The 72,089-nt window shown below is 32.8% G+C and overlaps 2 pseudogenes; both read left to right on the top strand.

Moving 5' to 3' along the window:
• Window positions 1–18,699: 18,699 nt before the first annotated feature.
• Window positions 18,700–46,932, top strand: LOC149551701 (C4-beta,C20-epoxidase-like; annotated as a pseudogene).
• A 4,057-nt stretch (window positions 46,933–50,989) lies between these two features.
• On the top strand, window positions 50,990–51,633 carry LOC149551700 (C4-beta,C20-epoxidase-like; annotated as a pseudogene).
• Window positions 51,634–72,089: the final 20,456 nt, after the last annotated feature.

Below are 72,089 nucleotides of genomic sequence, written 5' to 3'. Positions count from 1 at the left end.
GAGGTATAATTGAGCACAACTACTGAAGTATCAAAAGAAATTGAATTAGTTGATTTGATAGTGAAACATGATGAACCTAAGAAAATAGGTCAAGTTGATAAACCTAAGCAAGATAAACCACACAAGGAAGTAAGACATGAATTCAAAGGTAGATGTTTCATATGCAATGAAGTTGATCATATGAAAAGAGATTGAATAGGTAAGTCTTTTGAACCTATTACTAATTTTTATTGTGATAATTGTCATGGTTATGGACATAAAGTAGTAGGCTATAAGAAACCTAAGTTTGATGGTAATAATGAAAATAGTAGAATGTTTAGGAACATTATCCCATGTAGGTAATGAAATAGGGAGATCATAGAAAAAATCCAATTATGGAGAGAGACCTAATGGAGAAAAGAACCAGTTTGTGTATTACAAGTGTAACAATATTGGACACATAGGAAGAAATTGTAGAGCACCTGATAGTCAAAATGGAACCAACCAAAGAAGAAATGTACCTGCATGTCAATTATGTAATAACTTAAGACACACAATGAGATATTGCAAAATAAACTTAAGAAATTTCAACAGGAATTATAACTACAGAAGGGATAACAACAAAAATGATAGAAGGAATGGAAATGGCAATGATAACAATTAGAAGGAAGCAATCAAGGAACATGTTGATGAATTCACAAAAACATTTGTGAAAGCTAAGGATCCAGAAAGCTCTTATACAATTTTCGAGGAAAAGTATTTTAATGGATCTAGTGATACATTGAAGTCACAGATTGCTTGTGACTCATCCTACCTGAATTAAGTATTCTCAGTAGAGGCAGAGCATCAGTTGGTCAGAATTGATGTTAGAGAGTGAATTGGAAGGTGCACAGTTAACAGGTAGATTAAAGTTAGGACAAAGGAGTGAATTTTTTGTGTAAAATATTAGGGTACAATTTTAACCATGGTTTAAGGGTTAACTCAATACCAGCTAGATTTTTACATGTAGCTTATGTAATGTCAATTCAAGGAAGAAAAGTAATTTTGTGTGAGATTACTAGATTGCAGTTGTTAGATAACATTGCAAAAGTGAAGAAGACTGAGCATGTAGTCTTTAGATTTGAGTCCTTATTGACTCATTTGTTCTTTTATGCAACAAGGAATTTCCTAGGAATGAAAAATTGGGATAGCAATGAGTGCACAATGAAATTGGTGGCTCAATGTTATAGATCAAAGTTGGAGAATGTTAGAGATGATGACATTGACATAATGATGAAGAGTTTCCAAATTGAAATAAAATAGAGGTATAAAATACCTCCATCCATGGTAGAGAAGTAAAAGGAAAATATATGCTTCATGGTGGAGATAGACAACACATGCATGGAAGTTGTGGAACCAAGGGCTAAATTCATAGAGCCCATGGGATATGAGATAAGCGCAAATCTTATAGAAGGGTATGCACAGATTATACTTATATCTGAGAAAGAAACTAAGTTCCCTAGATGGGAAACATTTGATGAGAAGATGAGAACAGTTCATTCTAAACTACACCAAAAGGAAAGCAAGAAGAAAATGGAAAAGGTTATTGATTCCATCCTTAAGGAATTAGGTATGACTCATGAAGAGTTCAATGAGGTGAAAGGAATTTCATTAGAGATAAAGGCAAGTGGGCAATCTAAAGTGATATAAAAAAACTCCTATTGTTGTTGTAGGACCTTCAAAATGTGTAACCATTGCACAACCATATGCATAAGCTCACATTGCACCATATGCAATAGTTGTGCAAGTACAACCAGTAAAGACAAGAAGTAAACAACCTAAGAGGAAATGAGAGGTGGAAAAACATGTTGTGCAAAGGAAATCAGAGAGACTAGTGAAGGTTTAGCAAGAACCTACACCATCAACCAAGAAAAGGGTTAAAAAGACTACTAGTAGACTAGGAAAGAGAAGGAAAGTGATGCAAGTCAGTGATTCTAAAAAATCTGAGGTTGAAGTTGAAGATAGATGAGCAGAGCAAGTAGCACAAGAAGGTAGAACTCCTATAGGAAAGGAAGCATAGGAACCAAAGGAAGAAAACCTTAACATGCAAATTATTAATGATGAAAATTTTGTACACTTGAATAAGTATTATAGTTTGTACAATAATATGGATAGAAAGTAGTTAGAGAATCCCATAGTAAGAAATATGCTAATACAAAATAAGAGGTTTGGTAGTATACAAAGATTCCATAAGATCTACTTAATATATTGTTAAATAGAAAGAAGAAAGTGTTGGAAGAAGACAAAAAATTAAGAATAACAATAAGAAACAACTTGTGTGAAACCAACTCCAAAGAGGACTCTGACAAAATTTTGAAGGGTATTGAGCCCTTGCTGAGGAACAAAAGAAGAATAATTCTTCTGATGGGAGGCAACTATGAGGATGTTAGAAAGGAAACATACCTGATGCAATTATAAAATACATGACTATAGTGCCAAAGGTGAGTGCATAGTATAAACCTATGAGCCTAGTCTATGTGGAAGCAAGCAGATCTTCTAGTGATGAAGAGGAAGTAGAAGAGATACAATAGGAACCCTCACCACCACACATTATTATGGGCATTGAATCCATACAAGTGGATAGTAAAAATATCTCTATGAATACAAAGGAGAATCCATTTGTAGCTTTTGGCCAAACCAGTGTTGGAAATATCACAACATATACTAGCTTTCATAATGAGGAAGAGGAAAAGAAGAAGAAAATTGGAAGGAGGAAAAGAAAAAGATAGTAGAGGAAGAAAAGAAAAGAAAACAAGAGAAAGAGGAAAGAAAAAAGAAGAGAGAAAGAAGGAAGAGGAAAAGAAGAAGAAAAGAAGAAGAAGAGAAAAGGAAGAAAGCCAAAGAAGCAATTGAGAAGTTGGAGGAAGAAAAGAAGAAGGTCAAGGAAGAAAATAAAATTGTAGTTACATCCACTTCAGTTGTAACTCCTATGGCAATAGCAGTAGCAACAATACTAGTAGTGGCATTTGATGATGGTGATGATCAAAAGGGACTTATGAGTTCTTTAAGAAAATTGCACCAAAAGAACAAATTTGTAAAGTATTTAGAGAAGAAACTAACTAAAGTGTTAGACAAAATGTAGAAGATAGTTACCATTAGTGTAGCCATTCCAAACTTGCAATCAAAGGCCAAGGAAATGGTGAAGGCCTTTGATGAGGAATTGACAACTTTAGTTGAGGTAGCATCAATGCAAGCCCATGCCAAGCATGATGCATCACTATTTGATATAGTATGTACAAATGTCAAGAATGATCTAAAAAATTTAGATGTGTACATCAAATATTTGAGGAAGTGCATTGATGAAGGTAAGAATTTCTATGGATAGTGTGAATTTTCATACAAATACCTGACAAACTTTGAGAATCAAATAAAGGGTAAGATGGGTGAACTTAAAACATGCACTACAAAACTACAACTCCCTGAGACCAGTATTGAAAAATGTGCAACAAAAGTGAAAAGATCCACAATATGATTACAAGCTTGGAATTAGATAAGGAGAAGGAAGCAAAAAGGTTCTCTAGTCTTAGAGAATCCTTGTCTCCAAAGATTAGCATTTTGTACAGGCAACTAGAGAAATATCTTTTAGCAAAGACTTCCTATGACAATTTTTCCTATACTGACTTGAGCATAGTCGGAGTGGCATCTTATGCACTATGCAAACTAATTAGTATCTCTAATATAGTGAAAGAAAACTAGAAGAAGGAAGTGGCTAAAACTTGTTTATATAGTTTGTTTTTCTAGAATAACAAGTTGATCAGCAGCAAGCCACACAATTTTTTCGACATAGTTTAGACAACTTTGCCATTGATGTCAATGGGAGAATATTATGTAAAGGAAAATTTTATGTATGTATTTATGTACAAAGGAGGATAAGTTATATATGTAAGGTTTTGTATATGTAAGGGGGAGTACACTTATGTATCAATGTAAGGAGTGATAAGGAATATAATGATCCATCAAAACATGAATAAAATTGTTATGTTTTGAAGGCAATTTCATGTAGTTACATTTATTTGTTGCAAATTTTCCCACATGTTTCCATCAATGCCAAAGGGGGATATTGTTGAAAATATGGTTAGATAGATGTCTTGAGAGTTGTCATTTATGGAAACATGTATTCAGCATTGCATTTATGCATTTAGAGTTAGAAAATTGTCTAAGTGTTAGAAAGTTTGTTGCAACACAGAGACATATGCGATGTGTAAGGATGACATATTGAGAGTTAACTTATGCACAATTGAGGAAATCTCTATGAAAGTTTCATGATGATGTATACCAATGTGCAAGATGGGTATAGATTTTATGGTGCATGTTATGACTAAAATATCAATATAGGTATTTGACAGAGAAGAATAGAGAATAATAGAGAATTGAGTTGTATGACTTAAGGAATTATTTTGGTAACAAAATAATTACCAAGTCATGATGATTTGACTTTGTGGATGTTAATCCATAAGTTATTTTATATTATGTCAAGCGTGTGAAGACATAAAGGCTGACTAAGCAGAGATTAACTAATTTACAAAGTATAAGTAGAGATCTTATCTTACATAGTTAAGTGAGTGACATGTGTGATCTATGTGATATATGTGATAGATGTGAAGTTGATGAGATTATATGTGAACTATGTGAACTGATATTTGATGTATGATAAGAGTAAGTGTGAATTACAGTAGTGAGAAATTATGGTATGTATATCTATTATTGTGAAGAACTTTATTGTATAAATGCATGTTAGGGAAGGTGGCTCTTCTTGCATACATTGTATTTGATCTACGAACTCCTAATAGGGTTGAGGCTTCTAACAAGGCCTAGTCCTCTAACAAGGACTCAGGACACTATATGTACTTCATAGACTCCTAATAGGGTCAATATCCTTAACAGGATACTTTTGTTTAGTGAATCATCTAGTGGGTATCATCCCCATTGGAGTTTTCCCTTGGCCATCATTTCCCTAGTTAAAAAATAACAATGTTATGAGTTCTCTATGTGCATGGTTATATTTACTATTCAATATTTTTGGTTTACTTTCATATGCAAGTTATAAAGTAATTAACAATATTCAGTTGTGGGAAAAAGTTTGTAGAATAATGATTCACCCCCTCTCTTAGTATTATCTATTTCTAATAGATCTCTTCGATCTATGAAGTATAGAGGGTGTTGATATATTATTGCATGTTAAAAAAATGAAGGAGAAGGGTAGTGGGACTCCAAGGTCTTGTTAGGAACCATAAGTAGAAAATAGGCTTACGAGCCTATTATAAAGTGAAAGACCATCTAAGAAAATTTCCTCCTCATCACCTTGTCTAATTATATAAAAACCTTTAAATTATTCTTCCTATTTCTTTAAGTTCATTATTTTTAGCAGAATTTAAAGTAAAATCATCATGAGGTTCTATATAACCCTTTTCAGCTATATTTGATAATGTTTGTTACCAAAGTAGAACCTTCATCCTATATGACCAAGTATTATTATTTTTATCCAAAAATATTAAAATAGTAAAATACTTGATGTCATAATGAAAATAATGATCTACAAAAGAAATGCACCAAACCGTAACTAGGGAAATATCATATTCATAAAATCTTTGATACTATAACAATGTTTTTCAACAATAATCAATTTATTTCTTACAAATTGGGAAAACCCAAATAGAACAAGTAATTACCTCTAAACTATAATCTTTAATGTCCAATGATGCTTATTTATCTAGAAACTTCTCTCTATCTTACATTAATTATCATGTTGAAGGATTCAAACATATACAAATAGATTCAAGTTCAATTAATTTCATCTTCAAGTTTCATGTGATAGCTTCCTTAGTGGAAGCTCCAAAGTCTTTTATTTTAGTGATCTACAAATTTAGATAGCTCTATTCTAAATGAACATTTCCAAATTTCTTCGACTACTTAATTCCTCCCACTAATACTTCTAAAATCCATTTATTTGGATTATATATCACTATAATGTGGATAGAGGAAAAACATATTTGAAACCTATGTGCTATTATCAAATAAAAAATAGACATTTTATTGCTTGTCAAATCTATTACATTCATGTCTTAAATAAAGGGTTGTGGAATTTTTGAGAACCTAGTGAAGAATGATGAAAACCATCTAAATGACAATGAATTGGTGTTAGTCTCAAAATGGTTTTTGACACTTGAGTGCCAACACACTTAATCAATTTCTACATTGGAGCCAAGTACACCATGTATGCCGAGCCACAACATGAGCCGAGTCAAGGAAGCCTTCAGATGCCGAGTGATCTTCAGGTGTTGAGCAGCCTTCAGGTGCCGAGTGAAGATGAGGTGTCGAGCATGATACAAGTGTCGAGTGACATTTGAGTGCCGAGTCATAGATGATGCCAAGCAATATAGAAATAAAACAAGGGCTGAGTAAGCCAGTTTAATATAAGTGTCAAGCATTAGAGATCAGTAAGTGTCGAGCAACACAGAATGCACATATGAGTTTGCAACATTATAAATTCAGATGTAAATCATTTTTATGGAAGACATATGATAAATCTTGAAGGATTAAAAGATAAGATTGAATCTTTTTTTTTTCCCATGCAATCAGCATGTAGCCAATAAGAAAAATGGAGAAGGCATTCAACCAATTTTAAATGTCCAAGGAATAAGTGAGAAATAGAGATTCAATATGGATTTTAGATCCATACCTAACCCTAAGTCTTTGAATGTCTTTATAAGGAAGATGAAATCACATTGAACCCTATGGTGGATGGACGAGGGTGTGCAAGGAAAACTAATTCTCAGAGTGAAGAGTATTAAATCACAGAGGATCAAGATTAGAAAAAGGAGATCAAGTGCCCGTATTTAGCAATCGAAAGATTGTAAGCTATTAGGTTTATTATACCTAATACTCTCCAAGAATTGTATTAGAAAGAAAATCCTATGGTAATAGGTTAGCTTAGCAGCTATTTTGTAAATCCTATAAATATGTGACGAAATCCTTTATCAGGGTAACACTTCTTGTAAAGTGTTTGAAATCCTTTAACCAGGTCACTATTGATACACTATAAAGCTTTTAACAGGGTAGGACTTTAATAGGGTAGACCATCAGAAGTGGTTAAACCTTATTGCTGGAGTAATTTTTGTGGGTATCATCCCCACCCCAATTTTACCTTCTTATTCCTAGAGGGTTTCTGGGTTACCAAAATCTTAAGTGTTATGCTTATGTGTTTTTCATAGTTGTGTGATATGTTTATATGCATACAATTTACTTTCAGTTAAGAAAAAAAAAGTTTTAATGGTCAAAGCACAGTACTTTTGATTCACCCCCCCTCTTAGAAGCATTATTCTTATTTGAATATTCCAACAATTGGTATCAGAGCATTAAGATTCTCACAAGAAGAAGTCTAACAACTTGGAGAAAAAGATCTAAAGATGGAAGTCTTCAAACTTGGGAAGATTATTGACAATCAAGTGATTGATGTGCAACTGGCTCTACACAAAGTAGAGGAAGCAAGGGAGGAATTGAGAAAATCCTTGAAGAGAAGGAAGGATATAGCCATAGCTGAAAATGATATAAACTACAAGGAGATTGATACTAAAAAAAGGTGTACCAATGGAAACACTAAAGAGTTTGGTGCAACAATAGCAGAACTGATGGAGAAAAACAAAGTTCAAGCAAACGAGATAAGATCTCTCAAGATGGAACATGAATCTCAGGCCATAATGTTATGTGAAATCACTGAACAAAAGAAAAGAGCAGTTGAGGATAAAGTCATGATGGAAGATGACAAAAGAAATCTTGCAAACATACTTGAAGAAAAATGTACTAAATTATCAAGGATCTCAAACATGCAAATAGATACACTTGCCCAAATAATGAATCTTCATCATGAACTCAACATAAAAGATATTGAGATCTCTACTTTGAAGATGCAGAATGAACAATTGCAGAATGAATTGAATAGAGAAAAAGAGGTAGCAGAGAATCTCAACAAATCAAGTGAAGCCATCAAGTACTTTGAACAATTGATGAAATTTCCAAGATCAGCCCGTTATACATCAAGACTTGGATACAACAGCACTGAAATTGGAGAATCATCAAAGAGCATTGAACAAAGAAGTGACAAAGGTAAGGATTCTAAACCTAATTGTCATTACTATAATAAAAGGAGGCATACTGCTAATGTTTGCAGGAGTAGAAGAATCAATCAAACAAACACACCCAAAAACAAAAGTTACTATCACAAGTGCAACATGTAAGGACATATGACACAAGATTGTAGATCCAGAGTTACAAGGACACAAAGATTTGATAGACATTGTCATAATTGTAAGAAGTTTGGACATAGAGCATTTGAATGCAGATCAAAGCCTACGTGGACATCAAATCAACAAAAAAAAAAAAAATGAAATGAAAATTAGTACCATTGGGATTACAACACTAGGTATAGCTATCATTATTGTTAGGAATATGGACATATACCCTAGAATTGCATAAAAACACATTTTAGAGGGAATTATAGTAGGTGGCTAAGCCAAACCACATGTTTTAGTTGCCTAAAAATTGGTCACATTAGTAGAGACTATCCTACACGGTCAAAAGCACCAAAAATTGAATCAAACAAGGGAAAATAAAAGATTGATGAGGAATACATCAGAACAAACATGAAGAAGACATGGCAGAAAAAGAATGAATCAAGTACATCCAATGAAAGGGTCACTTCACCCAGAAGGTCAAGTGATCATTTCTCATCCAATTAATCTCAAGATGAGTCTATGGGGTTGATACATACAAGGAAGTATCATACATCAGCCCTAAATCATGAAGAAGCAATGCAAAGTACAAATCTGCATGAAACAAGATGCCAAGACAAAATTTTAAACGATGATGTTGAGCTGTCTTTAGATGCCGAGTAAAATCCTAGTGGAAGCTGAGTTCCTAACAGCGACTGAGTTGATGATTGATTCTAAGTTAAGAAATTCCTATGGAAGCTGAGTAAAATAGAAATGTAGTGCAAGCCAAGAAATGTTAAAAATTATTCATAAGCCAAGTTTGCAGCTGAGCATTTAATGCAATGGAAATAGGGTATATTATCACAATTTCAATCATTTTTCCTCATCGCAATCAAGAAGCAAAGGAGATAAAGAGCACAAAGTGACCTCACAATAGAGAATCTAGTATTCCAAGCAAATTACAACCTTCTATAATGTGCTTTCATCGATTTTGAGGTATTTTCATTTGTGTCAAGCTATGTAGTTTCGTATTTCTATGTAAAAGAAACCCTAGTTTACATAAATGGCTTTGAGTTCCAAGAAAACCCTAGAAAAAGAATCGTTTGAAGTCTAGCTAGTGTCTAATGAGGTTAGGCAGCTTGATTTTCACCCTATTCCTAAAGTGGCATACAAAAATGACCCAGTCGAAGCCCTTTCTTGCATACCCCCAAATGTTGTCATGGTTCAGGATGTAAGCAAATGTTACAATTGGAAGATAGGAGCCCTAGGAGACATGGAAATTAGAGAAGCCTTTGCAAAGTTGTGTGTTGATGGAGTATTAAAAGATGAATACAAAATTGTTGAAAGGAAGGGTTTGACACAAGTTTTAAGTTTTCACACCGTATTCAAGATAGAGTGTATCAGACTTGTATTGAGTAGAATTCATGATGGTAGTCTATGGTTAGAAGATGTCCGTGTCAAATTAAAAAAAGAATAATTCATAGGGTAACTGGATATCCTACCCTAGATTGGCACAAGACCTTGAGAACTGAATCCAAGGAGGTCATTGAAAAGAATATAGGTGCTCAGTGGAACAAGAGAGGAATGATTATTCATACCATTCAAGATCCTCTAGTTAAGTTTGCTGTTAGAGTTATTGCCCACAAATTCTACCAATCTAGTAGACTCAACAGTGTGCCATGTATAGCAGTAGATGTAGGTTACAAATTGGTGAAAAAGGATAATACTTATGATCTTGTTGAACTGCAACTACAACAAATAAATGAAAACCTAACGGCCATAAGAAGGACAAAGGGTGCTCAATGTAAATTTGGAGCAATTTTGGTTTGTATATTCTTTTATGTTTAGAATGAATTTCCTTCTTTTGGAAAAGTTACATGGAGGAGTGATAGGACTATCATATCCCAAATAAATGAGTATATAGAACAAATGGGAGAAAATTTTGATACTCTGATGACAAGCTATTTTGAGGATTTCAAGAAATCCATGAAGCAAAGGGTGAGAATACCAGTTTCCTTAGTAGAAAAACATATTAATGATATATGTTTCTTAGTTGATATTGACTTCACCTACATTCAAGCTGCAATTCCAAGGGTGAGATGGCTAAGGCCATTTGGTTATGAAATCAATGTTGATGAAGCATCTACAGCAATAACTGCATTGTTGGCAGAAGAAACAGATAAGAGTGCTCCACATTTTGGCACTTATGATGTTGTAAGATCAAAAATAAATATGGAATTAAAAATTTCCTCCACATTGAAAAAGAAAGATAAATTGATGAAGAAAATTAAGAAGCAATTTGGTGAAGGGGTAGAGGCTGAAGCTGAAGCTGAAGATGAAGATGATGATGATGACAATGATGATGAAGAGGATGAACAAGAGCAAGGCCCAATGGAACTAACTCAAGACCTAGGTGAAGACAAGGAGGAAGGTGCTGAGGAAGAAGAAACCAAGGAAGCACCAACCCAGGCCAAGCCAAAGAAAAGAAAGGCAAAAGATCAGCCTCCAGCTCAACCCAAACCAAAGAAAGGTACCATGCCATCACCCCAAAAGCCAACAACCAGAGCTGCAACAAGGGCCTCTACTCAAAAAGCTAAAGAGAAATCAACAAAGAAGAAACCAATCAAGAAGACTCAGGATGAGCCTAGGAAAAGAAGAAGATGTGTAGCTCAACCTGATATTGATGAAGAAGATCAATCTGAAAAGGTAAGTCATTCTTCAGTTGATATATTATGTAAAAAGATTGGAAATGGAGATTTAAGCAATATAAATAAAGTTGATTTCAATAAGTTCACTAAAGAAGAACATAATAGAATAGATGAATCAATTTATGGAATGATGGGACAGTTCAAGTACACCCCTCTTTAACTAGATGGACAATTGCCAGATGAACTATCAAAAATTGTAGAAGATAGATGGCATTTTTGTTAAAGAATGGAAAAGGAGATGAGAGAAACAACCCTAGCAATCATACTGCCTGATTTGACTAAGGAGAAAATAGAAAAAGTAGTCAAAAGGCACAATGCTAGGTTTACACCTAAATACAGGGCATTCTTCATTCTCCAAAACAAAATGGAAGATATTGTACAAAGAACAACCAAATCATGGAAGAACTTGTACAAAAAGATTGAAGATTTTCTTGAAGAAGAATACAAGGAAGAAGCTTATGCTCCACCAAAAGAAAGAAGAAAAAGGAAAGAAGAGAAGATAGAAGTAGAGAAAGGTAGAGGAGAAAAGAAGGAAGAAGAAAAGAAACAAGAAGATGAGAAGAAAGAAGAAGAAAAGAAAGAAATAGAGGAGACACAAAAGCAAACTGAAATAGGAATAGCTGAGGAAAATCAGCAACAAGATCAAAGTGTGCAAGACACACAAATGCCACCTTCTAGCCCTCCTCATGTACCTATCACACCTGTAGAAACAATAACTATATAGGATGTTCTTGACACTTCTGCTCAGAACATCAATCCATTAACTATAGAGGATCTCAAAAGAATCCTTGACCAATCTACACAACAAGCAAGATTATGTGCAAATCTAGTATTGGTCAGTATGGATGAACTACAAAAATTAGTAGAAAACACAATTAGAGATAAGGTGAATCCACAAGAACAACCTTCCATCATCTCTATAGCTACTAGTGGTCAAATTTAAATGCCAATTGTTGTTTCAATAGGCATAGTTGACACTACAGTTCAGAAGCCAAGTGCAGTAGTAGACAAAGAAACAGAACAAACAGGACAAACTATTACATCTGATCCTACTGCACAAATGCAAGGTACACTTCCTAAAATTACAATAACTGATCAAGGTAGATAGTAGGAGGAGAAAATAGAAGAAACCCCTAAAGAGTAGGAGGCAATATAAACATTGATAAATTTTCCTACCTCGGGGACTCCTTCACAAAAGCCTTTACAAATATCAGCCCCAGGATCAAGCTCTACCAATATTGCAAGGGTAGTTCACTATGGAGACCCTGAACTAGATGAGGAGATAGTCATGCTAAGTTATGACTCAAAAAAAAAAAACATTGATCAAATCAATAAGGTACAGGAAGCACTAAATAGAAGAAAGAGGCAAGAGATACTCAGAAAGGAGTATCAAGAAAAGAAAACAATGCATGAAATTAAAGATATATTTATGGAAGCTTTTAGTATTCAGTCACTAGATGAGTCAAAGCATATCATGGAACAATTATAAGATATTGTTGAACAGGTGAAAAATGCAGACCTAGAAACAAATGCAAAACTTATGGAATGGTCTGAAAGAAAATTTCAAAGAAAAGTTAATGAGAAAATATCTAGTGAAATAAAACTTTCTTAGATTGAATTGGCAAAGGTCATAGATAAATTCAAAAAGGCACTTGAGAATATATTCTCATTATACAAAAAGTTGTGTGACTCTTCATATTTCACACAAGAGACCAGCCAAAAGATAATGAGCCTGGAGAGAAATTTGAATATTTCTAGCATGCAACTACCTAAAGATCCAGCTCAAAGTGTGAAGCATTTTACTCAGACGCTTCACACTTAATAAGAAATAGCTCTATTAATAGTAGAAGAGGCCACCATCAAGGCCAAACTATTACAGCTCCAATCTTCTATAACCCCACATTTGGAAATCCTCCATAAAGAACAAGTCTATGCTGAAATTGTTCTCAAGAAAGACCCTAATCTTTCTACTTCAAAATGACTTATTCATCTTGCTACAGAGACTTCCCTCCAACATAAATCATTGGAAATTGCTATGCATAATTTAGATACAACTCTTATGATGATTATGGAGGTAAACAACCCATTTTTGGTGAAATATGTTCTTAACCCTTAAAACCCTCTGACACAAGTGTCAAAAAGGGGGAGATAATAAAAAAGGGGGAGACAAGATAACAAAGGCAGAGCATAAAATCAACTTAGGGGGAGTTACAATACTTTTGAGGTATATGTATTGTACATTAACAAAATTTGATTAATGTTTTTGTACTCATAAGGTTAGTTAAGTATTTTTGTCACTCATGTCAAAGGGGGAGATTGTTAGTCTCAAAATGGTTTTTGACACTTGAGTGCCAACACACTTAATCACTTTCTACATTGGAGCCGAATACACCATGTATGTCGAGCCACAACATGAGCTGAGTTAGGAAAGCCTTCAGATGTCGATTGATCTTCAGGTGTCGAGTAGCCTTCAAGTGCTGAGTGAAGATCAGGTGCCGAGCATGATACAAGTGTCGAGTGACATTTGAGTGCCAAGTCATAGATGATGCCAAGGAATATAGAAATACAACAAGTGCTGAGTAAGCCAATTTAATATAAGTGCCGAGAATCAGAGATCAGTAAGTGTTGAGCAACATAGAATGCACATATGAGTTTGTAACATTATAAATTCAGATATAAATCATTTTTATGGCAGACATATGATAAATCTCAAAGGATTAAAAGATAAGATCAAATCTTTTGTTTTTCCCATGCAATCAACATGCAACCAATAAGAAAAATGGAGAAGGCATGCAACCAATTGTAAATGTGCAAGGAATAAGTGAGAAATAGAGATTCAATATGGATCGTAGATCCATACCTAACCCTAAGTCTTCGAATGTCTTTACAAGGAATATGAAATCACATTGAACCCTATGGTGGATGGATGAGGTTGTGCAAGGAAAACTAATTCTCAGAGTGAAGAGTATCAAATCATAGAGGATCAAGATTAGAAAAAGTAGATCAAGTGCATGTATTCAACAATCGAAGGATTGTAAGGTATCAGGTTTATTATACCTAATACTCTCTAGCAATTGTATTAGAAAGAAAATCCTATGGTAATAGGTTAGCTTAGCAGCTATTTTGTAAATCCTATAAATAGGTGATGAAATCCTTTAGCAGGGTAACACATCTTGTAAAGTGTTTGAAATCCTTTAACCAAGTTACTATTGATATAGTGTAAAGCTTTTAACAGGGCAGGCCTTTAATAGGGCAGACCATCAGAAGTGGTTAAACCTTATTGCAGCAGTAATTTTTGTGGGCATCATCCCCACCCTAGTTTTACCTTCTTATTCCTAGAGGGTTTTTGGGTTACCAAAATCTTAAGTGTTATGCTTATGTGTTTTTCATAATTGTGTGATATGTTTATATGCATGCAATTTACTTTTAGTTAAGAAAAAAAAAGTTTTAATGGTCAAAGCACAGTACTTCTGATTCACCCCCCCCTCTCAGAAGCATTATTCCTATTTGAATATTCCAACAGTTGGTTGAAAAAAGAATCTAGAAAATGCAATCAATGCAAATGGTGGCTTTAATAGTAGAAATTAATATCTAATATTAATTATGTGAGACTCCCTCCTAAATATGACCTTATATAATGCTTTTAAGGATTACAATTCACTAAATGGGAAGACAAAGCTAGTCAAATTATTCAAGCATGGAAATTCAAATAAATATTAGGTTTTCTAGTTGTATATATAGTACTCAAAAGGCCCATTTTTTTGAATGATGAATAAGTTCTTAGTAAAAGAGTACACAAAATACATCAAATTGCAAAGTAGATTTGTGGGGTGAGAATTTTGAAAACTATGGACAAATCTTTATTTATTTTCTATTCCTCTAGATTGACAATGTCAATACACTTTGTTCCCATATGTGTCTCATAAGGATAGAGAGGGATCATCAAAAACCTAATGGGATATATGAATTTAATAATTTGTATTCAATATTTTTTTACATCTATAGCTATATGGGCCTCAAAGTACTACTTATACCATTTATTTCCCATAGCTTACAATTGATTTTTATTTAATCTTCACATGGTTGTTGAGTCTAAATAACAAATTTTTATGTCATTTAATATTAATTTTTTTAACTTTTCTTAAATATGTTTCTTTAGTTGATTTTATGAACTTGTTATCATTAACTTAAACTAATTTTTTAATTATATTTTTGGATCACAAAATATTCTCATATAATGATTATGTAATATATTTATATGTACATGTGTGTATGTGTATATATATCTTAATTATAGTTTGATGAATATGTATTCTAATAATAAATGGATATATATGTTGCATGTCTTTGTACATACTAATTTCATGATGAAGGAAAAATTAATGAAGCATCTCAATCATGTTGGTGCTCAAAAAGGATCATGCCATGAAGACCAAGTCGAGACATATCAACATACAATAACAATCAATGATGAGTAGATTATAACTTGTTTGGAGTTAGTGAAAGGACTTTTATGATCATTCTTATTGTGGAAAAAATCTAGAAAGTAGTGGAAATTCTATAATTTCTCTTTGTATAAATGGATAGTTGATTCTTCCTAATTACTTGGATAGTCTCCCTTCTTTCTAGTTTAGTAATAAGTCTTATTCACCTATTTCTTTGGGTGTTGAATTTAGATGGTTGCCAGTTAGTTAGCAATGTTTGTTATAAATAAGGTTCTAAAACTCCCTTAGAGGTTAGAAAGAGTCAATGTAATCTTTTTTTTCAATTGAAAATAAACTTTGCTTCAACTTATGATGTAACAATAGTTTTCAGATGTCACTTTGGTGTAGGTGGATGGTAGTTTAGGTGACATGTAGAAGGGCAATGTGGACATCAAGAAGACAACTAGCGATGGGGTGTGGTAGAGAATTTTTGAATTGGAAGAAAGGATGCATCCTTTAACGAAGTTCACTATTAAAGTGACACATGCTGCTACAACCACTCTTCACTTGCTAAAAGATATGGAGGGAGACTTGCCAAAGGAGGACTCCAAATTATTGTTTGACTTCCTTATGAAAGATTGAGCAAACATCCTCCTAGGGAGGAAAGAGGCCAAGAATCCTTAATGGTTCCCTCCTTCTATTTTTTTAATGTTGTTTATCTATTGGTTCATGGACTTGGCTAGGTTTAAGGCTATTATGCCTTTGTTCATTATTTACGTAGCTTCTCTAGACTTAACAAAGGCAATGTTAGGCTTGTTGATACTCTTTTAGTTATGTTTTTGAACTATATTTTTTTGTTTTTTAAGTGGTAAGGGGTTGTTTTGGTTGTTGGTATTCTACTGGTAGTTGACTAGTTTAACTATCTATGGGCCAGCCTCCTAGTTTTGGTTGCTTTTAATTCAAAAACAACAGTTTTTAGGTGAATGATTAAAATGATAAAATTATGAGTTTATTGACTATAATTTGTGTTTGGATATAATCATCCAAGGGGCTCAACTTGGTGAGTGATTATTCTTCATTTAAGCATTAGTTTCCTTGCATTTTTAGTTATTATTTTGGAATTTTATCTATTCTTATAGTCACTAGAGACATTCCACTCTAAGTATTCTTGTAGATAGAGTAATTTCCTAGTTGTTGTAGTTACTTGCATGAGTTTAATTTTAGTATTAGATTTTATTAAGCATTCAAGTTACTACATTTCCAAGCATTTACTTTTCTTTATTGTTTACTTTGGAGTTGTAGGGTAGTATGGTTTTAAATGGGACTCAATTAACATATAGTGATGGAGCATTTCAAGTACACATTCCTAGGTTGACCTGTAAATGAGATTGGATTATATAAAAGATAACTACTCAACATGGATGTCTAATTCCTAAATTAAGATTTTGTAGCTTAGTTATTCATCCAATTGAGAAATCCAACTATGATCCTCAAATATTAGCTACTAGTATACAATTGTCTCTGTAATGTCATGTATAATAAATGCAGTAGTATTTGTGTCTCCTTCTTTTCTATGCTCTAAGAAGTTACCAATCCAATCATATTTGTATTTTTATGCAATCTATATAAAGTATAGGATTTTTCTTTTATCACAAACTATATATTCTAAAATATTTATGAGAAATAAAATAAAATAAAATATAGCTCTATTTTTTTATGGACATTTAGATATGCAAGAAAGGCTTCCCAATAGGGGTATATACTCTATGAGAAAATCATCTGAGGGCCACCACAAAGAATTTTTTCTACAAGTATGAGATTGTGAGCCTATATTCTAAAAATGATCAAGTCTTGTTGAGCTCCCAGCATCATAAGGGATGTTTTCATGATCGTACACTAGAAAAATTTGGCCAAATATATCTACATTTCATATACATAACATTAGCAAAGTTAAACTTAAGATATAACCACTTAACCCCTTAAAAAAAAAAAATTCAATGCCTTTAGACTCCTCTCATTTGTGTGGTCTATCATCTAGATCCATCACAATATCCTCTAAATTGATAACTCAATCTCCAAGCATGGACACATATCTAAAAAATATAAACATTATAAAAATGGAAGCAACATTCTTATTTTTGTAAATTTCAATGATATAGAAATAAAACTAAATATATTTCTATTTTCCATATACATAATGTTAACAAAGTAAAATTTAAGATTATAACCACTTAATCCATTAAAAAAAACTTTTGATTTTCTAATACCTTTAGACTTTCTCATTTGTATTGTCATCCTATGATTCCATAACATCATCTTCTAAATTGATAAATCAATTTATAAAACATGAGCACCTATAGATATGTAGACACTATATTCATAAAAAATAGGTATAATGTTATTAATTTTTTAAATTAAAGTTTCAATAATAAAGAAATAAATTCTATACGTGTCTTTATCTCTTGAATGAATGCATATTTCTTAATGATGTCCACAAGACAACTAGTCTATAAGACAAAAGCAACAGAGCTTTTAAATGAATTAATATACAAGAATAAATTAATTATTGCATACAACTAAATCATAAAAAAAGTTTGACAAGAAGCTCTATCATCAAATTGAGACATCGTACCAAAAATTCTAAGGCATTTGACTAACGTGACTTAGCTCATGCAAGGTGAATGTGACTATCAAGTGTACTTACATATCTCTCATCCCAAATTATTAATATGTTCCTTCATCAAAAACACTTACCTCTATTGCCTTAAAATTTTCTTCTCACAATGGTTTCTTCAGAGCCTGACCTCCAAATAATTGATATTTCTTCACATATTTATAAAATATAGACAAAAAATTGGCCTCTTCACATTTCTAAAGCATACCCATTGTACACTAAAATATGATTGCTAATATATAGACACAAACATTTAAAAAGAAAAACCAACCTAACCCTCTTATTTTATTTTATTTATGTTCTTGTAGAGTGCGTATAATGACTATGACTATGGTATCAATAAAAAATATAATAATAATAATAAAACCTCATGTCTTTATATAGCCAACCTTGTGCAACAAGTAGGACAAAAAAATCTTACAATATGTCCAAACATATGTAGATCATCAATGAATGGCCAACAAAAGTTTTATCTCTTTACTTTCTTTGATGCAATATTCCCTTATAAGTGAATGAACCACATTCTTTGTACATAATCAATGAACTGCCATCATAAGTTTTATCTCTTTACATTTTCTTTCTTTTGTTGTTTTCTTGACATAGTATTCCCTTATAAGTGAATGAACATACAAGTAAACCCACATTCTTTTCATCTATCCATACTGACTATGAACGATCTCCCAATAATTGATGTTTCTACACTTCTATCAGAGTTTGAAGATGGTGATCCTAGTCTTCAAAGTCTATGTAATCAAGTAAAAGAAGCTTGTGAGGAATGGGGAGTTTTCACATTGTCAATCATGGAGTGGAAGAGGAGATTCTAAATAGTGTGGACTCAGTTCCTAGAGATCTCTTTGATCTTCCATCCCAAGTAAAAGAAAGAGCCATTTGTCTTCCCTTTGATGGGTATTCCAAGGGCATTGGTCTTTCAGTTGGGGAAGCCATATGTTTCCCATCAATGCTCACTTCTAGTTTGATTCAACAATATGCACAAAAGCTATGGCCACATGGGAACTCTGAATTTTGGTATGTTATATAACTTGCTTTGATTCTTTAATGTGATCTGAAATTCATTTTAATCATTTCAACTAGGGAGTAATTGAAGTGTACTTCTATTCATTTGGACTTTCCTTTTTCTAAAGTATGCAATGTTTGAATGAGATTGTGCTTAGTGTGATAACGAAGTTTGTTCTAACCTTAGAGGGGGATCCCAAGCTTGTCTCACCTCTAGAGATTGATAATATATTGTATACACATCATGAATTACTAATTGTGGAATTTAATTTTGGGTGTTGTTAATGTTTTAATCTTTATTTTGTGACTAAGATTGTACATAGTGTAATTAATGACATTTTTTCTAAGATGAGAGTAGGATCTTAAGCTTGTCTTGGTAGTTGTCAAATCTTTAGAAATGACAATTTATTATATGCACATGAATTTCTAATTGTAGAACTCAATTTTGGGTATTCTTTAACCAAATGTCTCTAATTTGATTTTCTTGTTGTAATGTTCTATAACCTCTTTATATACTTAATATGTCCATAGTTGCTTAATTCAATGTAAAATTTAACTTCGAATACTCTTGAACCAAATCTCTCATGAGTAATGCTATAACTTTATGGATGGAAACTTTCTATAAGTTATTTATAATTGTTTTTCTATAGTTTCTCAATTCAATGTACTAAACTTTGGATGCCCCTAAATCAAATTCCTTTTTGTGATGTTGTCACTTTATGTATGTTAATAATCTATAAGTTTTTATACTAACATACCTATAGTTTCTCAATTCATTTTTTATGGCATACAATTCAATGACATAATAGATAGTTTCCAAAAAAGTTAGCTTTGGAGTGTGATATGTGAATTTTGAATGTGGTGTACAAGATCAAGCCACAAAACCTAGTCTCTAGTATTATGTGGCCCATGGATATGGATAATTTCCTACTAGAAGGTGGCATACAATTGATCTTAGCTAATTAATTATGGGTATGGCATGAACCAACTATATTTATTAAGCACTACAACTATGTAAAAACTAGTATAAAAATATACAATATTTTCTTTTATCCATTATTTTTCCCCCTAATTCGGTGTGTAGGTGAATTTAAAAATCATGCATGCCAATATAATTATATAATATAATATAAGTATTGTGTGAGAGGATAAAGTACTAGACCTTTGATTTGTTCTTCAATATCTTTGTGTACTTACAAAATGGAATGAGTCCCACAATTGTACACATGTTATTAGTTGTTCAATGTTTGTTAAGATCTCATTATGTTAAATATTATTTGCATTGATGTTTCATATGGCACAATGTGATCCATCATTAGGATAATAGAGAAATGTGGGGGGGTTGGGGGGGATTGTATTATTTTTGATAAAATTAGGGAGTCTACTTTCTTTTTTTATCAATGATAAAGGATTTTTATTAATAAATGGGTTTTGACCTGGTCCAAACTAGGGATGAATATAGGAAGGGTCCCACCTCACCAAGAAACTAACACAAGATAAGATTCATTAAATAAGCCTTCACACCAAGGATTAAAGTAGATCCACTCATTAAATGAGAGTGGATAATCATATCAAAGTCCCCTAATTTCCTAGATTTATTTTCCATCTTCCATTAAACTACTTTCCAACCTTCTTACAATTGAGTAACCTCCTTAGTCCACCTCAAGCGAATGATAGATTTGATTCTTTGTTTTAATGGCACACCATGCTACCCCCCAAGATCCATGTTTGTATTATCAAGACCATATTCATTCATGGCACTATTTCTAAAAGACTTAGAATGAGGTAAGAACTTGAAAATAGTTTCACTCTTCTCCTCCAATCTTGAGACATAGTTCCATATCTAGTTATGATAATTTTCCCCTATTGTGCTCACATTTGTAGATGAGGAATTATTTGTTTCTCCTAAAGATGTCTTATCAAGATCACACTGCAAGTTTTCTTTTCCTTTGTCTCAGACCATATTCTTTGAAATCTATAGATCCCTCATTATATCAAGCTTTGACTTTTGCTATAATTTTTCTTTAATCTTTTGGTTCATCACTCCCCCTTATTGCAATTGAATAAAGTGTAGGGGAAGACTCCTTCCACTAGGAGACATGTTTATGTACCATTTCTTTTGAGAAATTATTGGTATGCATTTAGTCTAGAAGTATTTTCTACATCTAAATGGGATGCCTTCATAATCTAAGTTGGTAGCACAAATATACCACTAGCCACATTTAAAGATACTTCTATTAGAAGATCTTTTTTCATGTCCATTTCAAGAAGAATGTGAGCAAAGGTAGTTTTAAAGTAACCCAATTAACCCTTTTCCACCTCTAAAGATCTACCTATGGTATTTTATGTAGCTTTAAAATATGACTTAAACCAAAATTGGAGTGGTAAGTTCGGTGATCTTACTCAAATAGAATTACTTTTGAAAGATCCAATTGTTGGGCTAAAAGTAGATGTTATGGCTTAGATTTTACACCCATGTGTAGAAGGTCATTTTAGCATTTTCCTAACTTATCCTAAGATTCAAAATCCTCATCATCCCTATCATCAACTAAATCATCACTCACTTCAAGATTCCCACCATGCAATTCTGACAATTTTGGACAACTATGCATCGTAGAGAAGTTCACCTAGCATGATAGCATCTGCAAATCTATAGACATGCATGTTGTCATTGGAGCATTATGTAAATTCTCAACATGCATTTTTTACACCCCTAATGATGTCTCTTGTGCACAAGGTTCTATTTGAGTCCATTAAATACCCTCTTTTAGCCTTATTTGGTTTGCTTACAAGTTCTTACAACTCCTTAGCTATTCATTTTGGACTTCATTTGAGCACCCTCACACTTTACAAGTTTCCTTGGATCTCCATATCCATCACTATTATGTAGCTTTCTGCATTGTCACATTATTCAAGATATTATTTCTTGGATCTACATCATGCACTTGAGATTTTCTCTCTTGTAAGGGATTTCTCTCATCCTTCATTTGTACCTTTGAAGTATATTATCTATTTTATTTCTATCTATTTTATAATAAACTTGTCGATTACCTTTATTTGGTTATCTATTACTGATTTCTTGTATCTAAATGGTTTTTGTGGAGGCATAGACACCAAAGCATGGACTTGGTTGAGGAAAGTCTCCAAACAACCACCATAGACCCTTTCTATTTCTTATTTGTACTTGTAGGTTTTCCTCACAAGTTTGTGAGCTTCAACTACGACCACATTATTACTCATAAAAATTGGGTCATGTTATCTCTTTATTCAACTTTATACTACATATGTTTCAGTCATCATCACATTTCCTTAGATTATCTTCATTTGGTATTCATGTTTTATCATTATTTTCATTTTCCTCTCATTTCACATTCCTAGAATAGCTCCTTTCTATTAGTTTTATAATTTTTTAGTTTATTTTAATTATCTTTCCTTCCTATTTTAGCATTTTGTTAATTTACTTTACATTCTATTTCCACCCATTTGTACTCTATCTTTACAAGATGTTGGTGCGTCACACCAAGGTCCAACATCTATGTTGTCCTAGACTCACACATAGGTCTTAGATAGTGATCTTGAGGAGCTCAATGTTTGGTCATTATAGTTATCTCTTTACTTTTCTATAATTATAATATTTTTATCCATCCACTTACTCTAGTTATAAACATCTAATTCAATCTTTATTAAATCACATTAAAGATATTTATACTTAACACTCACATTCAACCTTACTTAAGTATCCAAGTAAATTCTTCATTATGGATGATCTCCCTAGCACTCCTATATAGCAACAAGAGGTGGTGTGAGGAGATAATTCAATCCTTAAGACTTTGATTGATCTTTCAATCAATGTATTATTTAATTTTCTCCCCCACATTTTTGTGAAGTTGGTGTGAATAACTGCCCAAATAAATATGAATGTGGCGAATCCCTGTGATATTTAAAAATCAAACTATGTCAAGATATATTGTGAAAAGGTATAGAAGGCATAGTTATCCCCATGACTAGTACAATTGTGCTAGATTAGGACCATTGTTTTCCAAGAACATGAATGTAAATGATCTAAGAGGATTACAATTCTTTGGAATCCTAATTTTAGCACTTCATACTTGAAGGAAAAATTCCATCACTCCACACATGATAGTTCTCCATTGGAATCCTTTCTAGTTGTAGATCATGATTCAACTCTCATGCTTAAATTTGATAAGATCCAATCATTAAAGGAAATTCTATAGAACCTTGAAACATTCATTAAGTTAAAAGGTTCCTATATTGAAGCTACATAAACAATCTATAAATTAAGGTAATTATTGGTGGAAGATAAAGAAGGGCTTATTAAAGTACTCCTCATGATAAGAAAGATAGTAGAGGAAAATATATCTCTCACTCCTCTTGGCCAACATGAAACTCACTTGGGTATTACTATATAATAGATAGATCTTACCATACCTGGAACATCTATTTACATGGTAGAAGCTACTAAAATCACTACTCCTAGAAATAGTACTACTTTATCCTTTGAAGTAGTACTACTATTTCTAGTATTATAGTAAAAATGAACAACTTTGTGTTTGGTTCAAAAAATACCAGTTCTAATTCTAAGAGTGGTGGTGGTGAGCGAGTCACAAAAAAATGACCATCTTCCTTTCATAGGGGCAGGAATAACCCATTGCCTCTCTCTCCCCCTAGAAATTCAATTTTGAACACCATATTACAAAATATGGGTTAGCTACAATAACAGCTAGTCAATTTGTCAACTGTCACTGATCAAAGTTCTTTGACTCCCTTTTATCATCTCAGATCCTTGACTATGCAAGTGTTGGATATTTTTTCTCTACATGGGGCTGCCCTTAAATTTTAAAGGTAAAAAATTGATGGAGATCCATAGATCCATTTTGATTTCTTTTTAACTCAAAGCAACCATTATTACACTATGGATTATGCCTTTCTTAAGATATTCTTCTAATCTCTCAAAGGAGCTACCATGGAATGGTATAGTTCCCTTCCTAACTATTCTATTATGACCTACTTTGATCATTTTACCAAATACTTTTCTTGCTCTATCAAATGAAAACATTGGAAGAAAGGTTAGAGTTATTGACCTTTTACATCGTAAGTAGAGGCCAAATAAGAAATTTACTAATTTCATCTCAAGATATCATTCCATCTTTATCAAAGTACCTTATTCCATATCTAATGTCAATCTCCAAAGGATGTTAATTAGTAATATTTAGTCATCTCTAAGGAAAATTTTTCCCTATATCAATACAAAAAATTTACTTGTCATTGTAGTACATTGATGTAACATCATCAACCATACCTTAGTTTGGGGTTTCCTCAAATTATTATGTAGGGGATTCTACCTCTAGAGAATTTAAAAAAAAACAAATTGTGTCTAATGTTATGGAATTGACACAACCTAGTGTTGAGAGGTAGAAGGAGTCAAACATTCACTAGAATAGTATATTCCTATGATAGTGTCTCATAGAAGTTACTCAAGGATAATTTGGTGACTCTTCCAAAGATCGGGCTCCTTCTTAATAATTATCCTTATCCAGGATGGTATGATAGTTCAACATTAAATAAATACCATCATGTACATGGTCATGATATATGGTTTGTGTGCATATTTGATACCTAGTGTAAGACCAGATTGATAGGAGCACCATCAAGGTAAATTAGAGGAAGCATAAATCAAAAAATTCCATTGATAAGATGAAAAAAAAAAACATAAATATACTAATCCTTTTCCATTACATTCATCCAATTTTATAGTAGTTTCATCATCACCTCCTTCTCTAAGGGATAGTTCCTATGTAAACATGGTGTTCATCACACTTATTTCCTTGCAAGTCCAAATGGTACTAGAAACAACTATCTCTTTTACCCCTTTGGATGAGTCGTATAGTGGAGAGTCTTCTCTTTATTTTTTGGATCTTATTAATATAATATCTAGTAGGGTTGTCTTGGTAGACCCCTCATGTCAAGTTGACATTATCATATAGGAGGTACATCCTCCATGTATCAAGGAAAATATGATGAGTGTGAGGACACCATATGAATGCACATAAAATTGTTTGTACATCCTTTTGGGCCAACCATGCTAATGATTCGAATGAAACCCTAGGTGGTCTTCTCAACATTCCTAGTGATTCTAGAGTTGAATGTATCTAGCCTCAAAATAGGAATTCTCTATTTGACCTCTATTGGAGTCATCCCAGCTTTGATCAAAAATGTCTCAAGTTCCCTCATGAAAGGACTACCCATACTATGTAGGATATTGGATGTCATAAACTAGTGTCCAACGAGGGCTTTAACCTTGATCATTCTAGCTTACTTCAATAGGTCATTTTCATCCCTAGAAGGATGTCATGTTCCTTGCATATCTGGAATGTAAGGCAGGAAAGATGATCTTGAGATATGTAGTACCTTTCACTACTCTACCTTCTTATAAGTTAGATCAATGTGCATCTTGTTTGTCCCTTCATCATTAGGAGCTCAAGGATAGTGTGTTCCCATGAGAAAACATCTCTCCTACTAAATTTTACAAAAAAAGTATTTGTGTCTTCTATTCCTACTTTGACATCAAATGTGGATAAGGGATTAGACACCCTTGCTACAAAATCCAAATTTGTCCTTGTCTCCCACCATGCCCATCATTGAAGACATACTTTTCCCTACCATTTATGGTCATGTAAATAAGCCTCATAACATTGCACAATCCCTTATGGTGTTTTCTACTCATCTTTTGAGGGGACCACCTATTCATAGCTACTCACAAGAAAAAAATGAGGGAAGGTTACATGTAATTGGGCCTCTAGGGCCTCCATCATTAGCCACACCTCATACTTTATTTATTGGGACTGCTTGAGTTTCATAAATAGAATCAATAACCTCTCCCATAGATTAGGATGGTATCACACCCTAACAACCTTATCATACATGCCATACATATACATCAGAACTATCTTGTGTGTGAGTGTAAGTATCATTGATGGAAGATGTCCCTGTCTCATAAGGACACTGTGAGGGAATAAATAAAATCTCTTGAGGTTATGTGCACTAATGCCTCCACTTTCTACTCTATATCCTACTTTTTTCCCCCTCATCCTATCACTACCTTATTAATTCTCCCCTATACTAGAAGTGACCATCTAACTCATGCTAAGTGATTGTAGGCATTTATTTCCCCTTCACAAGAGCCTTTGTAGATCCTCGATCTTTTACCCATCCTACCATTTTCTAAACATGTGAACATGATTCACATGCAATTTATATCAAGCATCATAATTACCACTCAAACCACATCCATTTTATCTCATGATCATCATGATAGCCTCCCATATTTGCTAAAGGATGCTATAGTAGAGTAGAGGAACTCTGCTCTATTCTTTAAGAGAAAGTTTGAGTAGGATCCTATCCTAGATTGCAGGCATCACAAGTCTTCTATAGCATGCCCTTATTTCTTACAATGGAGAAATTTTTGAACTTCTCCTAAGTTCACTTCCTCCCCTTTCATAGAGGCCAAAAAAGAAGCTTCTTTATATGTATATCCGCATGGCTCTCATGCAAGAATTGATGCTTGTGTTTTTGAAACACTGGAGGAGGTTATGGTTTTGATGGAAGTCTTCATATAATCTCTCTTGATCACCATAGTAGATCTCCTAAATGAGGACCTTTTGACTACTCCATCCTTGGCTCTTGTTGTTGGAAGGGAACCTAGGGCTTCCAACATAGTTTTACCATTGTGATCTTGACCTCCCTTCCTATATTATAAATATTTGGTGAATGATTATCTATTAATGGATGACTTGTGAGGTTGGTACTTGCTTCTACATCTATAGATTGGCATGTGATTTCATGATCTCCCTACTAATTATCTTTCATTTTTGTTCCCTCATGGAATACCCTTGTAATTTTTTGGTAGCTAGAAAAATGGACTTTTTTTGTCATGCACCTTCTTCTATATATTATCTACTTCCTCTCTCTATCATACTTTTATTTTCAACATTTGGGGATGATAAAAAGTGTTGGGGACATTTAGGAACACCTTCCATATTGACAAATATTTTGATTTTTTTAGCTTCATATATTTAAATACAATCCAAGGATATAAGAGCTGAAATATCCCCTAAGATTAGATATATCAATGATTTTGGGTTTTGATGCTAACCCATTAGATCCCCTTGTCTTTGTGTAGATGTTGTAGAAACATGCATCACCCATTAGGAAGTGATATTCCTTGATAATATCATGTATGGTATAATTACACTAAAATATTTCCTTCCTTGGAATGATCCATTCTCCCCTATTAGTATTATATTCTATCCCAAGGGGTTTTTTCTATATGTGTTGGATTTGACCTTTCCTAATGATATCTCCACACCATAAGTTTTTTATTACAAGATTTTTTAAAATTCAGCATCATCTATCTTCCTGGGGGATAAACCACTATCATTGTGTCTTATTATTTCCTTATCACACTCCTATCTAGCTTACTGCTATAGTATCATCGTGATCTTAAGTTATCCTCACATAGCTAGCTAGATTAAAGCTATGTGCTTTGGTGTATTGTATCTAAGCCACCCTATCATGTGCCTATCTAGAAATTGGATTGTATGGAAGCACACAATAAAATTCTCCCTATCACATGCATATATAGAATTTTCTACATGTATTGAAAATTACCAAAAAATTCCCTATCATATGGGAACTTGGCATAACACAACTTGTTAGCCACATGAGCTTACTATTTTTGATCTCATATTGAACAAATTATCTTCATCATCTAGCATTCTTTCCTACACACACACACACACACACACACACACACACACACACACACACACACACACACACACACACACACACACACACACACACACACACACATATATATATATATAACTCATCAAAAATTACGAATTCCTAGCTAGGAGTAACCTAACATGAGAAAATTCCCATAGGTAAGTTAGGTAAGTCTTCTTGTATTTTATCTTTTCTTTTCCTCTAAAGGATAATATGCTCACTAAAATGGGAACAAAAATTGCTTAAATTTTACACTCCCTTGTAAAAAACCATTTTTCCATTTTCCCACTTTATCCTAAGACTCAACATCCATGACATCCCTATCATCAACCAACTCATCACCCACTTCAAGATTCCAACCCTAAAACCTTGATAGTTTTGGATAAGTGCATGGAGCAAAGATGTTTATATAATTTACTAGCATCAACAAATCAACAGAGGTGTAGGATATCTTTGGAGTGTTAAAAATTGTCAAACTATGTTTACAATTTCCCTAATGAGGGATCCCCCATATGGGATTCTATACGAGTCCATAAAAAACCCCTCTTTTGGCCTTCATTTTTTCTATGTACAACTCCATTTCTATTCATTCTCGACTTCGTTTGATCACTCTCACACTCTAAAATTTCTCTTGGCTCTCCATATCCATCACTATTTTATATTTTCAAGCTATTCTAATTGTCATTTATTAGGTACATGTTACACACTTGATATTATCTCTCTTGTATGGGAGTTCTCTCATCCTTTATTTGTGTCTTTGAAGCATATTATCTATCACATATCTTTCTATTTCATAATAGAGTTTTTTGTTACCTTTATGCTATTATCTATCAAAAATTTATTATGTCTTAGTTTTTATTGTAAAGGAGGAGACACCAAAATAGGGACTTGACTAATGAAAGTCTCCAAATAATCACACCAACCCCTTTATCTATCTTGTTTATGTCTAGGTTTTATTTATGGTTTTGTGAGCTTAAAAAATGACTACATTATCATTCATTAAAATAGCTTCATATTATCTCTTTATTTCATATTTTATACTATGCATAATCTAGTTATTATCTCATTTCATTAGATTATCTTTATTTGATATTTGTAGTTTATTATTATATCATTTTCTCTTATTTCACATTCATAGAATATTTCCTTTATATTAGTTATATACTCTATTATTTTCTCTTTTTTGTCTTGAATCCCTAGTTTAGCACTATATTAGTTTACTTTACATTCTATTTCCATCCAATTTTATTATATATGTACAAGACACCAATGCACCACACTAGGGTCTAACATCTATGTTGTATTCCTAGACTCATATGTGTGTCCAAAATAGCGAGCTTGTAAAACTTAGTGTTTATTCGATAAGGAAGCAAAGGCGTGTAAAATCACTTCCTACACTAATCTTGAGAGGATAATTATGGGAATTCAACTAACTATTATAGAGATATCAATAAATGTATAATAATATAATAATAAATGCATAACACAATGATTACCATGGGGAAACCCTTTCGGGAGAAAAACCCCACCCTCCAATGAAAGAAACATAATAAACTGATCTACCAATAGAAGGAACATCAACTAGGCTAAATACATCCAAATGGATTAGATCCAAAATACATGAGGAATTATGAGAATTTGAGTAAAATTAAACATGGTTTTGTTTACCATAGATACAATGCTCACAAAAATCAAACTCAAGATTGTAGTCATTCAACCCATCATCAAGGTTTTTATTTTTTAAGGTTTGTAGACCCTTCTCACCTATGTGGCTGAGTCTCTAGTGCCATAACATAGTCTTCTATATAGACAACTTTGATTTAGTAGATAGAGCACCCTTGGGTACCCAAAAATCATGACCATCTATTGAAAGAGAAACCCTCTCCTTCTCCAACAAAGTAGTCCTCTTCATAATCTTATTAGAAGTACTATTGCACTCAACCATGCATGCATAAATCTGGTACAAGATACCCAATTTGCATCCTCTTGCTATCACCATAGTACCTCTCATCATTTTCACACCTACTTCAAAAAATTATACATGCACACCTGCATCAATTAGTTTGCTAACAAATAACAAATTCCTTGCTAGTCTCGAGATATGAAAGACACCATCAAATCTTCTAATTCTTCTATTAGGAAATTTCACATGAATACTTCCATGACCAACAATATCAAGAACTGAGTTATGACCCAAATACACCTTACCACAATCAATTTTTTCATACTCACTAGAGCAATTTCTATTAGGAGTAATGTGAAAAGATGCATTTGAGTCTATCAACCATGCATTGTCACCTACATGGGTGGCCAAGGCTATGATGAAAACATCTCCATCTTCCTTCTTGGACTCAAAATCAAAATCTTGCTTCTTCTTCTTCTTCTTCTTCTTTCCCTCTTTGTAGTCCTTTAAGAAGTGTACAAGTTTACCACAATTCCAGCAAAGTGCCTTAGATTGACCATGAGATTTTGATCTCCTCTTATTCTTGGACTTAGAATGGCAATGCTACTTTTCATTCTTGCCTCTTTCTTTTGGTCTTCCTTGAACACTCAAAGCCTCTTTGGAATTCAAAGAGACCTTCCTTCTCATCTTCTTAGAAAGTAGAGAACCAACAATGTCCTCCATCTTCAAGACAATTGAAGTTCTCCCTATGGCCATGACAAGGCTGTCCCATGAGTCTGGCAATGAACAAAGAAATATATGACACCTTTCCTCTTTATCCATCGACACTCCACTTGAGGTCAACTAAGTCACCAGCATATTAAAACTTTCAAGATACTTAGAAATTCATCTACCTTCTTCCATTCTCAAGGTATACAACTTCTTCCTCAAGAAAATCTTGTTCGCAAGTTATTTTTCTTGATAGATCTCATTTAGCTTCTTCTAAAACTTCTTCATAGTAATTTCTTCATGGACATTAATCATAATCAATTCTGTAAGACACAATCTAATGACACCTTTAGATCTTTTATCTATCACATCATACTATGTAGCTAAAGATAGATCTATGGGCCTTATCTTATTCTCATCAATTGCATCCCATAGATCCCAATTAGTCAATAGATATTCCATTCTTAGCTTCCACATCTCAAAGTTTGTGGTAGAAAACTTCTCTAGATCAATCCTCCTTGATATGTTTTCCATCTTTGCAATCTTGCAACACAAAACTTAAAACATCTACACAAGCTCCCAGTCAAACCTTGATTAGCTCAAAAAACCCTGTACCCAACAAATAGATCAAAAACTGGCTAGGCTCTAATACCAATTGTAAGGAAGAAAAGGTCCATGGAATCACTTCCTACACTAATCTTTGTTGGAAATCTAATTGAAAAGATCATTTATGAAGAAGATTAAAGATCAAAGAAAGAGATTATTGTTAAAAGAATATTTTCAATCATTATTTTGTCATTGATGTCAAACCTACTATTTTTAGGAATGGAAATTGCTTATAAGATCCAATTACGATCACTTAGCTGATTGATGAAGAGGATTTGATCAACAAGATGTAACAAGAGCACCTAAGGGAAAGGTTGAGTTACGATGTTGTAATAAAGTGCAAGGATCAGTTAAGAAAATGGTTAAATGATGTATTGATAACATACTTCAAGATACAGAGGTTGGCCACACTTAGAAATATTGGAGGAATAAGTTATAATAAGGATGACTGCAAAGCTTAAACTAAGTTCATCAGTGAGTGTTGAGCAAGCTAGTTGAAGCTAAGGAAATTTTTAGTTGGAATCGAGTATCAAAAAATCTAGTGTGTGCCAAGTGAAGTTCAAGTGCTGAACAAAGTAATAGGTGCTGAGCATTAGAAAATCTTAGTTGGTGCCAATTGAACTTTAGGTGTCGAGCATCAATAAAAACACAGTTGATGCTGAGTAACACTGTATGTGACGAGTATCAAGATTTCAATAGTGCAAAGCTACTGCATTATTTTAAAAGTCAAGATTCACCAAATCTGAGCTAACATAGTTGTTACCTAGATTTTTTTGAACCATTTGGAGTATAACGATGATGAGCTAATGGCATAAAATTCTACGTAAACTGGTTTTGAGCAAATTGAAGAGGATTCTTCATGATGTTTCTAGAGGAAACATAATATGGGTTAGATACAATGAATCCTACCTAATCCATATGAATTGAAATTAAAGGAGAGAAGAATCAAGTGAGAAAAGAAAATCCAAGACTTCTATTTAAGGAGCCATAGACCAAGAAGCAAGAGCTACTAGAGTGCCAAATTGAAAAGTGGTTAGAAGGGTGTCAAGGAGAAGGCATCTAGGAGAAGGAAGAATAGAGCATAGAGCCTCTACTTCTATTGGTGGTCAAGAAGAGATGATTGTACTAGTAAACTGAGCATGAAGACTCAAGGAGACTAAGCTTGAAAGGAGGGCAAGTTGTCAAGAGTTGCAGAGACTAAAAGCTAGGCAAATGAAGAAGAGTTGAATGGTGATCTAAATTCTGCAAGTTGAGTTGTATGTTGTAATCATGTCAAAGACTTTCTAATACTCTCTAGAAATTTTATTAGATATGGAAATCCTATGGACTTAGGTTGGTTTAATAGCCATTTGTAAATCCTTTAATAGGGTGGCATTCTAAGTGAATGTTCTAAAGTCCTCTAATCAGACCCACTTCTAACAGGGTGGTTAAATCCTTTAACCATGTCACATTTAATAGTGTGTTGTAAGCATTTAACAGGGTAGGACTTTTACAAGGCATCACTTTAGAAGAGTGAGAATTGAGTAGCATGTTATTGGTGATTTTTGCCAAATTGGGTTACCACGTAAATTACTATGTTATGTGTTGATCTTTTTATGTGTTATGCTTGCATTTTGATTTATAGTAACTTGCTGAATAGGAATGTTTAAGCTTGGATGAATGAATGGTTGAATGGGCTTACTAAACTTAGTAAAAATTTTGAATTGGACATGTTTGACCTTGAATAACTGATTCAACCCCCCTACTCCCTAGCTCTGAGTTATTCTAAAGTATTTCTAACAATTGGTATTAGAGCCATCTGCTGATTTAGTTTCAAGGTACTATAAGTAGGAAGATGAAGATGTCCAAGAGAAAAGTTCAACTAAGACAACTTTATTGCATGAAAAATTTTGATGAAATTGCACCTTGGATCAATAGGTGATTATGCAAAAAAACTTCAAGTCGAATAGAACACATAGACCTAGCTGGACCTCTTACTACAGATGATTTGAACAAAAGGAAGGAGCACAATTAGGCAATGTTGGAGATTGCCTCTACACTCAGCTATGTAGAATATGATGACATCAAAGATTGTGACACTACATTCAAAATATGGAAAGCCCTAATAGACATCTATGGAAGAGATCTAAATGTTTAGAGTGTAAAGAGAGAAAGCCTTAGAGGAAAGTTTGATGACATGAAAATGGAGGAAGGAGAAAATGTTGCTAGAATGAAAGAAGTGGTAAGTGTTATAAGGAGTCTAGGTGGTCAATTGGAAGAAGAGACTGTCAATAGAAAATACTTGAGAACCCTGCTCCCTATCTATGCTATTAGAGTTTTAGCCATCCAAGAACTAAGGTGTGTACAAAGGAACACACTAACATTTGAAGGAATTGTAGAAAGACTTACTACATTTGAATTGTCCAACTTTGACAACTACAGACCTAAGAACCTTGAATATGCTTTCAAGGCCAAGCTAATATTGAAGGACACTAAGAAGGTGACATCAAACAAAAAGAGAAGAAAAGGAAAACATGCATCCAGTGATAGCAATATAGATGAGGAAGATGTGGAACAATTGGAAGCGCTACTAGCTAGAAGATTCCATAGAGGCAAAGGTAAATTCAAAGGTAAGATCCCTATCATACATTTCAAAAATAATGAAGTAGGCCATATTGCTGCAAGATGTACATAGAAGAAGAATTACAAAAAAGGAGACAAGTATAAGAACAAGAGAGAAGATGATAGCAAAGACTACAAGGAAAATGGCAAGAGATGCTACATTGTTGAAGAAGACTCTGATGAGAATGATGATGAAGTAGTCTATGTGGCCATGAAGGATGAATCAGATGAAGATGAAGCTATAGCACTAGTAACTTATGTAAACAAGAATGACAAGTGGATCATAGATAGTGGATTCTCACATCACATGATAGGAGACAAAAGTAAGTTCATTACCTTTACTCAATACGATGGAAATAGTGTTAGATTTGGTAATGATGCTCCATGTCAAATAAAAGGGAAATGCTCAATTAAACTTATAGAGAAAATTTTATGTGATAATGCATACTATGTTGAAGGACTGAACTACGATTTGTTGAGTGTACCATAGTTAGGCAATGTAGGTTGCAAAGTAAAATTTGGAAACAAGTCTACCAAGATCTATGATACTAATGGAAATCTGATAGGAAAAGATGAACAAACTAGGAATAATCTATTTTACCTAGATATGAAAGATGCAACTTGTCTTGTCATTAGACTTGATGATGTGTGGTTAAGGCATAAAAGGTTGTGTCATGTTAACTTTGACAATCTGATTAGCATTAACAAAATGAAGAAATTCAGAGGTTTTCCTAAACTGAAGAAGCCTGAAAATACAATGTGCAAACAATGTCAACTAGGGAAGATGACCAAGTCTAGTTTCAAAATAAAAACATATGCTTCCAAAGAAGTACTAGAGTTAGTCCAAACAAACTTACGTGGTCCAATAGAAGTGCAAAGTTACCTAGGAGATAAATACATAATGATTTTTGTAGAGGAATATTCTAGGATGATGACTGCTATGTTCTTAAAGAAAAAATATGATGCATTTCAAATGTTCAAGTGGTATTTGGCCAGAGTTGAGAAGGAAATAGGAAATAGTCTAAAATGCCTAAGGTTAGATAGAGGAGGTGAGTTTACATCAAAAGAATTTGACATATTCTACAATGACAAAGGTATCAAAAGGAAAATATTAGCACCGAGAACTCCACCTCAGAATGGCATTGCTAAAAGAAGAATTAGATTAGAGATAGACTATGCAAGAACCTTGATGATGGAGAAGAATGTAGCTCTAAAGTATTGGAGAGAAGTTTTAAGTACTATTGTTTACACCCTGAATAGAGTCCAAGTCAGGAAAGGTACAAATGCAACACCTTTTGAATTGTGGTATGGTCACTTACCTACTATAAAACATTTCAAAGTCTTTGCTTGTAAATGCTATATTCTTAAAGACATTAGAAGTGGAAAGTTTGATGCAAAAAGTGATGAAGGCACATTCCTTGGATACTCCACTAGAAGCAAAGCATACAAGTGTTTGAATACTAACACTAACAAAATTGTGGAGAGTGCAAATGTAAATTTTGATGAGCATGCAAAAATCCAAGTTGATGAGTCCAAGCAATCAGAGGATTATAGATCAATTAGAGGATTATAGATCTTTTGTATATTTCTATGAAGGAATGACTATTGAAGAACATGCTGCCAATCAAGTTAGGAATCAAAAAAATTTTTTAGTATCAACTGAGTCATAGCCAGTGAATGCCGAGCTACATTCAAAAGCCAAGTTGTAGAATGAAGAAAATGCACATTCTAACTCTAAAAATAGTATACATGAAATAAATGATGAAGTACCAGATGAAGAAGAACAAAATGACTCTAAAGCTAAAGGATCAAACATGGAAAGAAGGATAGAACCAAGGTTAGCCAAGTATGTGAGAAGAAATCACCCTACAAATCAAAGGATTGGTGACAATGATGCCAACCAATGACAAAGAATAGACTAAGGAATGAATCATGCTTGTTAAGCAAGGTTGAGCCCAAAACAATGAAAGATGCACTTCAAGATGATGACTAGTATAAAGCTATGGAAGAAGAGATAGACTAGATTGATAAGAACAAAACTTGGACCTTAGTTCCTAGACTAGCTAATAAGAATGTAATTGGTACCAAATAGGTATTTAGAAACAAACTTGATGAGAATGGTGAGATAACAAGAAACAAAGCTAGATTAGTTTGCAAATGCTATGCACAAGAAGAAGGACTAGATTATGGGGAAACATTTGCCCCTGTTGCAAGAATGGAAGCAGTAAGAACATTACTTGCATATGCTACTTACAAAGGTTTCAAAGTCTATCAAATGGATGTGAAGTCTACTTTTTTGAATGGTATATTAGAAGAGGAAGTCTATATTGAACAACCAGAGAGATTTGTTGATGAAAAGAACAAGGATATGGTCTGCAAAATGCACAAGGCACTTTATGGTTTGAAGCAAGCACCTAGAGCATTATATGAGAGACTACACAAATATCTTGTGAAGATAGGATTTGAGAGAGTAGATGACAAAAACAACTTGTACATCAAGGTTGAAAAAGGTAAAGACATTTTGATATCTAAAATCTTTGTTGATGATATAATATTTGGAGGAAAAGATGTTCTATGCAAAGATTTTGCTGATCAAATGAAACATGAGTTTGAAATGTCAATGTTTGGAAAAATTAAATTCTTTGTTGGATTGCAAGTACATCAATTGAAACATGGCATATTTATGACCCAATCAAAATACATCAAGGAGATACTCAAGACATTTGGGTTAGAAGACTCAAAACTAGTTAGCACACCAATGGCAATAGGACATAAGTTATCAAAGAATGATGAGTCAACTAAAGTAAATCAGACAATATATAGATCAATAATTGGAAAGTTGAAATATGTTGTACATAGTAGACCAAACATTGCATTAGTTGTTGGAATAGTGGCAAGATTTTTTGCAAATCTAAGAGAAAATCACCTGATGGCAGTGAAGAGAATACTGAGGTATCTAAAAGGAACTTATGACTTTAGTTTGTACTACAAGAGGAGTGAAAAGTTTGAACTAAGAGCTTACACTAATGTAGATTGGGGAGGTAATATTGATGACAAAAAAAGCACTAGTGGAGGAGCACTTTTCTTGGGAAAAGATTGATTACATGAACCAGAAAAAAGCAAAGTTGTACCTCACGTTCCACTGTAGAAGTTGAATATGTTGCAGCTGCTATAAATTACACCAATATTGTATGGATCAAACATTTTATGCAAGGTATGAAGGAAGAGGTAAATGACCCTATGATACTTTATTGTGATAAGACAAGTGCTATCAAAATATCAAAGAACCTTGTAATGCATGCTAAAACCAAACATATTGCAATCAAGTATCACTATGTAAGAGAATTGGTGGAAGACAAAAAAGTGAAGATGGAATATGCTAGCTCAAAGGAACAGATTGCTGAAATCTTCACAAAAGCACTACCTAAAAATGATTTTGAGTATCTTAGAGGTAAGTTAGGGGTGATACCCCTAACCAAGGCTACTTTAGTAAAGAGAAAGACTACGCTGCATCAAACGAGCTAATTGTTGAGATATTACAACTTGATGTAGAGGATGATTACTTTAGGATTCATGCCTGAAGTAACTGAAGTGATGAAGCTCCAAATCAGTCACAAGCAAGGTGACAAAGGGAGAAATTGAATGAACTTTCAAATGGTACACTTGCATAATGAGATGCTGAAATAATGTCTCTTTGGTATTGTTGTCAAAGAGGGAGAAATATCAAGAAACTGAACAACAACTATTTAGTAGATAAAGAATGAAGAAAGAGGGAGAAGTAGATAGAAATGATCAATAGTTGAAGGAAAAGATGAAGAAGCTAATAAGAACAAATAAAGAATAGTAGAAGATAAGCAATGCATAGAGATGGAGAGAAGAAAAGAAAGGATACAACATCTAAGAGGGAGAAATAGAAAGGAAGCAATCAGGATAGTAGATCAAAAGATGGAGATGTAAAAACTAATGGTAACAATTTTCTTTTTGACATTTGACTTAAAGTTCTAACCTAGTTAGCATGTGGTTGAATAGTTAAGTTTGATGTTTGATCAGTTTGGTTTGCCATCAATGCCAAAGAGGGAGATTGTTGGAAATCTAATTGAAAAGATCATTGATGAAGAAGATTGAAGATTAAAGAAAGATATTGTTGTTAAAAGAATTTTTTAAATCATTTTTTTGTCATTGATGTCAAACCTACTATTTTTTGGAATGGAAATTTATTATAAGATCCAAGTACTATCACTTAGTTGATTGATGAAGATGATTTGATCAACAAGATGTAACAAGAGCACCTAAGGGAAAAGTTGAGTTATGATGTTGTAATGAAGTGCAAGGACTAGTTAAGAAAATGGTTAAATGATGTATTGATAACATACTTCAAGATACAAAGGTTGGCCACACTTAGAAACATTGGACGAATAAGTTATAATAAGAATGACTGCAAAGCTTAAACTAAGTTCATCAGTGAGTGCTAAGAAAGCTAGTTGAAGATGAGCAAATTTTTAGTTCGAACTGAGTATCAGAAAATCTAGTGTGTGCCGAGTGAATTTTAGGTGTTGAGAAAAGTAACAAGTGCCAAGCATCAAAAAATCTTAGTTGGTGCCAAGTGAACTTTAGGTTTTGAGCATCAATAAAAACACAATTGATGCCGAGTAACACACTATGTGTCGAGTATTAGGATTTCAATAGTGTTGAGCTACTACATTATTTTAAAATTCAAGATTCACCAAATCTGAGCTGACATAGTTTTTACCTAGAATTTTATGAACTTTTGGAGGAAAAGGATGATGAGCTAGTGGCACAAAACACTACATATATAGTTTTTGAGAAAATTCAAGAGGATTCTTCATGATATTTCTAGAGGAAACATAATATGGGTTAGATAAAATGAATCCTGCCTAATCCATATTAATTTAAATTAAAGGAGGGAAGAATCAAGTGGGAAAAGAAAATCCAAGAATTCTATTTAAGAATTCATAAACCAAAAAGAAAGAGCTACTAGAATGCCAAATTGTGAAGTGGTTAGCAAGGAGTCAAGGAGAAGGCATCTAGGAGAAGGAAGAATAGAGCATAGAGCCTCTACTTCTACTAGTGGTCAAGAAGAGATGATTGCACTAGTACATTGAGCATGAAGACTCAAGGAGACTAATCTTTAAAGGAGGGCAAGCTATCAAGAGTTGTAGAGACTAAAAGCTAGGCAAATGAAGAAGAGCTCAATGGTGATTTGAATTCTATAAGTTGAGTTGTATATTGTAATCAGGTCAAAGAATTTCTAATACTCTCTAGAAATTTTATTAGATATGGAAATCCTATGGACTTAGGTTGGTTTAATAGCCATTTGTAAATCCTTAAATAGGGTGGCATTCTAAGTGAATGTTCTAAAGTCCTCTAATCAGGCCCACTTCTAACAGGGTGGTTAAATCCTTTAACTAGGTCACATTTAACAATATGTTGTAAGCCTTTAATAGGTTAGGCCTTTCACAAGGCATGACTTCAAAAGAGTGAGAATTGAGTATCATGTTACTCATGGTTTTTACCAAATTGGATTTACATGTAAATCACTGTGTTATGTGTTGATCTTTTTATGTGTTATGCTTGCATGTTGATTTCCAGTAACTTGTTGAATAGGAATGTTTAAGCTTGGATGAATGAATGGTTGAATGGGGTCACTAAACTTAGTAAAAAGTTTGAATTGGACATTTTGGACCTTGAATAAATGATTCACCACCCCCCCCCGCCCTGCGAGTTATTCTAAAGAATTTCTAACAATCTTGAGAGGACAATTATGCAAATTCAACTAACTATTGTAGAGATCTCAAGAAATGTATAATAATATAATAAGGAATGCTTAACATAATGATTACCATGGGGAAACCCTTCTAGGAGAGAATCCCACCCTCCAAAACCTACACAATGTATTCTCAAATCAAGAAAACTACAATACACTTGCAATGCAAGTTCTTATAGGAGTGCATCACCACAACTCAAACTTAGACTCGGACTCAGAGAGACTCCTTCTAGCACTTATTCTTGTAAACAAATCTCAATGATTCAAACACCAACCCAAGCCCTCCTTTTATAGTGATTTAAAACTTGGAAGCCATTTGTGGTCTTACAAAACCATGGGCCAAAACAATGGCCAAAGCAACCATGCCACATGTTACCCAATTGTCATTTGTAACTCCAAGAATAGCATTTTCATCCATAATTTTGTCCTCTAGTTTAGACCCCCATAAAAGTCATATAATGAATTGTTAAATATGCTAAAAATAGCCCTCCTATATTATACTAAGGACAAGATTCATTTTTAACAACTCATACACCTTTTTCCAACTCATAAACCTAGGGAAAACTACTACAAACAAATTCTAGAATTTTTCAGAGAAAGCTTGCAAGGTTGAGACACAATTCTCAACATATTCACTATAGTTAGCCTTCCATTTTCTATAATCAAAATATTTTTATTCATCCACTTACTCTAAATATAGACATCTCATTCAAACTTAATTAATTAAATACATTAAAGTCATTTACACTCAAATAGTCACATTCAACCATCTTAAAGTATCAAAGTAAATTCTCTATCATGTTTGATTTCCCTAGTACTTCTTTCTAACAATGTATGGTAGTGCAAGGAGATAATCCATCCCTTGAGACTTTAGCTAGTCTTTAGGTTGGTGTATCATTTTCTTCACCATAACAAGATACCAAGGTTTCACTAGAAGCATATGGTTATTCTCCCAAATCTATTGTGTGGACAAAATGTTTTGGCTATCATGCACATTGCTAAACCAAAGCATAAAAATATATTATGTTTTCATGTAGATCTTAATAATAACTCCCATAAAATGGCTCTAATGATCTAGGATGTATTTATAAAGATCTCCCAAACTTGACCAAAAACCCTTAAACCTGCTAATCAAGCTTGACTTTGTAAAGAACTCTTTATTCTCTTCTATCTCTTCTTTAGTTTATTAATCCATCCTAACAATGATCCTATGTGCATGAGGTTCTATACATTTGTATACTATTCACTCAGCATGCCCCTTTGGGAACCTTCTTAATGGCTACTATGTATAGTAAAGTAATCTTTGCATTAATACCCTATGAACCCTTGATTTATTGCTATACACATATGCTCATTGTCACCAATGCTTTTGTTATCAAAATTAGAGAAAGTGTAAGAGATACACATTCTCCTTTGATTTTTCAAACCTTGAACTTGGACCTTTAGGTTCAAGGTTCAACATTCAACAATGTCCCTTGAGATGTCCAACTTGTTATTTTCCTATTCTATCACGACCAACTTAATCTTGTCCCGTGAAGTTTGTTAGAATCTGATAAGATTAATAACCCAAAAAACTAGTGCAAAGAATAAATATCTAAACTATGAATGCAAATAATAAAAAATCAAAATAGCATCATAGAGTTAGTCTCCAAGAGAGTAATGCAAATGCTAGAAGCAAAATAGCATTAAGAGGATGCAAAAATAAGAGGTACAAATACAAGCTAGGTAGCATGCTTATATAGGCTAAGAAGAGGGAGGAGGTGGCAACACCAACCAATGAGGAGCAACCATCTATCGGACTAAAGATAGCAAAGTATCTTCCTAAGATAGCTAATGGATGCTCACATGTAGGAAGGTGACACCTTACAACCATTCACCTAATAAGACATGCTTTATTAACCTAAGCGAGATTATTAAAAGTGTAGGAAAAACCTAGCAAAATAGGAAAAATAAAAAAACTACACTAACACCCCACATAAGCGAAGCTTAGGTGGATGCTAACCTAGCAAAGCTATGAAAGCAAGAAAATGGGTCCCGAAAACAAGGCCTGATCAAGTACCCAATACAAGAAAAAGAACTAGATGAAGGAAACTAAGCCTCCAATCTAGGAAATGTCCCAAAGAGAGGAACAAAAAAGAGCATGAAGCATCTCCGAAGCATGAAGCTGCAAACTCTGTCAAAATATTGATCTGTAGAACCTCCATGGAAATAGAAGGCATGAACCATCAACCAAAGAAGCATAGAACAACAAGTGAACCCCCCCATAATGCTGAACAGGGAGAGGGGTGACAGGAACACTGAAATGCAATGCCAAAAACATCTGTAAGAAGAAGAATCAGGAACACCAATAGTGCAATAGAAGTACAAGCACAGGATAAAGGGCGATGTCACTGACACATTGCATGGGCTAATGTCATGGAAGAAAAATTCACTTGACAAAGGTGGATGAGCACAAAATGGCAAAACATCATGACCCCCCATGACACTTTATAACTGAGTGCGAGTACAAACAAACACAAGGTGTACAAGATCCCAGATATGCAAAAGAAGGCACTTTATCTTAGTGTGTTTATAGAAAAAGGAATGCAACAGAATAGAAGCATACAATGCTCAGAAGTCAGAAAGAAGAGTGAGCCAAAAGAACAGAAGAAGAGATTCTAGGACCTGTAGAATCCAAGTAATCCCCCAGAGTGCAAAAGTGCAAAACTTGAAGGAAAAAGAACCTGGGGCAGAATTTGGATAAAAGACCTCTACAACTGAATAACTCACATAACTAGCTTTCCAACGATATCCGACGAGCCCAGAAAAGAGTCTGAATGAGCAAGATATGGCTCTCAGAAGGCAAAATAGAACATCTAGCTTTGATTGCCAAAATAGGCAATCAGACTGCAGCAAAAATAAAAAACACCTATACCATCATCTCCGTCTTGGAACCAGCTTTCCAATGCATTTTTCAGATCAAAAAAATATGTCTGTATGCTCAAGTTACGGTGAAAAAACCAACAAGGCCTCCTCATGAAGAGCATATGCTAAAAGTGAAACTTGGGCACAATAATCAAGAAAAAAAATAGCACCACTACAATCTACTCAAAAAATCATGCACTTTCAAAAAAAGTATCGCCTCGATACGAGGTCGTATGAGAAAGTTATGATCCTCCGAAGTTTCCAAAATGAGAACTGTGCATAGTCATGGCTGAGAATCTGCAATTTCTGAAGAATTCATGCATGAAAATCAGAAAAACAACTCCACTAATGGATAGAGCACAAAAAAATAGCCAAGTTCATAATAGGAATCATCAAAATCGGAGTCCGTATGAGCAAGAATGAGACATTTGAAAACTGCATTCAAATCTGCGACTGCCAATAGAGAGGGTATGGCTGTAGCTTTGCATGCTCGATTCTGCAAAATATACAGCTTGCATGCAAAATCTAAAAGATACCCAGATGGTTTTTCGGGGCTGCAAACAAAACCTAGAAAGCATTTTTCTTGCTGATGTATAGAAGATGTTGTTGTAGTGTAAATCAAACACCTTTAATAGTAAAAAACGGCTCCAAAAATCAAAAAATGACCCCAACAACCAAAATATGACATGCAAATGTTGGATCAGCTTCCTAAGTCCATCAATGGCATGTTGGAACCTGCAAACTGATTGAAAACTCCAAATATGCAAGTTGGTTGTCAGATTTGAGATTGAAACCTCAGAGAAAAATTGTTTTTGTCAAAACTTTTCTGATTCTCAGGATCATCCAAAGATGCAAGAGAAGAGCATACTTCATTTTTCAAAAAACTCCAATAAAGTTTATTTGCCCCCCCCCCCCCCGAATCTCTCAAATAAGAAAACTAAAATCTACTCTTGCACATAGAAAAGCTCTGATACCATGTTAGAATCTGATAAGATTATTAACCCAAAAAACTAGTACAAAGAATAAATATCTAAACTATGAATGCAAATGATACAAAATCAAAATAGCATCATAGAGTTAGTCTCCAAGAGAGTAATGCAAATGCTAGAAGCAAAATAGCATTAAGAGGATGCAAAAATAAGAGGTACAAATACAAGCCATGTAGCATGCTTATATAGGCTAGGAAGAGGGAGGAGGTGGCAACACCAACCAATGAGGAGCAACCATCTATCAGACTAAAGATAGCAAAGTATCTTCCTAAGATAGCTAATGGATGCTCACATGTAGGAAGGTGACACCTCACAACCATTCACCTAATAAGACATGCTTTATTAACCTAAGCGAGATTATTAAAAGTGTAGGAAAAACTTAGCAAAATAGGAAAAATAAAAAAACTACACTAACAAACTTAAACTAACGAAATGTGAGGTTCAAGGTTCCGTATTTGTAAAAGTCTTGTATTGAAATCAAGGACATGGGCACTCTCTTTGAAATTCAACTTTGAACCTCTTTTTTTGTGCTTCAAAGTTCAAAGTTCAAAAACCCTTAGGAAAGTCAAAAGTATAATATGTCAAATTCTAGGAAGATTCTATACCAAAATATCTCAATGGAAAAACTTGAAGTTTTGAACCTTTTGTTTCATGGTTCAAAATTTGACACCCTTAACATCAAAGGGGCCACCCATAGACACGTGGTGACACATCATCATGAAGTATCATCCACAAAAGGTGAAAAATAAATACATATAATGATAATTAAAAAAGGTGACAATAGAGAAAATTTATTACGTGTGAAGGATGAATCATTTATTAAAAGTTATAACATGTCATCTAATAAATGACCTATTATTCAGTAAAGTGTGTCACACAAGTGTGATTAAAAATATTTTTCTTCTTTTAATTAGCCATGATTGCCTGTCTTAAATAAAATTTCCTACATTTTTCCTAGAGAGTAAAGAGAGAGTGGTGAGGTAACATCTCTTGTAGTCTTTTAGAGTTGAAACACAAGTCACAAGGTTCCTTGAAGTTGTGTTGTACCTAGAACTAAGGATTGAGTGTTATGACAAACATGATGCAATATAAACATGTATTAGAAATTGTTTCTATCTGAGTAAACTAAATTTCTATAATGAATTCCTTGAGGATTCCCCACAAGGACATTTATGAAGACTAGACCATAAACCTCTTCTATACTCAATTCTCCATGAATATGAAATACTATAACAACAACATTGCCAAAAATTGGTTGTTGAAGACAAAGAAAGAGGGTTATCATCTTCCATGCCCTTTGACAAGAGAAAACATGATTAAAGATGTGAGAGATATTATTATCATCTTGAATTGAGTAAAAGGGAACCAACATGTATTCTTGTGGGAAAACTAGATGTACTTTTCATTTAGACCATTCTAGAAGAAAACAAGTATATTGATTGGGCATCTATTATTGTAGATAGGATTTATGAGGAACTCTTGCAAGCCTCTACAAGATTATTTCATTTAGGTTATTCTAGGAGAAAACAAGTATATTGATTGGACATATATTATAGAAGAATAAGAACACTAAGAACTGTAGGAGAGTGCAAGATGTGTTCTTGGCATGACTTATTTTTGAACTATAGGGGAAGGCAAAAAAAAGATTATTTGAAGAAGAAATTTAGATGATTATGACCTATGGCACCTATTTTATCCAATTCTCAAAGTTTACCTATTTGAGGGTTGTTGGGTTTGTAGGGGAACCTCTAAAGCTACCCAGGTATTTCCTAGATAATTATGTACAAATTGAAATCTATTGATATTTCACCAATTTGGATAAAAGGATGAAACCCTAGAAAGGTTCTAGTTACTTGTTTCCTATTGAAAAAGACACAATGATTCTCTTTCTCCTTATGTTTTGGGTCCGAATCAGTGTGACCAAAAATTAATAATTATTTTACAAGTGACATATTTGTGCACAAATTTTACTCTTGATTTCACACATCTCAATCACATTTATTATTGGTGTTTAGACTTTTATACCTATTCCATAAAATAAGTTTTCATCACTTTGGATCAAATTCATAGTTGTATACTAGGCCAAGTTTGGTTCTATATTTTTATATTTGATTACCAAAATTTAAAAATTGAATTTTTTTTTTCCTTGTGTTAATCATTTCACTGATTGTTATGATTTATTCTTCCACACATTTTGTTGACTTGTATGCTTAGTTGTTGTATTCAATGACATGTATTCAGTCAATTAAAATTATTTTTGAATTGATATAACAAGAGAAGAAAAAATATGTTCAAGAGCTTAAATTTGAACTTATTGTTGCCTATTGCCTTTGATTTTCAAATTAAAGAAATGAATATTGTCTGGCAAGGGGTTCAATATATAAAACAATGCTCATTATTTAAGGCTTTCATAAAGGTGTGTATACACACCATTAGTCCTTATAACATTTAGAACTCAAAAAACTAAGTGTGATGAGTCTTAGACTATAAGAATCAATCAGATGTGACATATGAGTTACACACTCACTTTAAATCTGACACTATATAGTCATATTTTTTAGTCAAGGACATAGACTAAAATTTAAAAACATTTGAGTAAATGGTTTTCTAAAATTGAAAAAAAAAACTTACATTAAAATCAAAACTAAAAGTCCATGTGTTGAATTTATTTCATTTCTTCATTTATTAAAGTATTAATTTTTTGTTTATTTAACCATTCAATTTGCAGTAAACTTTTTATAATGAATCTAAGATATATTATTTAAATTAATTATTACATGATTGAATACATTTATATTTTTTTACAAATATAAATTAGAGGGGAAAATAGTGATGTCATATAAAATAAATGTGCACCTATTGATCTTCATAGCACTAGAATATCATTTTGGTAAAAAAAAAAATAGATTATATATATATATATATATATATAGTTGGCCATGTTGTGTAGTGATAGCTTGGGGACATATAGTTCCAAGTTAGCCAATTTGACAAATTCCCTACTGAGAGTTATCCTTCAAGGTCTTAGAATCAACAAACATTTTGACATGGACTTTGTACAATATGAAGCTTTTTTTCATCTCAATTATTTCTTAGAATGTGAAAAATTAAGTGAGGTTGATGATATTCTTCTAAAGGAGCGCACAAATATTGGTGTGATGACAATTTTTCTTAATGACCAAGTGCGAGGTCTTGAAATATGCTCTAAACAAGGTGAATGGTTCAATGTAAAACATCTAGCTTTGCCATTCATTGTGATCATAGCTAATGCTCTAAAGGTAGAGTACTTTCAAACTTTTTCTAAAGTTGGTTTAATTATTTATTCCTTAATATGAATGACAATATTATTTTCTTGAATATTTGGAGAAATGATAGCTTATGGAGTGCTAAGGACCATGTAGCGTATAGAGGGAAGAAGCCTTAACTCTCTATCACTTTCTTTTGAAATTTTCTCGAGGAAAAGGAGGTACATGTACCAGAGGAGCTCATCAATGACCAATATCCACAACATTATAAACCTTTTCTTTACAAAGACTATATGAATGCTCAATTTGAAGAAACTCCTCTTGATATTTATATTTAGAATTTAGCAAAAAAAAATATAAATATTTATTATTTTGAAGTATGAAATAAGTGTATATTTTATTTTGGTTGTTTGTTTGTTAATTTAGATATTGTTTAGTAGTAAGTGTCATGCAGTGATATAGGTAGTTTTTGTCTTTGAAACATTGTAATCATAAATATTTTATTTCTTGTAATGTTGTATTCTTAGAATGAGAATTGAAATAATGAATAAACTATTGCTTATCGATATGCAAGTAATTACTTAGTGAAGTATCTTTTTATATTTATTATTATAAATGAGAATTGTGATAGTTAAAAAAAATAACATACAATTTTGAACTCCACTTATAGATTGTCTAGCATGTTTTATGGAGTTGTGGTTGATTCTTTTCTATGATTTGATAGTTGAATTTTTCTTTGAAGTAGAAGTGAAAATCTAGTGTATTATAAAAATAAAGCACTATTATAACATGTCTTTCTAGGTGAATCCAAATGAGAAACAAGCTCTACATGGTATCCAGAAAAGAGTAGAGCCTAGTTAAATCAAATTAAATTTTGACAAGGTGTGAAAGGAAAATCCTTGTCCATCTGAAATAGGTTTTTCTACAAGAGACTAGCATCAAAACCATATAACCTTTAGAGAAAATTAATTAGTTGATGGAATAAATGAAGAAAGTAGTTGGGCTATTTTCAATGTGGTCCATTTGGCCAAATAATTATTAGAATCCACTAGGTATATGCCAAAAATGAGGCACAATTTTTTAAAACCATTATTCTCAAGAAAACCCATGAAAGAGAGCATCTCAAGAGGCATCTTATAGATATTTATCTATGATGTGAAAAGGTGCAAAATGATAGTATAGTGGCTCTTAAATTAACCAAGCTATGCAACCCTTACAAGTGCACTAGAGAATGAGAGACTCAAAGATAAAGAAAGGATGCTAGTATCCAAGAATCACAATGAGAATGTAATGCAATGAAACATAAACTAAGATGATGTGCAAGATGCAAGCTAAGTTAAGAAATATGGAGAATTACTTGAGCTTCCTATTTAGAGTATGTGAGATATTCTATAATCATAAAGAAAGACTAAGCTAATATTCTATAATGCAAGAAATGAGAAAGAAAATATGAGAGTATAGATGCAAGAATGCTCCAAGTTCTCCAAAGATCCAAATTCACCTAAAATTCTTGTGGCATAATGTTACTACAAAGCATAAGATGGAGAATGAGGAGAGAGCCCTCCTTTTAAAAGAAGAATGGGTAGTTGAGATTAGGAGGAAAGAGATGTCTAATCAAGGGTAGAGGATGCATCTTGAGTGATCTATGTGCATGAGCATCTCACCTAATCAAGATCAATAGTTGAATTTAAGAGGAAAAAGATGTGTGGAGGAGAATTAAATCTATTTTGAAAATAAATATTCTGCCCCTCATGTGAGACAAAATTTCTTTTTCTTTTAGTTTTTAAATGAGAATACAATTTATCGATGCAACTATATGAATTCTTATTTTAACCAAGTGTTATAAAAGAAAATAGAAAATATAAGGTAATGAGAGTTTAAAGAAAATAACTAAAAGTGAAATTCCTAATAGACATAAACCATGGTAACAGCATGTTTGCAAATTAAATCATCAAAAGGGATTGGATAGGAAAGGAATGAAATTAGGAGCAACACTTTCTTAAGTCCACTAATGCAATTATTGATGGGAACTCAGTATAAACCAAAAGATGTTTCATGTCTCATCAAATCTCAAGGTCACAAAAAGTGTGCTCATCCAAGACAATATGCTACACAAGAACAAAGATGGTACTTTCTACAATTCATTAGGTCATCATAATTTGTTAACATGAGGAAAGCACCAGAACTAAAAGATCACACAATAATAAGAACAAAATAAAATCATTGGCTCCATTATTATTCATGAACATGTATTCACAAAAATAACACACTCCAAAAAGAATAACTATGCTCAGAATGAGAGCACTAATAGCATATATTATTGCATCAAAATAATGACCCGGAGTACATATTACATCCATGCATTTATAAGAAATCATCTCCTCCCTTTGTGTTAGGAGTGAGAGCTCTTCAAATGAAAGCTCATGCTAAAAAATAATAAAACAAACCTAATTATATACAAACTAACTCTCTACATGGTGCTAAGTAGGTCTCCACCCTTGTTTATATCCATTAATGGGTGCATGATCCTTCACATGACAAAAAAGAGTTAAAGAATTAGAAGATAAGAAGAATGTGACTATAAGATGATCTATAAGTCTCTAGAAGCTCTAAAAATGGAAACTCACCCTTCTCTAGGAATTTCTAGGAGTTGAACTATTGTCAAAATGTGTTTATGGTGCATGGATTGCTCTAAATTAGAAACTAGTAGTTAACTATCAGTACACTACTTCTTTTTCAATTTTATGCAAGTCTTAAATTTTCCTCTAGCTTATGTGACAACATGCTCACCTCATCATAAATTATTTGAGTATATTTTATTTTATTTATCATAATTATACATTTTATTCTCTTCTCCATTTTCTTACATAGGAATGTAATTGATTGGAGATGTTTTTGATCATTCTATTTATAGTTAGAATCTATTATATATCCAAATGACAAAATTTGAAACCTAATGTACATAATCAACTATTTATATTTTTGTATAGCTAGATATTTTATAATTTACCAAGAATAATCTCTTATTCTTCTCTTCTCTATTTTTGGGGGTTTTATGACCATTTTTAAGCAAGTCATGGAACAACTACTTAGCTCAAATAATTGTGTGATGTTTTTTTTTCCCCTTTTTGCCTATTTATCTTAAATTCAAAGGTTTTAATGAGACATCAATTTTAATAAATATTGAATAATGACACATTACCTTATGTTAAATGGCATCCTTTAGAGTGTCTAAAAAAATTATTTACTTTCCATGTTTATTAGTTGTCTTACTTAAATGGATTTTTCCAATAATTCACATTCGCATCAAAATGGGTGCAAATTGTAATAGTGAAAAAGACACAATGATAATCTTTCTCCTTATATTTTGGGTCCACATTAGTGTGTACAAAAATTAATAATTATGTTACAAGTGACATATTTGTACACAAATTTGACTCTTGATTTCACACATCTCAATCACATTTATTATTGGTGTTTAGACTTTCATCCCTATTCCATAAAATTAGTTTTCATCACTTTGGATCAAATTCATAATTCTATACTAGGCCAATATTGGTTCTATAATTTATATGTGATTACCAAACTTTAAAAATTGAAAATTAGATTTTCTCTCATGTTAATCATTTCACTGGTTGTTATGATCTAATCTTCCACACGTTTTCTTGATTTGTATGCTTATTTTTTGTATTCAATGACATGTATTCAGTCACTTAAAATTATTTTTGAATTGATATAACAAGAGAAGAAAAATATGTTTAGGAGCTTAACTTTGAATCTATTGTTTCTTATTGCCTTTGATTTTCAAAATAAAGAAATGAATATTGTCCAGCAAGGGGTTCAAATGATAAAACAATGCTCATTATTCAATACTTTCGTAAAGGTGTGTATACACATCATTAATCCTTATAACATGTAGAACTCAAAAAGCTAAGTGTAAAAAGTTTTAGACTATAAAAATCAATCAGATGTGATGTATGAGTTACACAATCACTTTAAATCTGATAATATATAGTCATATTTTTGAGGCAAGGATAGACTAAAATTTAAAGAAATTTGAGTAAATGGTTTTCTAAAACCTAAATTTAAAAACTTTACATTAAAATCAAAACTAAAGTCCATGTGTTGAATATATTTCATTTCTCCATTTATTTAAGTAATAAATTTTTGTTTATTTAACCGTTCAATTTGCAGTAAACTTTTTATAATGAATCTAAGATCTATTATTTATATTAATTATTACATGATTGAATACATTTATATTTTTTTACAAATATAAATTAGAGGAGAAAATAGTGATATCATATAAAATAAATGTACACTTATTGATCTTCATAGCATTAAAATACCATTTTGGTAAAAAATTAATAGATAATAATTTTTTATTTTTTAGCCATGTTGTGCATTGATGGCTTGGGAATATATAGTTCCAAGTTAGCCAATTTGAAAAATTCCCTATTGAGAGTTATCCTTCAAGGTCTCAAAATCAACAAACATTTTGAGATGGTTTTTGTAGAATGTGAAGCTTTGCTTTGTCTCAATTATTTATCAGAATGTGAAAAATCAAGTGATGTTGATGATATTCTTCTAAAGGAGCATATAGATTTTAGTGTGATGACAATTTTGCATAATGACCAAGTTGGAGGTCTTGAAATATGCTCTAAACAAGGTGAATGGTTCAATGTAAAACCTCTAGCTTTGTCATTCATTGTGATCATAGCTAATACTCTAAAGGTAGAGTACTTTCAAAAAATTTCTAAAGTTGGTTTAATTATTTATTTCTTAATATGAATGATGATATTATTTTGTTCAATATTTGGAGCAATAATAGATTATGGAGTGCTAAGCACCATGTAGCATACAGAGGGAAGAAGCCTCAACTCTCTATCAGTTTCTTCTAGAATTTTCTTAAGGAAAAGGAGGTACATGTACCAGAGGAGCTCGTTGATGACCAATATCCATAATGTTATAAACATTTTCTTTTCAAAAACTATAGGAAAGCTCGAGTTCAAGAAACTCCTTTTGATATTTATATTTAGAATTTAGCAAAAAAAAAAAAGATAAATGTTTATTATTTTCAAGTATGAAAGGAGTGTAGATTTGTTTTTGGTTGTTTGTTTGTTACTTTATATAATGTTTAGTAGTAAGTGTCATGTAGTGATATATGTAGTTTTTTATTTTGAAACATTGTAATGATAATTCTTTTATTTCTTTTAATGTTGTATTCCTGGAATGAGAACTGAAATAATGAATAAACTATTGCTTATTAATGTGCAAGTAATTACTTGGTGAAGTATCTTTTTATATTTATTATTATAAATGAGAATTGTGGTAGTTAAAAAAATAGCATATAATTTTGAACTCCACTTATAGATTGTCTAGCATGTTTTATGGAGTTGTGTTTGATTCTTTTCAATGATTTGATAGTTGAATTTGTTTTTGAAGTAGAAGTGAAAATGTATTGTGTTGTAAAAAGAAGGCACTATTATAACATGTCTTTCTAAGTGAATCCAAATGAGAAATGAGCTCTACATTGTGTCTAGAAAAGAGTAGAGCCTAGGTAAATCAAATTAGATTTTGACAAGGTGCAAAAGGAAAATCCTTGTCCATCTAAAATAGTTTTTTCTACAAGAGGCTAGCATCAAAACCATATAACCTTTGGCGAAAAGTCATTAGTTGATGGAATAAATGAAGCAAGTAGTTGGGCTATTTTCAATGTGGTCCATTTGGCCAAATAATTATTAGAATCCACTAGGTGTATGCCAATTATGAGGCACAATTTTTTTAAATGATTCTTCTCAAGAATATCCATGAAATAGAGCATCTCAAGAGGCATCTTATATATCTCTATCTATGATGTGAAAAGGTGCAAAATGATAGTATAGTGGCTCTTAAAAGAATCAAGCTATGCAACCCTTGCAAGGTGCACCATATAATGAGAGACTCAAAGATAAAGAAAGGATGCTAGTATCCAAGAATCACAATAAGAATGTAATGCAATAAAAGATAAACTAAGATGATGTGCAAGATGAAAGCTAATTAAAAAATATGAAGAGTTACTTAAGCTTCCTATTTAGAGTATGTGAGATATTCTATAATCATAAAGAAAGAATAAGCTAAAATTCTATGATGCAAGCAATGAGAAAGAAAATATGAGAGTATAGATGCAAGAATGCTCCAAGTTCTCCAAAGATCTAAATTCACCTAAAATTCGTGTGGCATAATGTGTCTACAAAGCATTAGATGGAGAATGAGGAGAGAACCCTCCTTTTTAAAGAAGAATAGATGGTTGAGATTAGGAGGGAAGAGATGTCTAACCTATGTGCACAAGCATCTCACCTAATCAATATCAACGATTGAATTTAAGAGGAAAAATATGTGTGGAGGATAATCAAGTCTATTTTGAAAATAAAGATTCCTCTCACATAGAAAAGTGTGCCCCTCATGTGAGACAAAAATGCTTTTTCTTTTATTTTTTAAATGAGAATAATGCTTTTGATGTGCACACTTGGGATATGTGGGAGTTGGTTAATTTATTTAATTAAAAGGGAGAAACTTATTTCACTTAAATAAAAGACTTAAGATAAAGTGTTCAAACCATAGGTTAAAATCAGATAAATAGAAAAATGATGAATTGATAAAAAGAAAAGAAATGGATAAATTAAGAAAAAATGCTAGAAATAGGACTCATAATCTAGATGACCATTTTTGGGTGATTACATTTGTGCCTCTTTGACTAATGTGTGATCACTCTAGGAACATATTACATCAAAGAATGAAGAATCCAAGTAAGTAATAGATAGATAGATCTAACTCCAAAGAATGAAGCACAAAGAGATAGAAGATCTTGAATGCATGGTTAGTTAATAGTGGACCTGAACATTAGGTGCAAGATAGAAAATATCAATACCCAAGATGAGAACTCATGATATACCAAGATAAGAAAGGAGATAGATCAAGAGAAAATAGATAGCCATAGTAAAAATAAATTTGTAGAAAAGATACAATTTTTCCACCCCTTGGGGATCAAAATTGAAATAAGATAGAGGAAATGCAAAAATGAGCTAGATTTGATAAATTCAAGATTAAGCAAGGTTTATCATGATAGATAAGTGGTTAAGACCAAAAAACAACCACTAAATAATGATGATATGCCCCATCTTGACTAAGTTTAACCTAGAAGATAAAGCATGAGCATTAGATCAAATTATGAAGAAAAGTGAAATGAAATGAAATGGAATGGATCTAAGAAGAGTGGAAGAGAGTTGAAATGATGAAGAAATGAGGAAATGATATCTATCCAAGAAAGATTTTAAGATTGATCCTTAGAAAGTCAGTTAACTATGCAAAAGAAAGAAGAGTTTTCAAATATAATTTTGACCATCAAGATGAACCCATATTTTGATTTTAATCCTAAAATTGGATCTAGGACATCAAAATTAGGTAGGGTTACTATTTTGTGCAATCCAAGGAGATTAAAAAATTAGGTCCAAAGTGTAAATAAGGGGTCCAAAAGGATAAACACTCTCTCAACAAAAAAAATGCAAAACTTAAGCTAAAATGAAACCCTAAAATGAAAACTAATATGTAAAGGTTCAATTGTAAGGGTTATATAAGTAGGTCCTATTTTTTTTAATTATTGAGCCTTATTAGGGACATCAGAAGATCATATAATCATCACTAGTGTAACTATGAGGATATGATATGATCTATTATCAAATAGAAATGTGGGGACCCAACCTATGCATCAAAGACATAAAGATCAAGATGATGGTGAACTTATATTCCCTAGGTTTAGCATAGAAATATTATGCTCACATCAAACATAAAATGTCAAGATGGCCATAAGCACACACTTGCAAAAAAAATAGACAAGGATGATACGTTGTAGATCCTAAGTGATGAGGGGGTTAAGTGTAATGCCCCGCCAAGGGATCCAAAGAATTTCACTAAGTTTGCCAAGCAATTTTTTTTTTTTTTAAACATGAAAGTAAAACCATTCATAACATTTGAGGAAGCAATAGCAACAATTCGAATAAAAGTAAACATAATATACATTACAATTACATTCTTTAAGGATCCTTTAAAGTTGAATCACATCTAAATTAACCATTCATCTAACTTCACTCTTTTATGAAATAACAATGATACATGCTACATTCTTAAACAATATATGAGTGTCCTTCTTGTAACTACATTTTAGTTTAGCTCAATCATCCACTGTACATGTTACAAGGTATGAAACGCTTAAAATAATATACATCCATATAAATAAAGTACATCATCATCCAATATTAATCCATGATGCAATTAAAGTAAATGAAATCACATATTATACATGATACATCATCACAAAAGATATAAACATCCATCATAAAAGATAACCATATATCACAAACATAAATAACTAAGTGCACAGTTCCTCCCAACCGTAAATAGCATCATTAGACCATCGTGAATCCTAACCATCCCTCTGTGTGTAACATTCCAAAGCACCGAAGAGATCATCAGTATTATCATAGTAGGAATGTCACTCCTAAAACATCCTACTAACATGCAAAGTAAAGCATAATATATTATCATATGCAAAACATCAATATAAGAAACATACCAGTAAATACATCCATCATAAGGTATATCATCAATCATAATGATCCAAGAACAGAATGAAGATAAATACCAACCAAGAAAGCATCAGCCATGGTGTTCCAGACAGATCTCAAATGATAAGAGTGGAAAAACACTACCACCCGACCGTGTGGAACCTAAGTGGTCCACTCCCACTGTGCTGAGGAGATAATCTCAAGTTCCAAACAGGCTATCAAAACCACAAAGTATAAATCTCTATAAGTCTAGGAATCTTAAAAGTATACTAACTCAAAGGTTCCATCACACAAAACTGACATCTAATTCCCAGAGGCACAATAATGACATGTAGGAAACCTACTCTGCAAGCGAGAAAGTGTCATTACAATTATCACGTACAAGTTACCCTGGCAGTTAGCTAAACTCCACGGGTCCATACTGATCTCATGCGGCCACTAGTATCCTCTCATACTGATGAGGCATACTACAGAATGCATGGTCGCAACCATGCGTTCTCACTACTCTCATCCTAACCTATACAAGCACTCAAGGCATGGGCGAGAACATCAAAACAATTATCCTTTTAGGTTCATTTAATCTCCATTTAGTGTGTAAATGTTATCATTTATTAACAAAACTTACAATGAGTTACCCTGGCAGCCACTTAGGGCCCCGACCCCCATTGCAAGCCACTTCTTGACACTACAAGTAGATTATCTACCCTAAGCTCATAGAATCAAAAATCACCACAGTCTTGTACAAGCGGCTGTAAAGAAAATTCAAAAGATAATCCATAAAAAAAATCATGTCCATGATAAAAGCATCAAATATCCATAATACGAATCATCAAATCTCCAAGATAAGAATCATCAAATCTCCATGAGCATCCGAAAAGCATCCATAGAAAATCATGGCCACAACAGTTCTCTATTGGCAACTAAAGGCATCACTGATAATCATAAGTATCCATTGGTTCTGAATAACCAAAATATATCTCAAAATAAATCACAATATCCATTGGTTCTCAATAAGCAACCAAGAATATCTCAAAATCATACTGATTGAAGACTCCAAAATGGTTGAGTCAAAACATGTCACAAGATGACATCATCAAGAAATAAATCAACACTTTAGTCCCATCATGGCAACTACAAAGTAATCCAAGGATAACTGATCGATGACTCAAAAATGATTAGCTCAAGTGTCTCATACACATACATCTCATCTTCACACATGAAGACTGATGAACAATAACAATCAGTAAATACAAACATTTCATAGAGCATATGATCATATTACCATGGTTGGGTTTATAAAGATCGAGACCAAATAAGATCAACATGCCAACACATCTCATAACCCCCAAGCCTCTGGTAACAGCCTAGGACTGGTCAACACTAGTCAACTCAAAATCTAAAACAAGAAGCATATAGAATACACGATGCAAACACATGTTTTGGTTTACTAAATTCACATAGTTGAATAATGTGTAAGGGTTTTCAAATTTCTGTTTGCAAGTATACTTCAAGAGTAAAAGTTTCATCATTTGACCTACAAGTCAACCCATTTGTTCTCCGATAGCATTATTCTTTCCATTATTAAGAACTACATTCTAAGAATAACTTAAGGATAAACATTCACTAAACTGATCATCATTGACTTTTAATTAAATTGTCCTCTATATTTAACCATGATCCATATTCTAATTGATTAACCCTTCTTTAATGTTACTTCAACTTTCAACACAAAACAAGGATCATTATTTATTAAAGAACCAATTATCAATCTTCAAATAAGAAGAAGATAACTTTATTTATCTTAATCCATTAACATAGGTACACCATCCATGACCTATTATATCTTATTAGTTTTCAATTAGAAACTTAATTAAGTATTACTAAAGTTTGAGTATTTTAATTTAATCATTATAACAATTGAATAATCACTAATAACCATTAAAATATCTAAGTCATTATTCAAGTCATTAGAATAAGACTTATCAACTTCGATGTAATTACTTTGCAACTTTGCTAAAAGAATCATATCAATTAAAAACTTTATTATATAACTTAATTATTAATTAAATCTAATTAACTCTCATTAATTGATTTAATTAATAATTGCATAACCATATCAATGTTCTATTTAATATCAGTTGACTAATAACTAACTAGAATTCTATAAGTTAAAAGTCAGCTATAATCTAGTACACAAATATTCATATTCATAGTTCAATAATAATAACTTGTTAATATTTAATAACAAGCTATATTAGGAATTTTATTAATAAATCTATAATGACTACATTCGTCACTCTGCAACAATGTTCCCATTTATATTTTAATAATAACAAGTTATAATAAATCCCCAATACCAAGTATTATTATCTCAAATAAGTTTCCCCTATGTACGTTGATTCAGTTAATTGATACTCCTCAAAATTATTAACCAATTCAATTTGATTAATATCTTTTATAGTACTTCAATCATTAACTAATCTCCTCTAGATTAACTCTAATCGTATTAATTGATAACTATTTAAACTATTTATACTATTATTTATTAATAGTTTGTTAGACCCAACAAACATTAATAAATAATAAACTCATCAAAACTATTATTAATCGATCTAGAGAACTTTACATAAGCTTCATTAGCTAACTCTTAATAACATTAAGGTATATCAATAATTTAGTTAATAATATATAATGTATTAATAATACTATAGTAATTCAAATTATAACAATGTTATAACAGTGACTCCGTGTCAATTAAATCTTAATCCATTATCATTAAAGTCTCCTCATTTAAAAATGTAATATAAAATTACCATCTCTAAATTATTTAATATATATTATAAAAAGTCCACTATATAAACTATATTAAAATCTCTTTTCTTTTAATTTTCTCTCATTTAAAAATCCATTTACTTAGATTGACTAATAATTAATTACACTTCTTCTACTATTAACTAATCTTAATTAAATTTGATTTAATTAGATTAGATAATAAACCATATAAAACTAATGCATATTAATAAGATTCTAATAAGGGAAGATTGCAATAATATTTTTAATTCATTCCATGATTTGATATATTATTTTTGTGAAGTTTAAGCATAAAGAACTCTTGGTTATGGAAAATGGAGAAATATCTGTCTTTGAATAAAACAGTCCTAGTATGAGGGTCATATCTCTCTAATGAACTGTTGGATCAGGCTGAAATTGAAATATGTTGGAGAGGGTCAAGTTGGGCCACTTCTGACTAGAGCGATCAAATAAATTCGATCACGATAAAAAGTTATGAATAACTGAGTTCGGGTCTATCCAAGGGGCAGCAACAAGGCAGTTTGTGATGAATTAAGAATTTCTCCTAAAAGGTAATTGTTCTCTAAATTTACCCATTCATCCATCTAATAGGTTTTTCCTTACGCATCTAAAAATATAATTTGATAGAAAGATTACATCTAACCATTCAAATTTTCAACTTAGAATTTCTATTTTAATTTCAAATCTTGTCTATTCAATTTCACAATATAAATTCGAACCCAAACCCGATTCAGATCTAATTTCTTCCTTAATTGGATCTAGGGTTTTCTATTGTTTTCTTCTCAACCAATAAAATATCTAGATTCCAATTTAATTGTAGATTCAATCACAAAGAGTATTTAGACACATATAACAGACACGATGAAGATAGGAAGAGAAATAGTGCAAAGAGAATATGCGAATATCACGAGTGCACCTGGACACTGATGCTAATTCGCCATGCCTCAAAAGTCCATAGAAAATCTCTTCCTTCTCCAACATTTGCAATTTCTTCAAGATCCAAGCCAACCGAATCCTCCAAGTGACTAGAAGTGCTAGAAGAAGCACAGAAGCATGTAGAAAATATATGAGCATATGAACTTCTCCAATGCATGTAAGCTTTGAAGCTTCCATTTTAGCTTGCAACTTGTAGCTTCCATTAAGCTTGTAGCTTGTCCAAACACACTAGGAGAGCCTCTATTAAAGGTCTCTAAGATGCATCTAGAGTGTCTCTAGAAACAACTAGAAGATAAGCATGACAACCAAGCATGAGTCTTCCCAACCTTCTATATGAGTCTTAAGGTTGTAGACACCATGTGCTCAAATAAAATGCTAACTCCTAAGTGTGGACAACTAGTGCATTCTTAGAGTGCAAACTTCTGTGTTGTCTACATGACAACTCACGAGAATTTGCCAACTTTCATGTGAGCACATATTAAAATAATGCGCTTTAATTAATTTAATATATTTATTTATTAAATCTCATGCACTTACTTTAATAATTCCACTTTTCAATCTTAATATATTTATATTTTAGTCACATGAAATTTAGAATCTTTTAATAATTTTAATATATTTTCCACTTTTAAATTTCATTTTAGAAAACTTAATTGCTAAAATATTTATTAGCTATAATAATAATATTATTTAGTCATTTATTTAAAAATGAACTCCAAATATATTATTATTAAAATAAATATTGTCACATTCCAAATTTAAACTTTTAATTATTTTATTTTCAAATTTAATTATTTTATTTAATTAATTTCTCAATTAATTAAATTAAATAAATATTAAAATATCATATTAATTTTCATTAAATTAAATAATTAATTAAATCTTTTAATTAGGCTTAATTAATAGAAAATACATCAAAGACTCATAAAATAAAATACGAAAATCTCATCATAGCCAAAATACATACAAAATCAAACTAAGGGTTAATATCACGAATTATGTCATCCGACATATTCGAAGGGTACTCAACTCAGATACTTGTCCTAATTTTTAATTAGAAAAAATGGCTTAAAAGGGTTGGGATTTGGACTTGAAAACTATCTCTCCTCTCTTATCATTGAGATAATGTGATAAGGTATGCTCATCCTGACAATTCAAGAAAGTCGATACCCGGTACTTGCAACCTGCATAAAAACCACGCATGTACAAGAACAATATACTGAACTAAACAAGCAATGGCAGGAAGTGGTGCATCATGTAGATCCCGACTAGTAGGTGACTATGACTCCCTTCCTTAACCATATCAAACATGCCATACAAAAGAAAACACGCACACCATACACATGCAAGTATGGGGTAAGTATCTATAAGAAAGCACATATGATAATAAACCATCTAGCTAATAACCATCAATAACTGCAAACACTGAAAATAATCATCATGCATACATGAAATATAAAGTACCAAGTAATCTCATCACATAATAAAATGAATCCATAGCACAATATCTGATAATCTCAAAACAATGCTGCTAACCAACAACATAAAACTAGCTCTAAAAGAGTTCAGCAACGATAACAAAATGCAAACTAGGGTAGGCACTACATTAAGCAAGATGCTCAAGAAACCTAAGGTCTAACAAAGTACACCAAAAAATATAAATAAAAGGAAAACATGACCCATGCCCCCACTCCTCTATTTTTAGACATCCTCGAGAGACTATTAGGGAACCAACACTCAATAAAGAAATTTCCATAGACAACACAAAAAGAAAAATAAGATAACAAGTCTCAATCAATTTTGAGTTTAAGTGTGTGTGTGTGTGTGTGTGTGTGTGTGTGTGTGTGTGTGAAAGTCACATGAGTATCACCTTAGGGATAGACTCTACCAGAAATACCTATTGCAATGTCCTAGACTTTAGTAAAGTATCTGTTAAGTGTTGAGAAACACTTGATATCAAGGGAAAGGGTTGAAAAACATTTTTTAGCGAGATGCCAAAGAAACAACTACACAACAAGGCAACCTTAATAAGTGTAAATAGTTTGTGCCCCCTAGACATAGATGAGAGCTAGTTCCAATTTAGCTAGGCAAGGAAAAGAAATATGATATGAATGTTTCAAAGCACAAAAAGAGATTTTGATAGACATAGATGCAAGGGTCTCAAGTAGCACATGTTTCTAGGTCTTCACCACTTGGTAGGATTTACTACCTCTTAAGAAAGATCACATTGTTCTATCCTAGTTTCTAGAAAGGTGTATAAAATAATGGATTAACAAGAAAGTAAATAAGATGGATAGGAAAGGAAGAATGCACAAAGAAAGTAAAATGCAATCCTCAAGGACTGGCTTCTCAAAAGTACCCAAGCAAGGAAAAATAACTGTATGAAGCATGTTTTGGACAAGCCAAGAAAGCCATGAAATGAGATATCATGTAGGCTAAGAAGTTAAAGCCAATAAGTGAGATAGCATATAGGATAAGTAGTGGAAGCCGATAAGCAAGATATCATATAGGATAATGACTTTAGGTCATGAAAGCATGTAGTCCAAAAGAGTAGACATGTCAAGAGGCCCATGAAAATCAACTTTAATCATTTATTACAATCAAGACCAAGGGGTCAATTGGATGGGATAGTGATAAGATAGATAAATAAGAATAAAGCTAGATAAATGGATAAGATAGCCAATGTTTATGGATATCACAACATTTTCAAGATCAAAGAGGAAAGATGGGTTGGATGGATGATGGAAGGATTATGCATGATGCCTATTTTCTAGGTTTTCATCTTAGTACTTATCCAAGGCACCACAAGAAGTGGTTTTCACCTTAGGGTGGATTCATTTCTCTTTACTTTTTTTTACCAAGGTGCCGTTTTACTAGGTTTTCACCAAGGCACTTTTTAAATTTTTATTTTTCTTTTTTTCCATTTTTTTAAAGAGTTCAAGATTTTTCAATGTGAACAGTGCTCCTATTAAATGGATAAGCTATGATAAGCCAAGACCAAAGAAAGGTATGCTCAAAGATGATGATAGAGTGATGGAAGGGAGGTGACAATGGAAAAAGTATAGCGAGGATAAGAGCTCATGCTTTGGAAGGCTAGAAGGAGGGTTGATATTAAGTAAGTGTAGGCTTGAAACAATTGCATAAGGGTAGGGAAGAAAGTGGGAAAGATCAATATTGATGTTCGAAGTCTATTGGGAAATTTAGATACTAAGAGGGGTGGGGGGGGAGTGAATAAAGATCTATAAAAATTTTACCTATAAAATAAGTATCAAATTTTATAACTTCACCTCTAATCCTTCTCTCAACCAAATCATAAATTTCATATACATTTACTAAAGTGATGCATTAAATATAAAAAATAATCAAATCCATGAAACATGTAAACAAATAATCAACATATAACACAAAGATTTAGATTACCTAGAAACCCTCGAAGGTGAAGGTAAAACTGGGGTGGGGATGACACCCACAAATCTTCACTTCTCCAACAATAAAGTTTTCCTATCAGGGCTATAATTTTGATCACTTTTGATGATCTATGCTATAAGGGGTCTTTCCTATTAAGATCTTATGAGACTTATTCACTCTACCTTAATTAAAGGATTTAAATTCACAACTAAGTAAGAAATCTATTAGGAGACTTACAAAGGTTTGTCAGGACCACTTTGTTAAGAGTTTTATCCTCAAACATTTGCTAGAATGCATCAGTACCTAATCCTTTTCTTTTTACTTCAAATTCTAATAATATATATCCTCTTGACAATATCTGATCTGATATCTAATATGATATATCTGTATTCTTCCCTTCACTTCTTTGCTCAATTGCTCTGCCTAGTTTTCCTCGACAATTCACTTATAGCATCCAAACTTGTAACTTCTTTCACACACATTATGAAATTAGGGTTTGGATCCTCCTTTTGTAACCATCTTTAGAAGTTTCCAGATCAAAATCAATAGTCTAGATCCTTCACTTTTTCTACTTAATCATTCCTTTTTTTGATTGGCTAATCACCTTGCATAGGGATTGATGAATCATAAAAAATGTATAACTATCTTTGTGACTGATTCCTCAATCATTAAAACATATATTTAAGTCATGTAAAATGGTTTACATCAATTTTTGTGCTATTTCCAAACAAACATGTCAAAACTAGTTTACTCAACCTATGAACATTATGATGCTCAGTCATGTCTAGTGTTCATGTTCTCACTTGGACTCTATATGCTTGGCATACACTATCTTTTTTCTAACTTTTCATGTGTTAGTGTACTCAACAACCATAGAATTTCTTGAATTCAATTAAATTACATACTGTATGCACCCAAAAAATGGTCGCCTAGATTATGGGCCCCCATTATTCAATTTATCAATTTATCAAATTTTCTGAATCAATGGTTTGCAATATATTCAAATCAATTTCCTTGATCAAATTCGATTTATTTCATTTCTAAGAGTGATCATTTTATTTCAAGTCTTATTTAATTAAAAGAAAATCTTCTCTTTTAATTAAATAAAATAAAATCCCCATTTAATTAAAAGAAAACCTCTCTTTTAATTAAACAATTCATCCACATTTAATTAATTAAGAGAAAAACCTCTCTTTTAATTTAATTAAATATCTTCTATTTAATTAAAAAGAACTTGCTCCCTTTTAATTAAATAAAAATCCCACTTAAATATCTCTTTTGATGAAAAAAGGAAATAAAATAAATTCTTTTTATTTAATTTCTCTACACTTAAAAATGTGATCTAAGTGGGATTTATCTTTCCACTTTCTCCTCAACCACTCCTCTTTTCTAATTGGTAGAATCTTGTCTCACATGGATCACCACTTTCTTCTCAACCACTCCTCTTTTCTCATTGGTGGAATTTTGTCTCACATGGATCAAGCTCTATTATCCCATATTGGTTGTGAGAAGCTTCTCACCTCAATAATTTCCTTTATAAGGGAGAGCCCTCTCCTCATGTTAGACACCCATGATTATGCTATCGTTATGCTGCAGGTTTGAAGATCAATTTTTGAAAGAGTTTGAATACAAAATCTTTTTTGTGGAGAACTTCTATTTTCTTGTCTTTTTCTCTCTTGCACCCATCATGGGCTTTTAGCTTAGATCTTGCATTTATAGATTAGATTTTGCTTTCATAGATTAGATCTTATTTTCATGCATATTTGAAGATCATGGAGACTAGCATTCTTGCTTTTCCTCTTTGAATCTCTCATCTCATGGTGTACTTGCAGGGGCACAAAAATAGGTCAAACTGAGGGCCTCCATTGCAAACCCTTGCACTCTATGAGTAGAGAGCTATGGATCGATTTGTGAGAGCTCATTCTTGAGTTTTCTTACATGTAATGATTCATAGAAGTGTGACAACATTTTAGGACACATTTTTGGCGCCCACCGTGGGGCTTGAATCAATTTTTTACCTCTATTTGCTTTTATTTTTCATCTCTGGTTTTTTACAACAGCATATTGGATCTAATCAAGTGCTTTTGTAAATTTTTCACTTTGGTTTTAAGGCCAACCCATATATAGATTGGTTTGTAGGCAAAAAATCTAGTTGGTTTAAAGATTCAATCATATCTTTTAAACCACTTAGAGTTTGGTTCTGAAATTATTTTTGTAGGTTGGGTATGTGCCCAACATGTCCTAGTTCGATTTTCAAATCATTTTGAAATGATTTGCGCGAGTTATGAATTTCTCTTTATTTTTCATAAAAAGCCATTTCTGATTGCAAATCAACATAGTTTTTGAAAAAATTTATATTTTCAAAAATCTTTTTGAATTCTAAGGGGGGTTCTTTCTTTGTGTTTTGAATTTTGAGGCCGTATTAAAGATCAAAAACTCAATTTGATGAATCTAGTCTATTTTGAAAAATTGGGTCCCTAGAGCACAAATGAAGAGATTTTTTTGAATTTCTTACATTTTTGGAAATCTCTTTAGTTTTTAGTAGGGGTCTCTTCTTTTCATTTCTATTTTTGGATTCGAAATCATAGCAAAAAAAAGGTCTAATCATGTTGACTAGGTTATTCGTATTTTTTTTGCAGGGATTTTCGTGTTTTTCTGGTTTTTTCTGCTAACTGCTCACTGTTTTGGGTTTTTCTGTGTTTTTCTGATTTTTTTGGAACAACATAGCAGCAATTTGTGATTTCATTGGAAAAATGTGCTAAAGTTGTTAAAAATAGGTAAGATCTACTAAGTGCGTTGCGAGGACTTCAGGTATTCTTCTTTGGTTGATAACACTTTGATTTGGAACCTTAAAATGAACCTCTCATGTGTCTAGCTTGTGTGTTTTGCTTATGCTTTTATTTTTCAAACACATGCATGATTGATACTAGGTTGTAATCTCCATTGATTTTTATTTAGCAAGCTTGATTATTAGTGATAGATTTAGATAGCTATATTGGGTTATTGGACTCGCTAAATCTGCCGGCCCCTCATTCCACCCCGTGGTTGCAAGATCAGTGCCACATTAAAGGGGAGGGGTCTACAGGATAGAAGCGTTAAGTGCTCCACTTGGCAAACCTCTTGTGCTTTCTAGAACTCACTAATCTTTGAGTTGTAGACTCGTTTTGGCTTGTGTGAGGAGTTAAGTGTTCCACATCTTTGGACTCACGTTGCATTAGTTAAAGCGTCAAGTGTACCACCTTGTGCTTTTTTATTATTCTTGGATAGATTTGCTTTTGGGGAATTAACATCTGTACACACATAGTAATTAGGCTCCATGAATACTATTCGTGGATCTTGAGGGAGTGAGTTCCTAGTGAAACTCCTCTCAAAGACGGATTCCTTGTAGGTGGGGAGGATGCTTTGAGAATCTCTTAGATAGATGGATCTTCAACTTGTTGATTGAGGCATCCTTTCTCCGGAGAGGTTGATAGATCACTAGGGGTTGATATCATAGATCTTGAGATAATCTTAGTTAGCGTGTTGGATTAATCTGCTTGCTTTGTTTGGGCTAAAAGTGAAAAGGTGTCAAAACCTTGGATCTGAAAGCTAAGTCCCCTTGTGGTCCACTATTGTGAGTCGGTCACCTTTAGAGAGGGTTAACCATAGCAGAAAATCCCTATACAGGGAAAATTGCAGACGGAACCTCAAGCGGTAATAGCCACTTCTGCCGTGGTTGCAACAATCGCTATATAAATGTCCTCGTGGAAGAAATCTCCATGGGGTATGGTTCATTGTGGGTTGTCAGATCTCCCTAACAGCTCTTGAAGATTAAGTTCTCAGACTGTGTCAAAACCTTGGTGCGCCGGGATTGGAGGTCACCCTTGTGAATCATAAAAGTTGCAGAGTCAAACCATTACTAAAAACCTTAGAGAGGCCAACTTTTATTTTCTAGGGATGTATGCAATGATTGTGAAACTCTTTAAGAACATACACAATTAGCTCTCCTAGGGATTAGCATAAACTAAGTCACTTGATTGCTCATGCGCAAGGTTGCTTTGCCCCTTGTTCATTGTTTGAAGACTGTTTTCTTGAAATCCCTATTTTCTATCTTGCGTGCTTGGTTTATGATAAAGAATCTATTGATACATCTAGTTGGATATTTAAAATGAACAAAATCTGAGTTCTTGAGTTGAGACTTTACGATCGAATAACTTTGTTATCCCATTATTTCTAGTCTCCCTAGGTTGATCCTATTTGGATTAGGCTACTTTTCTCATTGTTAAAAGCCTTTTTGCACCATGGGTTATTGTGCTTTGACCTCTTGAATTAGTAATCATTGATTTCACAAGAGACCTTGTTTGGAGTTGGTAAGTTAGAAACCGTCCTTATTGAGAAAGATATACACTTGGATCCTTTGATATTACACTTGGAGAGTCTGAGTAATCTCTTGTCCATTCACTTTCATCAAAGTTCAATTTTAATTATTTATAATTTGGGTCAATCATCCTCCTGGTCCATATGTGCTAGGGTATTTACCCAAAGTTGTGGGCACCTCTGTGGCAGCGTTGGTTTACACCTATTGCAAAATTCTATCTTATCACATCTCTTTTGGACAAGTGAGAGCTTTTACTATCCTAGTTTGGTACCAACGTTTCTTAGGGTTATCCTATCAACTAGTGCCTTTTCTTTCATGTTGATTACAAGTGCTATTACATGTTGCTCAACATTCAAATGATCTCAAATGGTATCAAATTTTCCAAAATGACTCTTGGTCTTCTTTCTTCTTTATCTTCCATGTCTTTCTAGTCTCTCATTTCCATTATTCCTCTTCTTCATGTCTTCTTGATTCTTTTTCTCCTATTATCATATAGTCTACCTTCTTCTATTCATTCTTTCTCTTCTTCCATACTTGATTCTTCTTCTTCTAGAACCATGGATCTTGGATATCTTTTTAGGGATCCTCATTTGAGCTCAGATGAAATCCACCTTCTTGAATTCGAAAAGTGTTGTCGCTCCAATAGATGCATGGATGCTAACGTTGCAACAAAAATGATTAAAAAAATGGATAAATCAGACACCTTTGCTAGGATCATGTGCAAGATCAAATCACAATATCCTTCTTCCAAATATTTGCCATCTTCCAAGACTTATCATGATTCTTCTAAATATCATATAGATTTTCCATCTTCCAAGTCTTATCATGATTCTTCTAAATATCCTTCATATTCTTCATCTTCTAAGTCTTACGATAATTCTTCTAAATATCATTCACATTCTTCATATTCTAAATCTTACCATGACTCTTCTAGATATCATCCATCTAGGTCTTCACCTACCTCTTTTTCATGATATCATTCTTCTTCTACTTCTACCAAGAGTCTTATTCCTATTATTAAGACATATGATAATGAACAACATGAAAAGTCTTGTGATATGCCTATCTATAATTCTTCTAGTGACAATGATTATGATGGTGATGATTATTACATTCCAATAGTTCCTAAAAGTCCTCCTAGTCCTATGCTTGTGCTTAAAGGGGATGAGTCACAGATGGATATTGATGGTAATCCACATGAATCAAATCTTGAAAACAACATTGATAAATTTTGTGAACAATACCTAAATGATAAATCTGCATTTTTTGATGAAGAGAAAGCATTTTTTTGTGCTGAAATACAACATCAATGGGATAAGAGTTCCTCTTCTAAGAATCCTCGTGCTGAAAATAAAGATTATACTCTTGAGCAAGATCATGTTAATGTTGAACCTTTGTCTTCTGATGCTCCCCTTCCATCTTCTACTTCCTCCACTATCCATACATTCCCTAAAGATTCTAAGACTCTCAAATCTTCTACCAATCATTCACCCAACAAAGATCCTAATGCTTTTCATGCAGTTCCCTATAGTTATCCTCAAGGGCTACCTCTTAAAGAAACTCAAGCTAACCTTCACTTGGCTACAAATACCTTTGACAATGCTAAACCTAAAGAGCCTAAGCCTTCATGCACTATAATGCCCACTTTAGCTAGTCCTTCACAATCTCCTCCAAAGTCTTCCATACAATTCCAATATGCTTCCTTCTCCTTAGGACTGGCTTCATGTCAAGAGGACTCTAAAAATGATAAAGAAAAGAATATAAAAAAAGATCAAGATCAAGAACCTTCCATGTCATCCAATCCTTTTCACAATGTTTCTAATACATTTTATGGTTCTTTTGATCCCTTACACCCTTTCTCATTCATTCCACCATGTCTTAAGTCTTCTCCTAAGCAAGATCAAGATACTATTTGCACCACTAAGCTTATTGACAATAAAAATGGCCATAGTACACTTTCTCCTTCCAAAGATGATACTGCCATTAAGGTTATTAAAAATGATGCTATTACTTCCAATGTTGAGCCTATTGAAAATCAAGAGAACAATTCTATGCTTATGTTATCCAAAGATCCTTGTCAAGATCAAAGTATTCCATCTTCTTGTTCTACCACTCTATGTTCCCTTCCACTTTCTACTCTTCCTAAGTCTTCTCAAGCTATAAGTTCTCCTATCAAAGAAGTTGCTCCTATTAAAGATGTTTATGTTCCTATTGAAAATCCTGATGCTCACTCTAAAGATGTTGATGTCCTTGATTGTCATATAGATGTTAATGAACTTATTGATTATCCTTTTGCATCTTCTGCATCCATCCTTGGACCTCCCCCACCAATACTAAATCCTTCAGATTTTCCTTCCATCTTGGGTCCTTATGTCCCTTCACTTTCTCCTCCCAATTCTCCTAGTTTTTCATCCATTTTGGGTCCTTACATCCCTCCCTCTCCTATCTTTCCTCAAGATCAACATAGATGCATATCCTTGAATCCTTTTCATCCACCCACTCACCTAAACCAGTCATATCATCCTTCTTCTTCCACAAGTCCCAAGTCTTTTGGAAGTAACTTGAATGTTCAATACAAGAAAAAGAAGCAATTCAAGAATCCATATAAAAAAGAAGACCACCATGTCTCTTCTAATCGACATGGGGGCATTAAGTCAAAAGAGATATCTAAGAAAAAAATTACAAGACAAGTATGGGTTCCAAAATCCATCATTGAAGATATTATCTCTAAATCATCAAAAAGAAATGAAAATAAGCCTAAGGCTATATGGATTCCAAAATCTCTCTTGAGAGATTCTAATGTTGAACAACAATTGAAGTTGACATTCAAGCTTCCAAAGACTTATGCTTCATCTTCTTCCAAAAGCATTCTTCCATTCCATGTGCCTAAACTGTAACCTTTTCTATCCACCCACCATATTCCTTCACATATTACTTCATTCACATTTTCTCCATCCTTTCGCCACCCTACAAGGTGTGTGTTGACGTTGATTTTGCCTTCATTTCCATTTTTCAATCTCACTCACTTCGCATAAAGCCATATCCTCCATTTTTGTCTCCCATCTTTCTTTCCCTATTAGCATCTTTGAGCATATCATTTGAATTCCTTTGTATATCATGGTTTAAACATTCAAAGAGAATTATCTCAAAAGCTTGACTTCTTCCAAAAAAAATAAAAATTGAAAAAGATTGAAAAAAAAAAAAAGAAAGAAAAAAAATGAAAAATTTGAAAATGTGCCTTGGTGAAAACCTGGTAATCAGGCACTTTGGTAGCAAAAGTAAAGAGAAATAAATTCATCCTATGGTGAAAACCACTCCCTTGTGGTGCCTTGGATAAGTACCATGATGAAAACCTAACAAATAGGCATCATGCATAGTTCTTCTACATCTTTCATTCATTTCGTCTTCTCTCTTTGATCTTGACAATGTTGACCTTTACACAAACATTTGGCTATCTTGTGAGCTATCTTATGATGATCTTGTTTTCATTCCTTTCATGTTTATCCTTCATATCTATTTTCCTCCATTCATTCTAGTCTTTTGCTATCCTTTTCCCATTTACCCTTTTGGTCTTGATCTAATAAAAAAGAGTAAAATATGATGCTATAAAGTCTCTTGACATGTCTACTTCTTTGGATTGCATCTTTCCCACTTTTACATTATGCTTTCTTGAATTATCCTATACTGGCCTTTCATTTCTTGTCCAAATGTTCTTTACATGACAAATTTTCCCTTGCTTGGGTACTCTTGAGGAGTCAACCTTTGAAGATCACTTTCACTTGCTTCATACACTCCTTACTTATTCATCATATCCACTAGCTTGTTGTTCCATCATGTCCTCTACCTTGCTAAACATTGGGACTGCATGATGTGATCTTACTTGAGAGTTTGATGCCCATTCTATCTAGGGGCATCTTTGTACATATTTATTGATCCTGAAAAAAATCCAAAAAAATTGATATATTTAAAAAATCCAAAAAAATGATATATTGTAAAAATTCTAAAAATTGAAAAATGTCCTGAAAAAATGATCATCATAGTGACAACCTAGCAAAAGGCACTTTGATGTATCTTCAAAAAAATTATATATTCCAAAAATACATTAAAAAAAATAAAAAAATAAAAAAATAAAAAAAAAAATTTAAATTTTTTTTTAAAAAATTAAAAAAAAATCCAAGTGGTGAAAACTTGGAAACGGGCGCTACTTGAGGCCTTTGCACCCTTGTTTCTTAGCACATGTCCTCGACACTTAGCCTTTCTCCATCATGCCTTGTCCTTGTTGCCTTGGTTTGGAATTAGTCTTTGTCTAGGAGGCGTAACTATATTAGCTTTGGTCTTTTGGATGTGTGAGTCTTTAGGACACCTCATAAATGGTGTTTTTCAACACTTATTGGTTTGGTCTTACCCAGTATCATCATGTGATCTTACCTTCTTGCAAGCATTTGATCCTTATCCTTGGAACTCAGTATCAATTAACACACTCAAATTTTAAACACAACACTTAATGCTTGACTTATGTCATGATTTTTTTCTTTGTGTGCTAACTATTATTGATTTTTGTTGAGCCTCCTTGTCTAATAAGTCTCTCCATGCTGCATTGTTAGAGGACTTGGGCATGGGACATGTTTTTATTTGTTGTTTTCTTGTGGGTGTGGTCTTGAAACTCTAGAGTGTCTTTTGTTGTCCCCTTGAAACACTTAGGAGATTTGAGACATCATCCTTGATTGTTTTTGCACAACCATTCTTATAGTCATCTTGGCATTTACGCCTTGATGTGAGCATAGTTTTTCTATGTTAAATTGGGTAAGCTAACATCGAAGTCATCTTGACCTTTATGTCTTTGATGCTTATGTTAGAATCTTTCCACATTTCAATCCAATATAAATCGCATTCATATCTTCATAGTTGCATTTGTAACTAGTGATGATTGTGTGATTTTTCGATGTCTGTTAATAATGGCCCAATGATGAAAATAAGTTCTTCTACATTCTCTAATGAATGATGAACACAAAATCCTATGTTACAGTTGCTCTTTTGCAAGTACACCATTGCATTTCATGTAGCTTGCATTATTAGACTTCATGTTAGTTTGCATTTTTAGGCTGCATTATGAGTTTGAGAGGGTTCTCCTTTCATCTTTATTGTGGACATTTAATCAATTGTGGTCACAGTTTGATCTTCATTTCCTTATTTTCTTTCGTGATCTCAATCGAAATTTCTATCTTAAACAGTTAATTGATTTTTGGAGCATTTTATTTTCTTATTTCTATTTCTTTCCATATCTTTCAAACTTCTATCTTCCATTTTCTTTTTCTCCACTTCTTTTCTTTTAAATCACCTTTGGGGCATAATATTTCATGCTTGATGATCTACCTTGGTT

This window comes from Cupressus sempervirens, chromosome 6, assembly GCF_028749045.1.
Source record: "Cupressus sempervirens isolate cs-2001-9-10 chromosome 6, ASM2874904v1, whole genome shotgun sequence".
NCBI lineage: Eukaryota > Viridiplantae > Streptophyta > Pinopsida > Cupressales > Cupressaceae > Cupressus > Cupressus sempervirens.
Note: the sequence above shows the minus strand (reverse complement) of the source record. Positions and strands in the feature narration are given on the sequence as shown.